The following is a 72089-nucleotide window of genomic DNA, read 5'->3' as shown; positions in this document are numbered from 1 at the left end:
CGCCAGTACTAGAATGGGGGAGGTATACTAGGGGGTCGGGGGGTAAACCTGAGGGGTCACAGTAGTCATCTGGGTGTGCACTGCCCACATCAGGGAGTGACAGAAAACACCAGCAATACTATCACTACAGCTCCAGGCCGGTATGACTCTGCATCTCTTTTTAAAATTCTTTCTTCCTCTACCTTAACCCAAAGAAGACAGAAACAGGAAAGTGTACAGGAAATAAAGGGTGAAAAAAAGAGACCATGTCCCCCTTGCCTACAGATATCTCCAAACCAAAGGTCAGTACGCAATTACTGGGGAGGGGGAAGGTTTTTAATTAGATGTGAGATTGAAATTTTGATTGTTCTGCATTTTTAAGGCCTCGAAGACAGAGTCACCAAAAAAGGCCATTTTTTAAGAGCTGAAGTCAACTGAAAATATGTGGGAGCTGTCAAAAATGTCATCTAAAGTACGGAAGGGAGATCAGAAACAGAATGTTTGAAGAAAGTAGTCAGAGCAAACTAAAACCACTTTCTGTCTGTGAGCCCGCTGACTTCAGCACACTTAATAAACTGGTTGCATTTGCTGTTGTTATTAAGACTGGACATGGGCATGTACATGAAAGCAGAGAATAAAATGTTTAGAAACAGCAATGGGATGTTTTAACCAAGGTGTGTCCAGGGTGTGGGGTAGATATGGGGTAAAGGGGAGGGATGTAAGCTTGAGCAATGGAAATATTTACTCACTGGTGAGTTAAGCAGACCGTGGACCTGCAGGGGCACGTGGAAAATGTCAGTCACACCAGTGGAGACCCTTCCCCCACTGTCTTAAGGCAAAACCTATATTATCTAAAGGAGTGGACGATGGGCAGACCACAAGTGTTTACCACTAGGAGCAAGCACTTTGGTTGTGATTTTTCATACATGGAATTAACCCAAAGAAAATAGACAAGAGGCCTATTAAATGTTTAAGAAACTTTGGTGACAGAGGACCCCAGGCCTGGTGGACAAGCTTTGTTTGTCAGTGTTTCCCACATAAAGTTAGATCAGGGTCCCTAAATTTGTACCATTGGGAGGGGCTAAAAAAGGTGTATAGTCTCCAAGAAAGGTATCTTTCCTATGTTCATGGAGGACAGTGAATAATGAGAATCCTCACTGGGGCGGAACGGGGGGCTGCCAGTTTGGCTAACTAAGAAGTGGAGTCCCAGGACTTCCCTGACGGTCCAGTGGTTAAGACTCCACGCTTCCGCCGCAGGGGGCTCCGGTTCAATCCCTGGTCAGGGAACTAAGATCCCACATGAGGTGCAGCCAAAAAAATAATAATAAAAATAAATTTTAAAAAACCTGTAGAGAGCCTTCCTAACAACTTTAAATGTAAAAAAAGAAGAAAAAGAAGGAGAAGTGGAGTCCCTTCCAGCTCAGACAGTGGGCGCAATTGTTCACCAGTAGGATTTGGTATTTCCTGTAGGTCAGAGACGGCTCTTTGTTTGCTGTCTCCGTCCTCGAATACTGTGTATGTTGAAGACAGATCATGTATCTTTTGGTTTATGGGTCTCTAGAGCATGAGGTACATTCAGACTTGATGGAGAGGCCAGTACATCACACGGGGTTCCTGAACTTGGAGCTGGATTTGGTTACTAGATGAGACAGTGGTGTGGTCTCCACTGGGAAAGGAAGAATGTGTTGTATGATGAGGAAGAGAGGTCTCTGAGGATGTCGAGTAGCCAAGGAATGGGTAGAGGCAAATATTTTGGATTATCTACCTACAGGCTATTCACCATGCACTTCCCCTCGAGTCCCTCTATCACTAAGGTTGAAAAGCAAAATATCCACCTTCCCAGACGTGCTTGCAGCTTGGGGTGACCTAGTGACCCAGCGCTGGTCAGTGAGGCATAAGTGGAAGCTACTCATGAGACTTGTAGAAAATATGATTGGTTTTTAAGGAGTGGACTTGGATGCCATTCTCTTTAGCCCTTCCTCCTTTTTGGCTGACCTCTTCTTTTTTCTTCTTGTCTAGACCACGTGTGGAATACTTGGAGGCACAGCAGCCATTTTACAACAGTAAAGATGGAATTTAAAAATGGTTCAATAGAAAGATAGAAGGAACCTTATGACATCATTGAGCAGCTGCTCCAGATCCACACTTCTTATACGAGAAAAACAAAAGAAGATGTGGTACATATATACAATGGAGTATTACTCAGCCATAAAAAAGAACGAAATTGGGTCATTTGTAGAGACGTGGATGGACCTAGAGACTGTCATACAAAGTGAAGTAAGTCAGAAAGAGAAAAACAAATATATATTAACGCATACATGTGGAATCTAGAAAAATGGTACAGATGAACCGGTTTGCAGGGCAGAAATAGAGACACAGACGTAGAGAACAAACTATGGACACCAAGGGGGGAAAGTGTGGGGTGGGGAGGTGGTGGTGGGATGAATTGGGAGATTGGGATTGACATGTATACACTAATATGTATAAAATAGATAACTAATAAGAACCTGCTGTATAAAAAATAAATAAATAAAATTCAAAAAAAACTTTTGGTGAAACTACTGAGATTGAATTTTCTACCATTTGGATTTGAATTAATTCCTAAATGATGTAATATGATGAAATGCTCTATAGCCATAAAGCATATGCCATAGAAAGAAGAATATTTATCGAAGTGCTAATAGATTTTTAATTAAAAAGAAACCCCTGTGATCAAATGGTTTGGGAAACACCAAGTTAAACCTGATTAAGCAGCTTACTTTATTTAAGGGGATATAACATACAGTTTTTACCAAACTTAACCACGGGGTACCATTTCATTGTCTATCTCAGTGCACTAGTTTTACTAGAATAAAGTTTGGGAACTTCTGTTGTATAAAATATCAATAATATAGAAAATGGTTAATGATATTGCTAAATGAAAAAAAAAAACAGTTTATAGATCGAATGTATTTCTGTTCACTAAGGTTATGTCTAGTGAATAATTTTAACTATTGATCTACTTGTTTTCCTTTTCCAAACTCTCTAAATAAATTACAACTACTGTACATTATTTCTGTAATCAGTAAAACACAATTAATATCTTTTCCCAGTAGCATTCTGTTTACTTGTGTGGAATGGGTAGAAGAGTGTGAAGCTTTTGTGCATTGTAATTAGTAACAGATCTGCATTCCTGCGATTTACTCACCTGTATAGCATGACTATTCTATTGCCTCACAGCTCAGTAAAATACTCTGTTTGCTTAAAAACCTGCTGACTGAGCACATTCGTGACCAGCTGGGGAGATGGGCAAATGAGGAAGTAAAGGGTGGGACCCAGGTCAGACTATTCTATGGCATTAGCAGAGGCTTCTGAGGAGAAGACAGAAACTCTTCAATTTAAGGATACACTAAAGAAGGTCCTCATAGGAGTTCCAATTGGATAAGCTCCTAGTGAGTGTGGATGCTTTCAGTTCTGTCAAAAGAGTAAACGTGTAGCATAGCATGAATTAAAGAAAATTAAAATCACCAGAATATTATTCCTTCTACAAGTATTTAACCGTATAAATTAGGTCAAAAATATCTTGCCACAAAAAATAGCAATTACTTGTCATTTATATGGATAATTATTGCTTTTCTGGTTTTTTGGGGGGCGGGGAGACAAGTCTAAACAGAATACAAATATCAATTACGAAATCATTTTGCTATGGGGGACATTAGAAACTCGAATGAGATCTGAGAATTATATAGAAATAATGTAAGGATATCAATTTCAATTCCCTCATTTTGATAGTTGTCTTGTGGTGATATAGGAGATGTCCTTGTTTGTAGGAACTACACATTAACATATTTGGGAATGACAGGACATTGATTTGGAAACTTCCTCTCAAAAGATTCAGTGAAAAAAAGTTCTCTTTTTTCTCTAAAGGTATTTTCCTTGCAACTTTTCTGTAAGTTTGTGATAATTTCAAAATATAAAATATGTATTTTTTTAAATGATGATAAAGGGAAACAAACATACTAAATTTCACTCTTTTACTCTTTCCTCTAAGCTACATTGCTGTGGAAAGGCATTCTCTCAACACAGTTCTTTCTAATGAGCACCTTGACAGTATCTGTATTTCTACTTGGAAACTAAAAATACTTTGCTATCTAAATAACTATTTTCACCAATGAAAATATTGTATACTCAAAAAAACAGTAAAGATTACTACTTTTATTTTTATTTTTTAAAAATATCTTTTATATTTCCTTTATGTTTTCCAAGACATTTTCACATACCTTACAATCATCACGGGGTTCTCATCAGATTGGTAGGCAACTTGGAGGAATTGAAAGAACAGGTCCTGGACTAGGGATGACGTCGACTGTGATTCCAGTTCCACAAATCCAAGCCATGTGACCTTGGGAACACTAACTAAGCTCTTTTAGCCTCTGCTTCATTATTTGAACCTCCTAAATAGTAAATTTACTATTTACAAAAACTGCACTTCCTATTCTGAAGATTTAATGAGGTATACATCACCGAGTCAAGGTATAAAGCATAATCCAGGACCATCTATCCATAAGGCTGACAGTTATGGTGTACCTGGTAAGTGCCAGGTACAGTTCTAGGCACAGGAGACGTAGCTGTGACCTAGAGATATGGTCCCTGCTGTCACAGAGTTCCCAGCCTAGCGGAAGCAGAGACAAGAGAGGACAATCAAGCGGTGATGTCATAGAGTAACTGGGGTAAGGTACAGAGGGACCTTAGGTAAAGGTAGTCACAGGAGGCTTCTCCCAGAAGAGCTGAAACTTCAGTGATGTGAAGACCCCCTGCTAAGATCTGCCAAACAGCTCCTCTATTGTCACCCACCAAAGACTGCCCTCAGAGGGGCAAGATTGCTTCCTGGAAATACAACGGTGCTTAACAAGGGGCCAGCTTCCTGTAGGTGCCCTGTGATCTCAGTGACAGGCTTCAGAGGTTGTGAACCACCACAATCAGCTTGTATTAGCCAAGGTTGTCCAGAGAAATAGAACGTGTGTATAAAGGTGGTTTATTATGAGGAACTGGCTCGGTTAATTATGGAAGTAAAGAAGTCCCACAGTCTGCCGCCCGCAAGCTGAAGACCCAGGAGAGCAGGGATGGAATTCAGTCTGAGTCTGAGGAGCTGAGAATCAAGGAGGCTGATGATGTAAATCCCAGTCCAAGACGAGATGCGATGTCCCAGCTCAACCATGAGGCGGGAAAAAAGGGGCAAATTCCTCCTTCCTCCACCTTTTTTTTTTTTTTTTAACATCTTTATTGGAGCATAATTGCTTTGCAATGGTGTGTCAGTTTCTGCTTTATAACAAAGTGAATCAGCATATACATATACAAATGTCCCCATATCTCTTCCCTCTTGCATCTCCCTCCCTCCCATCCTCCCTATCCCACCCCTCTAGGTGGTCACAAAGCACCGAGCTGATCTCCCTGTGCTATGCGGCTGCTTCCCACTAGCTATCGATTTTACATTTGGTAATGTATATATGTCCATGCCACTCTCTCACTTCGTCCCAGCTTACCCTTTTGTTCTATTCAGTCCCTTAACGAATTGGATGATGTCCACTCACATGGGCGGGTATGGGGGAAGACAATGTACTGAGTCCACCAATTCAGTGCTAGTCCCATCTGGAAACACCCGCACAGACACACCCAGAGACGATGTTTAATCTGGGCACTCGATGGCCCACTCAGATTGACACATAAAATAAACCATCACATCCCTCGAAGCCTGTTCTTGTGGTACCTGCGTGGAGAAATCATATCCGGGTGAACAGATGTACTCTAGTTTATGTATCCAACCCTCTAACTCACATAGAAGAAACTCAGCTAAAACATAGCCCTAGGCTTCTTCGGGGTATTTTTAAAAGCCAGTTCACTGGTGTGTGTGTGTGTGTGTGTGTGTGTGTACTGCTGGATTTTTTTCATATGATATTTTTTGAGAATATTACTTGTGAAACCAGTTGTTTCCTGTTCTCCTAACTCAAACATTACACTCCCATTTGAAGACTATATTGGGGCAATCATCCCTAAGTGTGATGAAGGAGCTAAGAAAAGAACAAATGAAGTCCTTGTGGCAACATATAGGCAGGCTGCATTACCCTTGAATTGCCACAACCCACGTAAGAAGCAAGAAGGAAAAAAAGAAGTTATTCCAACTCTAAAACCTCCAGCTGTCTACCCTGACTGTCATGGATTGTCCACAAACATGGACTTTTGGTTTCATTGCCATTTATTTTGAACATTCACATCAGAAGTTTTATCACTTGATTAATGCTTTCAAATTGCTTAATTAAAAACATTTTCATGACCCCAAAATGGAAAACTCCTGAATTAGAAAGCCTCGTTTGCATTTATGTGTCTGTCTATTGGTGCTGTAAATGATTTCTCAAGTCGACATTAACATTCCAAGCTAAGATTGCTCTCAGAGAATTCTGAAATGCTTTCTATATTTGGCAGAACTGCATCAGAAACCAAAATATGTCCATTTAATTTTAAGAAAACATACCATGCTTTACATGTAATCCTAGCTCCCTCTTCCCTTTACATTTTTCTTCCACAGAAAAAATGCTCTCAAGCTATTTGGTCTGTGACCAAAAATCTCCCCAAAAACCTGCGGCTTCCGAGGAAAATGAAGTGTCTGTCACAGATAGCCTGGTTCAGAAAGCTGGGCACACAGAGCAACCTCAAAGTTCTTACTCTCTCCTTCCCCACCTGATCTTCATTCTTAAGAAGAAGCAGACTCACAGATATAAAGACCAAACTAGTGGTTACCAGTGGGGAGAGGGAAGGGAAGAGGGGCAAGGTAGGGGTAGCGGATTAAGAGGTACAAACCTTTAGGTATAAAATAAGCTACAAGTTATATTGTACAACACAGGGAATATAGCCAATATCTTATAATAACTATAAATGGAGTGTAACCTTTAAAAATTGTGAATCTCTATATTATACACCTGTAGCTTATATAATATTACTATATATCAACCATACTTCAATAAAAAAAAGAAGCACTCAAGCACACAGAAGTGTCAAGTAAATATTCCAGAATTAACTGAATGTGCAAAGACTGCTAATTGTCTCCCAACCTCATCCCCCTTCTTCCTTTTTATTCCTGAGTATTGGTTGAGCAAAAGCCTGCCCGTCTGTGGACGACTTCTCCAATCTAGGTGGGGGTCATGTAGCCAAGTGTTGGCAAGTGAAGTGTGAGTGAAAGCTATTCCTCCAGTGAACCATCTTGCCCTCAAGAAGCTTAAAAACTAGTAGAAAAAGATATGTACAGAAGGAACTACAAAGCAAGGGAGGCACTAGTGCCTCAGGGAAGGAAGGGAGCGCCATGTCCTACCAACCTCACACTGGCAACCCACGACATTTCCTGAGCACCCAAAAATGTGGAATGATAAGCCATTCTTCCAAAATATAGGAACAGTGAAGCTTATTTTCACTCCTCTCTCCTGCCTGTTTCATATTCTTTCTTCCCGTACCAGCTACCCAGAATCTTCATGCTGCTACAAGCCTTCCTTGCAGAGGTACCCTATGTCCACATTCCCATCAAAATATGTGTGTCCAGTGTCCTTGTTCCTCAGGTTCTTACTACCTGGAAGACTTTAAAAAGTCAATTTGAGCCCAAGTGTTAAAGGGGTAGCGAGTTGCTTCTTCTCTAATAATAATAGCTAACATTTATTAAACATTTACTATGTACCAGGTACTATTCTAAGTTCTTTACATGTAACTCACTTAAGCTTCACTGCACTCCCATGAGGAAGGTAGTGTTAGTAAGGAAACTGAGGCTCAGAAAGTTTCAGCAACTTACCTAAACGCACAACAAATAAATGGTCAGTTTTGAACCCAGGTAGTCTGATCCCTGAGCTTCTAGACCTTGAGCTCTTAACCACCACATTGCACAACTTTTAGCATTTTATCTGTCACCTTTGGAAAATAAGAGTTTTGAATGTTAACTGGTGCAATCACAGGAGTTAAAGATGCTTTGGCAGAACCATCAGGAAAGAGAATGTGGTGTAAAAAAGTCCCCATGTCACACCTTGTAGCCAAGAACCTACTGATTATGTGTCAGATAAGCCCACTGTCCTCTTCATGAGGTTAAATGAAGACTCTGAAGGGAATAAAAGATAGCTTCTCTCATCTCAAGGGCTTACTACCTGACAGACATCTGCAACATTTCTGTCTGTTCTGTGATGGTCTGGTCATTCTTTCAGGAATGAGTGGGCTCCTATAAATAGGAAGAGAATCTATCTGGGTACTATTCTATAGGATGGCAGTATTTCCCAAAGTGAGGAGTGTTGTGATGACCTCCTCTTCATTCCACCGGTGAGGGAAGGATTACCTCCCTAGGATTATGGGGATGGTTCGACACACAACATCTAAGACTGGAGAGAAGAGATCACAGCAGTTTATTAGTCATATATTGTCAGCCTGGTGGAGCAGGACGAAGCTCGCCACTCTGGAGTGTTTCACTCGGGGACGGAATGAACAAGCAGGGCTTGGGCAAGGCAGGCTCTGCAGTAGCAAGAGGGTAAGGTGACCCCTGGTTCCTACAGAAAATGTGATTGGCTTGTTTTAATAATCCTACAGGCACTGAAGCCTGCCGGTGAGGCATAAGCAGGCCCTGTGCCTGGCCACTGTAATTAGGAGGTCTGTTTGGCCAGTGGACTTCCTCCAGAGGAGGGGGCGGGGCTTGTGGTTAGACCCTTCAATGCCCTCCCAGTTTCAGATGTCAAAGCAGCACAAACATGAAGTCTCAGCTTCAGACCTTAGACCAGGTCTGAAAGGGAAGGGAGTCACAGCAGGTAGTAAGGAAGGTTCGGGTCATTCAGATAATCACATTGAATCGTCTGGTGAGAGAGTTACTCCCTCTTCAGGTCTCATTCAATCTGCAGATTTTGTCAAGAAGGAAGTCTGGGGTTAGTGCCAATGTACGTTTACCACCCCTCTAACACGTGCTAATCTCCCTTTCTAACAATAATGACGCAAGCACCATACCGGTTCCTGGGGCAGCTAACACTGCCTGGCCAGAATTTAGAAATATTTTCTTTTCATTGAATTAATATTTGTTGTTTACCTTCCACTTCTAGTAGGTGATACTGATTTTCCAATGATGTGATAGAGGTGCCTTTTAAAATAAATATAAATTTAAAATGCAAGTATTAAAGGAGTATTGAATAAATGATACTATAGACAACAGTACAGATAGAAGTAGAATTATTAAACAAACAAATTATTAACATTTAGGAAATACTTCTGTGAGGCTTGTGAGTTTCCTGGTCCATCCACTCTGGGCACAGTGCTAATGACCGTAATATTTTAAAAAATTTTTTAAATTGAAGTAAAATGTCATGTTAGTTTCCAGTATACAGCAAAGTGATTCAGTTATATATATATATATTTTCATATTCTTTTCTATTATGGCTTATTACAAGATATTGAATATAGTGCCCTGAGCTAAACAGGAGGACCTTGCTGTTTATCTATTTTATACGTAGTAGTTTGTATCTGCAAATCCCAAACTCCTAATTTATCCTTCCCCCCCACTTTCCCCTTTGGTAACCATAAGTTTGTTTTCTATGTCTGTGAGTCTATTTGTTTTCTAAATAAGTTCATTTGTATCATATTTTAGATTCCACATATAATTGATATCATATGTATTTGTCTTTCTTTGTCTGACTTACTTCACTTAATATGATAATCTCTAGGTTCATTCATGTTGCTGCAAATGCCATTATTTCATTCTTTTTTATGACTGAGTAATATTCCATCATGTATACATACCACATCTTCTTTATCCTTTCATCTGTTGGTGGACATTTAGGTTGCTTCCATGTCTTGGCTATTGTAAATAGTGCTGCAATGAATATTGGGGTGCATGGATCTTTTTGGATAATGGTCTTCTCCAGATATATGCCCAGGAGTGGGATTGCTGGATCCTATGGTAGCTCTATTTTTAGTTTTTTAAGGAACCTCCATACTGTTCTCCATAGTGGTTCCAATTTACATTCCCACCAACAGTGTATGAGGGTTCCATTTTCTCCATACCCTCTCCAGCATTCTTATTTGTAGACTTTTTAATGATGGCCATTTTGATCGGTGTGAGGTGATACTTTATTATAGTTTTGATTTGCATTTCTCTAATAACTTGTTTTTTAAAGCAGAGTTTTTAAAACTGCATTTTTTTTTCACACTAGTGGCTTGCTTTTTTTTTTTTTTTTAATTTTTATTTATTTATTTATTTATTTTTGGCAGTGTTGGGTCTTCGTTTCTGTGCTAGGGCTTCCTCTAGTTGTGGCAAGTGGGGGCCACTCTTCATCGCGGTGCGCGGGCCTCTCATTATCGCGGCCTCTCTTGTTGTGGAGCACAGGCTCCAGACGCGCAGGCTCAGTAGTTGTGGCTCACGAGACTAGTCGCTCCGCAGCATGTGGGATTTTCCCGGACCAGGGCTCAAACCCGTGTCCCGTGCATCGGCAGGCGGATTCTCAACCACTGCACCACCAGGGAAGCCCTCTAATAACTCGTTATGTTGAGCATCTTTCATGTGTCTATTGGCCATCTGTATGTAATGACCCTTAATATTAACTGAATCCATCAATGTTAGGCAGTAACACTATGTGAGGGAGCTATTTTTAATTCCAGACACTCAAAGACTAAAAATCACACAAAAGAAGTTTACTTGAAAAGGCTAACACCCCTACTATGTGATTAATTACAGCAAATAAACACATACGTGCGTGCGTGCGCACACACACACACTTTTTCTCTCTCCCTCTCACAACACGCAGAAGTAGTTCAAGTACATCCCAGAATAGAAATAAAGACTAATTTGGAGTAACAGAGGTCAAGTCTCTGTCCTGGTTCTAATCCTGTTGTCCTTAAGGCTACACTTTTTACTTCTTTGTCATATGTTTTATGTACTCTTTTCTTTGTTTCTGAAATGCTACAGCACAGTACACAGAAAAGAAATAGAGCCTTGCAGCTAGACAGACCTGGGTTCAAATTCTGGCTCTACTAACCACTTGCCAGGTGACGTGGGCAAATTACTTAACCTCTCTGCACCTGATCTCCTCATCTATAAAGTAAAGATTATTTGAAGATATGTTAGAACTAATTCTTGACAAGGGCCTGGCAGGGGGTCTGGCAGCACAGTAAGTCCCTGAGAGCTGGCAAATGCAAGAAATTGCTCGAAGTTTGGGCTTTAAAGTATATTGCTTCTCTGCCTGGACTTTACATGACAGCAAGTGTTTCACTCCCTGTATTTCTCTTATTTGCTGCTGCAGAAACATGACATCCAAGGACCCTGTAGAAAGGCATCTCCTCCTTTGTCAATGCTTCCCAGCAAAATGCCTCCTAGAAAAATGCCTGCTCCAATTACAGTGGCAATGAGAGGAGTCCTGTCAACCAACCTGGCTGTAGATAAGGAAAAGTCTCTCTTCTGAGCTTTTATCCAGGATGAGCAAAGTGCCCAAAGCTAGAAGTTTCTGAAGGGCCCACAAAAAGTCTGAGACTGGGAAAAATATATTGGTACCAACACAGAGAAATAAAAAGCTTACTAAATCAAAACTGATAAAAGTTTAGTTGAATAGCTACAAAAGGTAATACTGTACTGTAGTGGGCTGAATGGTGGCCTCCAAAATATCAGGTCCTAGTCTCTAGAAGTCTATAAATGTTAGCGTATTTAGAAAAAGGATCTTTGCTGATATGATTACGTTAAGGATTTTGAGATGAGGAGATAATCCTGCATTATCTGGGTGGGACTTAAATATCATCACTAGTGTCCTTAGAGAGACAGAAGAGTATACACCTAGAGAAGAAAGCAAAGTGAAAATGGGGACGATTAGAGTAATACAGCCACAAGCCAAGGAATGCTGGCAGCCTACAGAAGCTGGAAGAGGCCAGGAACGATTCTTCCCTAGAGTTTCCAAAGGGAACATGACCCTGACAACACCCTGATTTTAACCCACTGAAACACATTTTGGACTTCTGGCCTTAGCAACTGTGAGATAATATATTTCTATTACTTTAAGCCATGCAGTTTGCTAAGGCAGCTCTAGGAAACTCATACATATGCCAACTTGTCATACACACCTCATTCTCATATAAACAATAATAAAGTTTATATCATAAGACCATAAGTTCTTAACAGTACTCAACTTTATAAAAATCCTTTTGAGAATTTTATAGCCCAGAACCATATGTCATTTGCAAAGTGGGTATATTTTAATATATTTGGTATGGTGAAGAATGGAGTCTCCAAAAATAAGAGTTCCTAAGAATGTGATCATCTGAAAATGCTCCTGGGTTTGTAGATTCTGAGTTGCTCCCTAATTACTCAGAGACACTCCAGTGGCATCTTCCAGGATAAGTAACTGGGATTAAAGTCTAATTTACTGTTCCTCCCTCTCAAATATGAAAATAGGGAGATCAAGCACATGACTAGAGAAAAAATAAAAGTGCTTTTGATGAGAATAACTTTTTTGCCCAGGCCTACTGGGGTTTTCTTTTTTGGGTATTTTTTGTTTTTGTTTTTGTTTTTGTTTCCACAAGCCACTCCGTGCGGCTTGTGGAATCTTCGTTCCCTGACCAGGGATTGAACCTGGGCCCTCGGCAGTGAAAGCGCAGACTCCTAACCACTAGACCACCAGGGAATTACCAAGCCTACTATTAATTAGTATTTTTATAAAGACAGTCCAAGTTATAAGATGCATTTAGGTCATTAACATTGGAACAGTCCCGGCTTTGTCTGTAACTCAGAACGTGTGTTTGCTTTCTGCAAGCTGTTGTTCTCTGAGAAATCTTGGGGACTGGAGGACTTAATGATTTCCCTGAAATAATGAGAAAACAAAATAAAATAACTGAACACAGTAATGTTGGGCAGAACATCCTGCATGAGCAGTCTGCGATCTTGGGCTCGCTTGGCTGTGTGGGCTCAGCACAGACTGACCTGCCTAAACACGGTCTTCATCTGTAAACCAAGGGGCTGGCAACCTGACCTCTAAAGATACCTTAGTCCTTCTAAAAGTCTGATTCTACTGCATCAGAAAAATATCAAGATCAGTTTGACATCACCTCTGGCTGGTGATAATGGATGATTTTTCCCTGTCTTATACTTTTTTGTGCATCTGGAAATTTTTGACGATAAGCAATCTTCCCCTTCAAAATCAGAAAACAGTAAGAATAAAGGGGGTGACTTAAATTGCATTCAATTTGTATTTATGCTCTAAAATGGAAATCTGGGCCCTGGTTTCTTCACTTCGGTGCTTACTTACCATCAAAGCTGCCTCCTTTGCCTTCAGTGTGTCCCAGACCTGATCTAAGAGTCACTGGTGAAGAGCCTGGCGGCACAAAGTGAGCTCCCCTAACTTTGCTTGACTCCTCTCTGGAGTCATTAGGGCTGCAAAGGGCATTTACATTATGGCTTATTAATGTCTCCATCACAGTGAAACTGAGCAAGCCAGCACTGCAAGACAGTTTCTAATATAACCTGCATTTATACAGCTGCATCTTTTTTAGCTGAGATTAATTTAATTCTTAGTCTCCTTTGACTTGCGAGATGGCCCAAGGAACCTTGTGTTTGACTCAGGATGAATTCTAAATAACTATAAATCTTTATTATTCTTACCAAGCCCTTGCATGTGGTCTCCTATTCAGGCAGAGACTAGGTTTGGAAGCTTACATACGGAGAAATGGCATTTATCTTTCTAAAGAGTTTCAGTTTTATCATCACAAGCACCATTAGGTTCACCCCTGAATATAATTAAGGTGAGGCTCACCCAGCTGATAATTCAAAATCCACAGACACAGCTCTGTGTCCTTTCTATTTCTTGTGAAACACAACCTAGCTAGTCGTGAAACCCAACCCCCCTAAACATCTTCAAAAGCTGTCACAGATCACTGTCTTAAAAAGTACTCTGAAAAGTACTGTTGCCGTGGGGATAGATTCCTATCATATCTATCTTTTCAACTAAAGACTGACTGGAATATTTTTAGCCATGGAGAGTAAAGTCTGTTTATTAAAAGTTGTTAATAATTTGTGCAAACAAGTTTCTGTGGGTTTAAAGCAACTGTGAATCACACATATCCATGTTGGCTAGAATTTATTTTTCACATCTGAGCTTCTAGATCTTTTCGCTACGTGAGTTATTTCCTTGCAGAGCTAATTACTGAAGGAAGCAAGACAGGGTGAGAAGAGAGAGTCAAGTCAAGTGAGAAAAAAAGGAAAAAAAAAAAAGACAGGTTAAGCATTTTTCTTGGGATCAGAGAAATTTTAAACCCTGTTTTTTTCCCCTTCTCTGAGAAAAACTAATTTCACTGACTTAAGAGAGATGCTTAAGAAAAGAACTGGTTTTCTCAGCAAATCATGACTGGTGCCCAGTCCTGCAGCTGTAAAGGGGGACTTGGACCAGCTCGGTGGTTTCCATGATGCACCTGGAAGAGTTTGGAGGGCTCCAAGCACAGGCCTTAGGGGACACCTGGGGTCTCCACCCCCCAGCTTTTATTTGTTACATGCATTAACCCACATAAGAGTTTGCTAGAAAGAAGTAGGATTTGGGGCAGGGCGTTATTGTTTAAGAATTGAAAAACGGGACTGGTTAATGGTGACTCTAATAATAAGGTGTATTGTATTGATGTATTGTCCCATCAATACTTTATATCAACATTCATCACATCTAGTCCTCACAACAGCTTTGCTGGGGAGACAATTATTATTTCCTTCCTATAGAGGAGACCAACGACCACACACACGGTCCCTCTCCCTTCTCATCTTTTAGTCAAAATGTCACAAGCCATAGGTAAGTGAATTACAAGGAAGCCTCCTCCATGACCAGCACTTCTATTTTCCCACATAGTTTCAATATTTTTCTCAATTCCAAACTTCTTATGTATTTGCTGCTTCTCTCTCTCAGGAAACTTAGGATACAGAGAACCAGTCCCTAGATTAACTCCCCTCACTAAAGGTAAATCAGTGACGTAAGACAAACCCTGCATACACAGACTCTCCTATTTACTCAACATTCGTTCTTTCCAAAAAGCCTTCTGCAGAGCAGGTACTGGAGATACAGCAGCAATCAAAACCGGGGCAAGCCCTGTTCTCGCGGGGTTTCTGATCTGTGCCCCTGGAGTACTAGCCCCAGTCTTTTCAACATCACATCAAGAGCCTTAATGCTGACTTCCAAGAGCAAAGATAGTCACTTCCAAAGGTCTCCACCATGCTCTCCTCAGCAGGCCCTTTGGTTCTCCTTGCAAAGGGTTGCAACTATCGTGACACTTATTGAGCCATTGTTTGTGTGGTTCAGTCACCAAACAGCCTTGCCCTCCAAAACAGAGTTCAGAAGCAAAAGGGAGTTTTGAAGTCATTGGATTTACCAAATCTTGGGAAGGGGACATAGGAACCGTGACAGTGACAATGCTTCTTAGAACCTCCCCCCATCTCCCAGCTGCTTCTCTCACTTCCTGTGTGCCGCACTTCTCTTACCAACGCTCCCTGGAAAACTCCTACCTCAGTTCAATCCCATCTCATCCCACTTCTCCTGTCCTATGTCCTCTGGATTCTTTATCACAAAAGCCCAAACTACCAGCTTAGCAAGGCAAGAACCTCCCCGGAGACAGGAGAGGCAGGCAAGAGAGAGAGAAAGGTCAGGCACATCCATGAATTAATCACGTCACCACACCATTATTGTACAGACGATTCCTGCCCATCTGCCTTAGTGGGACACATTCTGGAGAGAAGCATTTCCATCAGTCTCATCTATATTTTTTTCCTCCTGGGTAACAGACAGACAGATAGATATATAGATATCTATATATATGTATCTATATCTATATGATATGTATGGATATAATATATAGAGATATTTATCTATTTATATATTCCAGGAGGAGAAACATATGCTTATATTTAATATATTTTATCAAATATATTAATAATAATAATATAATTATCTATAGTTATTTTTAAATACCCAAAATGTTTCTCTATCTATCTACATCTAGGTCTATATTGCTCTGTATCTCTATATCTAGATCTCTCTCTCTATATATATAAAAATATAGATATATAGAAATTTATAAAATATGTAGAAATAGATATATATAGAGAAAGAGAGAGAAATATGTATCTATAAACATAGATATATAAAGAATCTACTTCCAAATGTTATTCAAAGATCACTCCTTACACACACCCACACACACAGACACACAGCTCTGGTAAACAACCGTGACATGAGATACCACCTCTTGAGATGCCATCTCTTTTCCAGCTTAAAGGCATCATCTGCCAGCTCTGCGGTGCTGAGCACTTCATTTATGAAATGGCCTCAGTACATCATAAAATAACAGTTAAAACGTGAATGGCCTGAAAACTCTTCCCCAGTTCTAACGACAAAGAATTCTGAAAGCCACGTCAAAGTTCCAGGATGGAAAGAAATTTTTTTTTAAGATAAATTAATTCACTCTGGGCCCTGTTTGTTAGAGAGGGTCCAGATATGACAGATCCATAGTTGTGGCACCTATAAATCTGGAAGGGTTATTAACAATATTGAAACCAGTCCCCTCAACTTACAGATAAGGAAACGGAAGACAAGAGAAGTAAAGTGCCTTCCTCAAGGTCACACTACTAGTAAGGGGAAAGCCAAGACTCAAATCTAGTCCAGTGATCTTTAAACAACCATAAAATGTTACCTCGCAGCTCCAGGCTCATCTAGAATTAGTGTCACCTTTAGTGACAAGGTGGTCTTTCTTTGGCTAGTTGGTTGCATTTTATGAAGCATCCTAAAAAGGATATGAATAGTGTCTCATTATGCATAATAGGTAACATTGCCTAAATTAATTGAACAAAGGTTTTCCCCAGTATCATGTCTATCATGAGACCTTGCCCACCCCCTTCACTTTCCAAGTCTGGGTCCTTCTATATCTAGGTGCCTGGATCATAGTAGAAGCCAACTTTACTGATTGTACTCAGATTCAGCTTGGCTAAGCCAAGAGCTAAGTGTCAGTTTTAATACTGGGAGGGAGGTCCAAGAGGGAGGGGATATATGTATACATACAGCTGATTCACTTCGTTGTACAGCAGAAACTAACACAATATTGTAGAGCAATTATACTCCAAGAACAAAAATTTTTTTTAATTTAAAAAAAATTTTAAAAATAAATAAATGTAGCTTAAACAACAGACCTTCAAACGGGAAACATGATATTGTATAGCGTCTACTTTTGTAACTCACAAAAGCTATAATCTTGAAGTTTGAATGCAATTGTACCTTGATGTAAAAAATTGAAAACAGAAAGATTAGTCCAAAATTGTCTATTTCACTAAAATTTACTTAAACCAATTACTTTCAATTGTGTCTGTCTTAATGAAACATAGGAAAACAATTTTTAGACCTAGCTCCACCACCAATAATCATGTGACTTGGGACAATCCAATCCTCTATGGTCCCACTTTCTTTTCTGTACATGAAGGGAAAAGAAGACTAGAGTTGATGATCTCTCAGTTCCCTTCTAGCCCTAAAATGCTATGTCTTGAGGTCCTTAATCCTCCATACCCTGCAGGGGAAAAAAAGTGAGACTTCGTATGTACTCAAACGCTTAAATGTAAAACCTAACTCTGAGCATAAATCCTGAGGATATGAGTGTTTGTCCTATGATAAATGTGTTGTAAATTCCTGAAATCTATACCCCTCTTATCACAAACAGTAGGTGAGTTATACGTGTTCAAATAGTATAAGCCACCAGAAAAGAAGAAATAATGTGTGTAGCGAAACAGCTACCTGCCTTCAGGAGAGAGCATGGCAAACGCTCTTCCTCCACTGCTAGGCTCACTGATTCTCAAGGAAAAGCCCTCAGAGGCTCCATCAGCATCTCCTGAAGTTCTTGCTAACATGCAGAATCCTTACATCCCCCGTCCTTCACCTAAAAATCAAAATGGTGGTGGTAGTGGGGAGCAGGGGAGGTTGTGTTAGCTCAAGTTGCCATAATAAAATATCACATACCAGGTGGCTTAAACAACAGAAATCTATTTTCTCACAGTTCTGAAGGCTGGGAAGTCCAGGATCAAAGCGCCAGCCAATTTGGTTTCTGGTGAGAGACAGCTCTCTTCCCAGCTTGCTGATGGCTGCCTTCTCACTGTGTCCTCACACGACCTTTCCTTGATTTGTGCATGTGGACAGAGATCTCTCTCTCTTTTCCTCTTCTTATAAAACTACCAATCCTATCAGACTAGGAACACATCTTATGACTGCATTTACCCTTAATTAGTTACCTCCTGAAAGCCCTATCTCCAAATACAGTCTGGGTCGAAGTTAAGGCTTCAAGATACGAATTTGTGGAGGACCTAATTAAGTCCAGTTCACAGCGAGGAAGAGTCTGCAGTTTTAACAAATTCTCCAGATTATTCTTTTGCACACTAACATTTGAGAACCACTGGCTAGGCTCCAAGAAGAGTTATCTTACCTTCAAACTGCAAAATTTGAGATCACCTATCCTTTCTTATTTTCAGATCATGATGAATAAAGGAAGCGAAACGAGAGAGACAGAGGCGAAGAGAGACAGAGGCAAAGGCAGGACAGAAATAGAAAGAGAAAGTCTCTTTTCCAGTCATTTTTCCAAGTTAAAATGAAATTTAGCTAGAGCTTGTCATTCAAAAACTTATGAACAAACTAAAGACCCCACAATGATGAGGATAGGTCAAATGGTCACAGGTGTCAAATGAAAGAGCTCCCGCGGCCAAACCTAGAACAATTTAAGCAACAAAATAAGCAGTAATGTTAGATTATAACCCAAAGTATGAAATAAATATCCATGAATCCATCCTAATATAAATGATTAAATAATTTTAAAAATGAATTAATTAATAGGGGGAGAATAGACAAATATCTCATGTAGAAGAATTTCAAATAATTTATGTAGATACTCCACCCTCAAGTTAGTGGAGCATAGCTTCTCACCCCTTACGTGTAGAATACACATAATGACTTCCTTCCAAAGACTATATTATGGAAAACGTGAAAAGAGGAGTAATTTAACATGAGGAAACCTGGAAAAACATTACCTCAGCCAGATGATCAAGGTCAACATCAGCAGTGATAAGTTATGTTGATGGTATGTACCATGGATACGATGTGATGAAAATGGTACTTTACTTCTGTGTTTTTCGTCTGACAACACATGATCCCAGTCTAATCATGAGAAAAATATAAGACATATCCCAGCTGAGGGACATTCTACAAAATACCTTATTCCTCAAGACTTCCCAGTTCAAAAACAAGGAGAGGCTGAAAAACTGTCACAACCAAGAGAAGCCTAAGGAAACTTGATGATACAATATAATGTGATATCTTGGATGGGAACTTAGGACAAAGAAGCAAAAAGAACACTAAGCAAAAGCTAAGGAAATCTGAATCAAACATGGATTTTAGTTTATAGTAATATATTAATATTGGTTCATTAATTTTAACAGTCATACCATACTAATATAAGATGTTAATAATAGGAGAAACTGAGTGTGGAGTAAATGAGAACTCTCTGTTCCATCTTCACAATTTCTCCATGAATCTTTATTTCATTCTAAAAAATAGTTTATTTTTAAAAGTGACTTAAATGAATCAGACTCTAAATGTGAAGAAATTTTAAGAATATTTTAATTTATTAATTTTTACCTAATTCTTAAAGAACTCTTTCAATAAGAATAAAGTAAGAATTCTATATCAAAAGGGAAAATTAAAAAGCTTATGAGTAACTGTAATGCCTCTTCAACCTCAAAAGCAGAAAAGGATAATAAATTGCAAAAATCAGATAAAAGTATTTCCTTTATAGTAGATGCCATATTGCAAATGCATTTAAAATTAGCAAGGCATAACATTTATTTCCTTGACATTTGTCTTGCAAAGAGTTCACAGTGCTTGAGTGTCTATTAAAAAATGATTCATGTGAAATTTTTATCAAACCAAATTTACTGTGAAATTACTGCCCAGATAAGACTTTATTTTGATCTTATTGAGTTATTTCCTTATTATTGAGCCCTTAGTTAGAGCTTCCAAATATAGCAAATGCCTGAGAAAGTAAATTTTTAAATTACAATTACAATACACTAATGGAATTACATATTGTCTTCCTTTGCCCAGTTATGGCACACAATAGGCATCTAGTAAAATATTGATTGAAAGAATGAAATTACTTCTTATTGCTTCATTCAGTACACTAAGTTTGTCTCTTGACTATCTCACGGGTGTGATCATCAGTTGGTTTGTTAGCTTAGATTTCTTCTAAATGCATCATCTCACAGCATAATCCTCACTGGAATACCTGATTATTATAGATAGAGATCTCTGTACATTCTGGATTAGCATAGTTTAGTGTGTGTGTGTGTTCATTAAATCCAGAAGTTGGAGAGAAAAGCTGCTACAGCATGTAAGTTTCCCTGCATTGTCTTACAACTGCTACTCACTTAGTGCTATATTATTAAAGATAGAAATGGAACTCCCTCCTCTCTACTGTCTATCCGTGCAAATCCAACCAACATCAGTGAGCTTTTGCTGCATAGCAAACCAACTCAAAGCCTAATGATTTAATACAACAACCATTTCATTTAGCTCATGATTCTGTGGGTTCTCGGAGCTCAGTGAGGACTTTCTTCACATCAAATTTTATCCTACAGGAAGTTAATCCAGGCTTTTTCACATGGAGGATTCCCAAACAAGAAAGAGAAAATTTAATGAACAAGAATTTCTCAAGCCTCTGTTTTCTAGCGCCCCATTGGCCAAAGCAAGTCCCATAGGTAAATCTATATGTAAAGGTGGAGAACGGATCCCACCTCTTGATAGAAGGAACTGCTGAATAGTGTGGCTATTTTGTTTTCATCTACCACAGTCCATTCCCAATGCAAAATACACTGAACTCCCCGTAACTGTTCCTAAAGTCTGATCCAACGCAGTATCAGTCTCAGGATCTAATACCTTGCAATTTGTATCCTGTTCAAATGTAGAAGAAATTCTGGAGTGTGGCATCTTGGGTGCACATTTCCTTCATTCAGAGACCTTTAAACTTACAAGAAGATAACTGCTTTTGACACACCTAACATGCAATGAAAAAACAGGTACAAAATAACCATAACAGGACTCTCATTCAAAAATGGAAGAAACAGGACAACATGGCAGTCACTTTTCCATAGCAATTCTGAAATCCAGCTGAGTATACATCGTCAGATATCCCTCCTGTGGGGAAAAGGAATGATCACTGGTTAGAAGGCAACTCTGCTCCCAGGGAGTTGTTACTTTGTCCATTGTTTATGTCTCTTGTTTCCAGTCCCTACACCCTTTCCTCCATCACTTGAGATGTCCTTCATTCTCCATATGAAATTACACATTTGCAACTAAGCGGATTTCTCAGACTGCTTCCTTCCTACTTATAAAAATGTGGGGACTGAGATAATTTTTTTATTTTGAACTATCTCTGTCCATTTTAGTCCAAATTTGCCTAGTATAGGGTTTCAGCAAAGACTACTAGAAGAAACAATGTTTACATTGAGACTTGAAGAATGATGAGAATTTTATCCAGCAAAGGAGAGGGTGAGCAGTAAAAGGAGAATATTATAAGCAAAAGAAATAATTTCTGCCTGTGAATGATAGGACCACAGGCAAGTTCCTTGAGCTCAGATTCTGAACCTAATTCCTTCTCTGCACCTGGGTAATAGTACCGATACCATAGAGTTCTTATAGGTATAAGAACAAATAGGAACAAATTAGATTTTATTTGTAAAGTGCTTAATACTGTATCTAGGAAATCAGTAAGTACTAGTAAGTACTTCATAAATATTTTCTAGTGATGGTAACAGTCTGGAGCCAGACTTCCTGCATTAGATCCTGGATTTGCCACTTAACTAGGTATGTGATCTTGGGCAAGACATTCATCTCGTGTCCTTCAGCTTCCTCTGCAGGAAAACACTAAGTACTTGTGCGTAAGGGTGTTGGGAGCATTCCATGAGTTCCTATGTGAAGCATTAGAACAATTCCTGACACATAATATATACTATATGAATGTTAGCTTATATTAGGAATAAAGAAACCCTGCAAGAGTCCGATTAGGCATTTAGAAATTATTCTATGACTTATAAGAAAACTGAGACTAGAAAAGTATAAGTACCTGCCCGAGTTCATTTAGCTAACAAATTCCATGGTCTGAAACTCAAACATGCAATTTCTGGTTCCAGCCTCACCCCATGATGCTTCCCTAAGCTCCAATAAAAATTGCCTTCATGGAACCTCAAGAAACAGCCCTTGGCTACTTGACATAGTAATATTACCATTGGTAATATTATCCCTTGGTCTTTTCAGTGAAGATGAATTTCCTGAGAAGTTTCTGAGCTGTGGAGAAATAGGTAAGAATTCTCGTCACTCTGAATGACTTGCGTCAGAATATTTTAACCATAGCACTAAGCAAATTATGCTTATTAACAGGAAAGGAGTCTCAGATTTGAATATGAACAATAAGATGTGCAGAGAAAAATGCACTGGTCCTTGAAGCTCTTCATCTTTTAAAAACAAAATGAGAGTATTTCAACTTACAGAATAAATTGTCAAGATACCCTAGGTAATTAGAGTCTCCAGTGTCAAAATGCTGATGCGAAAATATTACCACAAAGCTGAGATGCACACCCAGGTCTATCTGACTCCAAGTCCCTTTTCCTGTCCACCACACCACTACCACCAACGCATGCTGCCACCAGAGGTCATTTGCAATTGCTCTTTTATGAGCTCCTGGGAAGGGGAAAAAGGAGATAGAGGAGGGGCTGGTGAAAAAGCACTAAACTGCACAGAAACTAAAGGTTCAGGGATGGCTTAGGATTCACCTGGTATATCTCTGAAAGGGAACAATGGTTTACACTTTCATAGAATTTTGTTTTTGAAAAACAATGTCACTGAGGCCAAACAAATCCTTAATATTCAATCTTATCTCTCTATTCTCTTTTGGTTTGGTTTCCGTGGCAACCTATATTTATTGGGCAATTCTGTGTGTATTTGCTGAAGGCAGGTGATTGCTTTTGCTCAGCTTAGGGTGGGAAACAGTCTAGAGAGAGGTCATTTAGAAGAAAGAATCTTATTTTATTTTGTGGGAACTCTTAGTCTTTAAAAATAACAGTTAATTTCTTAAACTTTGTGGTAGGCATTATCTGAAAGATGAGTGAAATTAAAATTGATTATAAGAAGAAGCAGAGGAGGAGGAAGAAGGGGAGAGAGAGAAAAAGAGAGAGTAGATGAGAGGGAGGATGTGAGGGAAGGAGGAAGGGAATAAACACAAGCGTGGTGTGGGGATAGTCTCTGAGGACCCTAGCTAAATTCTAGCCATTTCCACTGCTTGCCTTCATACTCCGAGGGTGTCTTGTCTCCTCTCTCCATCTCTCTCATCCTTCTGCACCCTGCCTTCTACCCCTGTCACTGCAGTGAAGCGGAAGAGAGAGGCTGGCAGGCTTGCAAGGAAACCATGTGCCAAAGCCACCATCGTCACCTGGACGTCAGCTCCACAGATCTAGAAACACTACTTTCCCACATCACATGCCTCCAATTCTCTGTCTCTCTGTCCGGAGGCTTTCTCCAACATAGCAGAGGATTTCTCTACCTGTGAGCAGGACAACCCAAAAGTATAGGGCATTTAACCCTCAACCAATGAGGGGCAGATGTCTGTAAATAGAAAGTCCATCTTGACACAAGCCTTGGTGGGACACTTCTGAGGGGCATTCCACATGGTTCCTCAGTGGATCCAAGTGGGATTAATCCCATTGTCCACAGCAGTAATTCTCTCACTAACATGCCCTTCTGGAGCTTCTCATGCTTCTCTCCCTCATTTTCCCCTCTTGCTCACTTGTATATCCTGGAACTATTTCCCAAATAAATAGCTGTTCCCATGTGCTCATCTCAAAGTCTGCTTTCACGTGAAGGGAAAATAAAACACTAGGGTATCCCTATCTTGACATTAGCTTTCTGTGAAATAGTATTAATAATTCAATTCAATTAATAGTAATAATTATAATATTAATAATTAAAGCCAAAGAAAGTTGATGTTTTTGAGGGTTGCCACTGCCCCCGACGCCTCATTCTGAGTTCCATCAGGGAAACGGAACCTCCCTGGGTTTCCGTGTAGAAGGGTTCTTACTAAAACCCAGCATATGACATATCGTCACCCAGCTTGGATCACAGAGCTTCAAAATATTTTATTATTCTGCACACACCTCACAAGAATAATTACACTTTCTGTAGCAAGCAACAATGAGTTCTGTGTTTGTGAAGAATTCTGTTTCCTTGACTTCTTTTAAATAAGCTGAAGAAAGAGATAAAGGAAAACACCTACTGAAGTACCTCTGTTGTGCTTTTTTTCTGGTAACTTAAACCTGAGTAAGTATAAGAAAAAAAATGGAGGAAAATGTCTTTAAAAATATGTTTGGCTAACATTTCTTTTATAATACAAGTACTGACTGTAATTGTTGCTTAAACATTCCTAGGTATCCACATTTTGAAATTTCCAATAGCATAAACGTAATTTATCTCTTGGAATTAATTGCTGATACAGTTTTTGGAGTTGTATCGTTTATTTAGTTTCCTAATGTAGAACTTCAGAGTACTTCAGACACCAATAGCCGACAGGTCCTGAGGACGAGTGAGCTTACAGAAGTGTCAACTAGATGTTATTATAAGATACACATTCTCAGGGTCCAGTAACACTAGCAAACAGACAAGAATAGACTATTCGCACGTTATGTTCCAGCATCAACGCTCAGCTGCCAAAGTTGATCACATGGGATCAGGTTTTCTTTGCAGAAAAAAATGCCTTGAAGCATAGAAAATTCTTTGAAGCAGAACAGATGCCCAAATATAGCACCCATATTCATCAACCATAACAAAAAAATGTATAAACCAAGATTCCTACACCAAAGAAACAGAGTTATACTCTTTTTTGCTGACAGTCATTATTAAAATATGTAAATTATTTGGCGGTCAAAAGAAATCTGCTCTTCCTACCATATACTGAGTTCTGTGAATGCTCATCTTGAGTTTTATGCTGCAAGACAGTGGTATAGGTTGAAAGTCTAATGACTATGTCCTCTGGATAACATAAATTCTTGAATAAGCCTTGTTTTAAATTCAATGCTATGAAAGATCATATCCACTACAACATAAGCTGGTGACCAAGAGGTCACTATTTGTCCACTGATGAGGTCCCAGAACTAAGGTACTTGGCACTTAGTAGGTACTTAATAAATATTTTTGAATGAATGAGTGACAGCAATGCCCCAATATATTTAAGCTCTCATAATAGAGTATTGCAAAATATACTAAAACGAAGGTCTCATTAAGGCCATAGTTTGGTCTTAAAACCATGAGCGCTGAAATATGTCCTGGACTTCCTTTACAGAATTTTGCACAGACCAGGGCCTTATCCAAATAGCAAGTTATTTGACCCAGAACAATTTACTCTACTCTCTATGTAACCTGCCTACTGCATGGGCAATAATACAGAGTGGAAAATGTAAAAGCCCAAATAATCCACTTCAGGAAAGAAAAGAAAAGCTCTCCTCCATCTCAGCCCATTGCTTAAGAATATAACAATATTGGAATCAGGAACACCTCACCTCACAGCTCATATGCCCATATATTTTACCCTGTCATGCACAGGACATTCCGGAACAAGGTACGAAGCCTTGATTCCATCCCTTCTCACATTCCCTTGTAGCAACACCCACTAGCCCCTCCACTGCTAGAGCTTTCCAAGAAATTCTGTAGAATTTGACAAGGATCCAAGAAATACCTGGCTTTACCCAGGATTTGGGCAGAGACCTTTCTTTCTCAGAGCCAGTCATCGGATGTAATTTCCTTCAGGAGCCTTCCCTGATTTCTTCTAAGCTGGCTAAGTCACCCTCCTCTCTGAGATCTTAACATAATGTTTCATAAAGGATGCCATTTCTTCTTTAAGAAACTGTTGTCCACAACCTCGTGATGCACCAGAGTTGGTCAGGATCTTGGTTCCAGGTTACAGAAACCCAAATAGAACTAGCTTAAGCCAAATGAGGAATTTATTATAAAGATACTAACAGGTCTCATGGAGGCTGCACACAGGAATGGAATGAATCTAAACTTTGAGAATGCATGGGATACGAACTCAGATTACCGGGAAACTCACCTCTCACCTCTATTCTTCTCTCACCAGCTTCTTTCGCTTTTCTGGTCCACACGGAGCAAAATATGACTGCCAATAGTGTCAAAATACACGTCTGTATACCCCATGAACCCAAAGAAGAGTAATTTTATTTCAAGTTCCCAGTTTCCCTGGGAATGACTCCAATTGGCCCAATTTCATCAAGTGCCCACCTTAGACCAACCAAACGCAGCTGGAGGTGGGAGCTGAGGTTAGAAAATATGGCCAGGCTGTTGGGCAGACAGTCTCATAGGTGTCTACCACACACTTCCAAATTCTTTAGTTTCAAAGGAAAACACGTGGTCAGAGTAGACTATTTCAAACGTATTAATGATAGTTGCTATAATATATAAGTTTTTTTAAGGCAATAATGTTCAAATTTATTTCTATTAATAATTCATGGTAACAATAGAAAATTCCTAAGTAAACATATCTGCTTTGTTTTAAAAATAAATTTATTTTATTACATGATAATACTGACAGTTTACATAAACAAGGTCATTTAACGTATGCAAAACAATTATAAAATACATTTTGAAAAGATACGAAAATCTCTGAAGTACTTTCTTGGTAGTTTGATCTACCAAATTTCAAGAGACACCATTAATATTTTAGCATCAAAAGAAAATTCCCAAGCTTGAATTGTCTTGAGAGAATCCACTGGTCAACCAACCTCTGTTTGTTTGTTTCAAGCACTCTTAGTATCAATGAAGACTGAGAAAGAGAAAGAACATGAAGGAGCTCAGAGCAGGCTTTTGAAAATAAAGTGTATCCAACACGGATTGGTTGAAACTGATCCTATTTCAAGAATGGTCACTCTCAGGAGAAAAAACGGATTTAGAAAATTATCCATTGTTTTAGTTAGCTCTCATTGATATTTGAGCTATTTCTGTGTTATACATAAGCACAGTCTCAGTCTCACTTGAAACATGACATGTGATAAAAGGTAATATACAACTTCACCTTTTCTCTGAATTCTCTGATTCACTTTGGGTATGGAGTCTACACTGCAAAGTAAAATTTACAAAGATTCTGGAAAAGCTGCTTTGCTGACAGGCACAACAGCCAAAGTGTAGCAATTTGAGGACATCTCATCAGTTTTTATAAATGATCCACCCAGCCGATGTAGGAAATTCCATATTCTATGGAATATTGGCTCAATGTGCATTCTGCTTTTTCAGGTTTAAAAAGAATCTTTATTAACTGTAATCTGGAGTTGAAGGAGCATTTGGCAAGATGATCCCAAGTAATAGATGACTATGGTCATAATTTGATTGCACCAAAATTCACCTGAGAGCAATCACGGGTACTGTTTTCTTAGAAGAACAAATGAGGATATGGTCACAGCCAGTGTCTGCTTGGGCTCTGCTGTACTGTCACTGACCATTTACCCCGGGATACATAGCCTCTTCCAGTGCTATTATCTATCCTTTAGAAAGCATAGCCACTTAACCTGGGGCTTAAAGACTGTCAGGCATTTACTTCCCATCTCTGCTCATTACCTTAGCTATGGGGCAAATCTGTTTGCTTTAGAAATGTAAGAATGTATGCATATCACTGAGAATTTATAAAGGAGCAAAGAAGCATAATGAAAGTCAAGACTACGGAAAGCATGATGGTAACAATAACATATATCCAGGACTCTGCATTCTGAGTTTCTGCAGGAAAATGCAACAGTGTCTCAGAGTCATGGCAAAACACAGTTTAGTGTGAAGTCTTGGGTTATATTGTGAGTTAGGTTGCAACAACTTCAATGAAAAAAAATGATGGTTAACAGCACAAACTTTGAACTTGGGTAAATCTTGGTTCCAGTTTCAGCTCTACCTATTCCTAACTGTAAAACTGGGTTAGATTATTTAACTTCTTAGGGCTTGTTTCTATACATGAGAAATGAGGATCATAGATTCTTCAAAGAATTAAGGAAATGATGTATTTCAAACTCTTAGCACATAGTAAGTTTTGGATAAATGGTAGCTTTATTATTAATTCAATTCCTCAGATCTAAACTCCTTCCTACTCTTCTTTTTTGTTTGACTAGTAATCCCGGTGACAAAACTTAAGTGGAAGTTTATTAAAATTTCCCTTCTTAACTGGGTGCTTTTCCCAAATACTATATAATAATAAAATTACTTATTATTATTATAAAAACAATAGTAAACAACACAAATTAACATTACAAACAGAAAGTAAATACATTATTTAAAATTCATTTTGCTAGCTGTTTTCCTGAGACACAGTCTGTCCATTTTCAAATGAGTAAGGTATTTTGTAGCTTGCCACCAGCCTGGAGGTACCTTCATAGACTGCAGGAAAAAGGAAAAAAAGAGCAAGCCATTGAAAAGAAATGCACTACGTAATTACAAAAAATATCTAGAGCCAGCATTTTTGTTTTCAATTCATTCGTGTCATTCTGGTAATAAGTTAGGAGACTATTATAATTTCTTGATAAGCATTTACTATACCCTATTAATGTGCTGGGAGTTCCTGGGAAAGGAGATTCTTTGTACTGTGGGGCGAGCTATAGAAAGTCACCTTTCTCACTTGCTGGATGGGAACAAGAAAGCATGTGGCCTTGATTGCTACTGGCCTCTTTTATGACCTAAGAGGAATTAGCCAAAGATGAAGCCAACTCTTCAACTGGTGAACAGAAAGACAGAAATAATTGTTCTGTGCGTGGGAACTCTGGTACCAGCAAGTGTGAATACTACCTTCCCTCTGGACTGCCGGTGCACGCGAGCCAATACATTTCCTTTATTTTAAACCAGTTTGGCTGTGCTTGATGCCTTACAGACAAAACTACCTTGTCTGACTGAGCTACTTATGCTCCGTCTGCCCCCCTGAGTCTTCCTCTGCTCTGCTCTGCGCTCCGGGGCGGGGGGGGGGGGGTGGGGGGGGGTGGGCGGGGGGAGGCTGACCTGCAGATTGCATCACAAGGGCTCCCTTGCCCTCTGGATTATCACTGAGTTTGGCTAGTGGGAGGCACCTGCCAAAGATCTGAAGGCAAGAGGAGAGAAGGTTTGGGGGCATTTTTCTCCACTTCCTGCCTCCTTCATCGTTTAGGTGCCGGCTGTGGCTATTTCCATCCACAGCTACAGCTCCTGCCTGCTGGGGTCTTCCAGCACAGCCAGATTCTCAATGCCAAGGTAACTCTTCCCCAGCATTACAGCCTCCTGCAATTGCCAGACTCTGGGAGCCTCAACGTTCCTAAGGGTGCCCTCATCCCTGCCCTCCCAGCCCCTTCATCGAAATGTCTTTATTGGATCATCCGAGAGGATTTGTGATTCCTGCTGGAATCCCAAATGACAGAATATTTAAAAGAGCTTAGAACAGTGCTTGGCATGTGGTAAATGCTCAATAAATGCAGTTATTAAAATATTGCTTTTGCTATTTCCTTTCAGTATGAGATGTCTAAACGAAAATTCTTCTTGTGATATATTGGAAAAATATATCAAATATCTTATAATATTTTATAAGAATATAAAATAACGACCACAGCCATGCAGAACTAGAAAGCAGACTGATCTTAGTACATTAGAAAAAGTATAGAAAAGTCCACACTCTATCTCTGTGGTAGAGTGGCATCCAAAAGAAAGATATGAGAAAGTCTTTTATTTGGCTTCAGATTCTATGAAAAAAAAAAATGTCAGTTTATTTTTAGATGTTTTTAAACATAATCAAAGTCCAAACAATGATTTACTTGATGCAGTTAAGCCCTACTTCACCAGGTAAATGTCACCTGTTCCCCATCTACCAAGTTTATCACACTTACCATTAAGCAATACTAGTCTCTTGAATGTCATCATTTATAGGAGTTATATCTTTATCCAGAGTTTCCATTTCTTCTTCCTTCTTTATTCTTTCTCGATGTTTCCGAAGAGGACTTGGAAAACAAAGTGTTAGAAATTAGTGTGTCCTATTAGTTAATGCAATCACAAAATTAATCAAGAGAGCCTATGATCTTATTTCTAGACTGTGAAAAATGTATAGGTTCCTTTTTTAAAAAAAAAAAAATTAGGTTCTCTCTTTATCCATCCCTTTCCCTAGGCTCACATGATAGCTACAATAGCATCAGTGTGGATAGGGTGTAGTTATAGGTACATAGGAAGAATATGGTACCTAATTGTTGATAGATCTTGGTGAGTGCAAGAAAATCTTTCAGGCCAAGTCATTTTACAAAATAGACTGATAAGCATCATTTAATGTGTAAATAAGAAATAGTACAAAATGTAAACAGACATAAGAAAACCAAGAGAGTGAGGGTAGCCTCTGGATATGTTAATTAAGTTTCTAGATATACTAATTAAGAAGTGTGTTAGATATTCTGGGCTGCAGTCCAGTTTTCTTAAAGTAAAATTAATGTAATAAAATAGGGCATTTCCCAGCTCTGCCCCAAACTTGGCCTTATGAAAACTCTTTTTTGCCATAAAGTAGGTAAACTCTTAAAAAATACCTTTCAATTTTATAGCTAGGAGGAATCCTACAGATTATTTGGTTTAATCCTCTGTCTTACAGAAAATAAAATTAAAGTTTAAAGAGGTTAAGAAACTTGTCCAAGGTCTCAAAGATGTTTAATGACAGAGCTGGGACAAAAATCACTCTAGACTGCCGATAGCTATGCTAATGCCTTTCTACCCAGAATGTTGTAAAGAAAGGAATCATGCCACACCCTCCTCTAATCAGTACCACAGCCCGAGGGTAAATGTAACAATTTAGGAGGCTTCTCAAGACGAGAAGGTAGCATTTTAGAAAATGCCTTTTTAGCATGCTCTGTGGGAGTCCTGGCCTGATAAAAAATTTGATGAGTTTCCAAAACTAACTTAAGAATTATACCAAGCCATTCTGTCTCAGAGAAAAAACAAGGTTTTTCTTAATTACCAAGGATGAGGTATATAATGAAAAGTAAAGACAGGAGAAAGAGTGCAGTCATCTTTCATAAATAAAATTCATTATTTTAATGTGACCAAGAAAAAAATATTTTTGTTTGTTTCCATCTTTCAAAGTTGTTGTGTCATGGTACAGTTTAAGAAAATAAAAGTATTGTTTAACGTATTAATAAACCCACATAAAATATGATGGACTTTAGGACTAAATAATGGACTTCTTAAATTGAGATATAACTGATATATAGCGTTGTATTCATTTCAGGTATGACCTGATATTTGGTTATATTACAAAACGATCACCACAATAAATTTAGTTAACATCCATCACCACACATAGTTACAAAAGTTTTCTTTCTTGTGATGAGAATTTTAAGATCTCCTCCCTAAGCAACTCTCAAATATACAATACTATATTATTAACTATAGTCACCATTAGTACATTACATCCCCAGGGCCTATTTATCTTACAACTAGAAGTCTGTACATTTGGGTCACCTTCATTCATTTTGCCCACCTTCTTTTTTTTTAATTAGGAGATTTATAAAAATTTTATTTTAAATTACAATAATTATGCTCAGAAAATGACAAAAATTATATGCCCTGTGTTTATTATAAATGCTTCTAAATAAATGATGGCAAACTGTGAAAAGTGATTTAAATCAAAGCAAAAAGGAAAGAGAAAAGGTAGGAAAGAGGGAAGGAAGGAAAGAAGATAGGAAAGATAAAAGTTTTCAGATTCCCTTAAAATTAAATTTAAAAGTACTTACTGACAGCATGTGCAGACACCGACCACCAAAATGATAAAAATTACCATAACTGCTATCAAACAAATCACCAAAATCTGCCCTCTATCTCCTCTTAGGTAAAACAAGTCAACTCTCTCACATCTTGCCCCAGCGTAGCCTTCATCACAGCTATAAAAGTGAAACAAGAAGAGGGCAACAAGGTCAAAAGTGAAAGACTTTTAAGAATCTTTACTGTTTCCTTTTTGAAGAAACTAACACTGTATTCATTACTTGGAATTAATAAAGGGTGTAGTTCCTTAAAAAATGTTAAGTTGTACAACCACTGTGTTCATGAGAAATTTCATTCTTCGCTGAAAACCTGTCATCCCTTGAACATCATTAATAATATGCCTAATATCAATAAACAGGGATGATAAAAATTTACTAAGATCTGTCTCGAAAGGAAGGGGGTGATAAAATTCCCTACACAGCACTCCCAAGTGTTTAAATACCCCCGGGACAGGGAATTCAAAAAGCCCCAGGATTTCCCATTTCATCATAGGACAATACAAAGCGTTTCAGTGTGCCCAAGTTCTCCTATTATAAATTATTTTTAAAGTATATGGTTTTATATGATCAAACATGGAACACATAGAAAGCTCCATAAATGTTATTCTACAGGATTTCTCTCCCCCCAAGCCCTAGCCCCCTGGCCTCTCTTTTTAACTTCCATGCATCCGTTGTGGTTCTACTGCTTTCATGAGTAGCAGCTAGGTAACACTCTTCCCTTCACCACCTCCCCAACTGCATCCCCTCAAAATACAATAGGTCTCACCCTCTCCAGTTCCTTTATCTGACCCTCTGAGGCCACATATTCAGAACTGTACACCATTCCCTCCACTCTCCTCTAAATGCCCCTTTTTCCTATGGCCCTAGTAAAGGGCCGTGACCAGAAATCAACAGACTCTCCAAATGGCACTATTCCCCCTCTCATTCTTCCAACTCCGTCAACACAGTCCTGAATTCACCTCAACTTAGCAGATGCCCCACGTCTGAGGGTGCAGATACAGAGCCATTTGACCAAGCCGAGATTTGTCCAAGCAACACTCAACCCCCTAAAGCTCAGTGATTTAGGGACCATCCATAGTATTCTCTGAATTGTGTAAGATGCGTAAAAGATGACTAAGAAGTTTGTCTGAGGCTATTTTAAAACCAAAATTATATGTTGTAACATCAACACCTTTGCACTAACAAATATTCTCCCTTTTTCTTCTCCTCAGACTCATTCAAAACACAAAGAGATACTGGTCATATACATAACTATTGAAATCTCAGAAAGATGAAGCTCTACTTCTTACAAAGATTCCTGTGCAACCTCATTTTTTGTTGTGTTTGTTTATTTGTTTGTTTTACGAAAGGATCTATTGCCAGGCCACTCGAGAGTTTATGTTTGATAAGAGCAAAGGCAGTTAATTCCCACAAAGTTTTATTTCTCAAGTAAGGAGATCCCTTACTGGTAATATTGTAGCTGATACAATGCTTAAAAAAAAAGCCTTGCTCAGTTACAACCATCAATTGAAAGGTGAGGCTCAGTGCAAGCAAAGGAGAAAAAACACCTAATGCCATCTATTGCAAAATGACCCCAGGATGTATGAGGGAAAATTGCTTCCTGCAAGATAGCTAAGCTCTTCATTGCAAGGTCAAAATAACAGGAAGAGAGCTTAGAAATATCTTGAAATATCAAAAATCTTTTGCACATGGGACTGGAACTGGGGGGGAAAAATCACTTTTAATTGCATGTGTGGGAGGGAGGTCTTTAGTTTTTTTGGTTTTTTTTTTAAGGTTAGAATTAAAATCTACAAATAGAGTATCTTCCAGTTAGCAGAAGTGTTTCTCTAACAAATTTACTAAATACAGCATTTTTAAACAATAACTGTGCCCATAAAATACACAGCAATTACTTGCTGCTCTTTTAGAAAGTTTTTCTAATTATAAGCTCTGGGTTCAGTTGCTCACCCACGCTTTAAATGAATTTCTCAGTAAGCAGTCCTTCCTGTAAGTTATAACCCAATGAAGCCATGTAGCTGGTCAGACCCTTACACAGCCAGTTACAGTGGCTCTCATATTGTTTCACTGCTCATCAAATTAATAACATATCAGCTGATGGTCATTTCAATGGGAGAGGAAGAGGCAAAGGGTGAAAGATGCTAGTAGATGTTTAATAAATGCTGAGCAGATGAATAAATGAGTTTTTATTTAATAAACATCTTATAAATTAAAATTAAAAATAACATTTAAAGATGCTATGACCCTTGAAGACTCTGAAAAATCAGGATTTGGGATCGCTGTTCGGAAATAATCACCAGACACTGTTCTAAGAGATGTGTAAGTATTAACTCAATTGATCCTTATAACAACCTTTGAAGTAGGTGCTATTATTAACCCCATTTGACAGGTGGAGAAACTGAGGTAAAGAGAAAATAAGTGAGTGGGGTTGGATTCAAATGCAGGAAGTCTGGCTCCCCAGTTCATGCACCCACCCACATGTAACACCGCCATGTAAATAAATCAAAGTTATGTACCTGGAAACAAACCATCTCCATCCCAAGAAAATACCGAGAAGACTAAGAAGGGACTTGAGTTATTTGAAACACACTTTGGTTTTTTATGTAAAGACAGGAGTCCACAAACTCCTATGATGCCAAGCAAAAGGAGATATTTCTGGTTTCCCCAGATAGCGTAATCACCAGTGACAAGACAGCTTTGCTTGATCTGTGCTACATCAAGTCACCTAAAAGGTCAGGCCTAGGATGTATACCTCCCGTTCACTTGAATGGTACAATTTATGGAACATTTACCCTGTGCTGGGTATCACAATAAGTATTTTTGCCTGATGTATTATTTTGCTTAATTTTCAACACTTGAAAGGAAGATGTTATCTTCTTTTATAGATGATAAAACACGCAGGGGCTTCCCCGGTGGCGCAGTGGTTAAAAATCCACCTGCCAATGCAGGGGACACGGGTTCGAGCCCTGGTCCGGGAAGATCCTACATGCCGTGGACCAACTAAGCCCGTGCGCCACAACTACAGAGCCTGCGCTCTGGAGCCTGCGTGCCACAACTACTGAGCTCGCATGCCACAACTACTGAAGCCCGTGCGCCTAGAGCCTGTGCTCGGCAACAAGAGAAGCCAACGCCATGAGAAGCCATGAGAAGCCCGCACACTGCAACGAAGAGTAGCCCCCGCTCGCAGCAACTGGAGAAAACCCGTGCGCAGGACCCAAGACCCAACGCTGCCAAAAATAAATGTAAATAAAATAAATAAATTTATTTAAAAAAAAAAAACACTCAGGAAAGGTGACTGACCCATTGTTAATGCTGCTTATAACCGGCGGAAACAAAATCTTGACTTAGGTCTGTCTTACTCCAAACCCTGAGTCCTGATTCGTGTGCTCTTCCTCCTCCCCTTGATTTTTGTATCATTCCACCACTAAGAAGGGGTTCCTGGTTCAGATTAAGGTCTTGGTTTCGACATCTAGCACAGCACTAGATGAACCATGACAGAGGGACTTGTTCATTTATTCATCAGACATTTCTTGCGTACCTAGTAAATTCTAGGCACTGTGCTTGGCACTGGAATATGAAAATGAATAAGCCATCATCCCTGGCCTCTAGGAGCTCACAGCCACAGAAGGGCTGTCCAGAGAAATCAGCAGTGATGCTCCAGGGAAAAAAGCTTTCGTAGAAGTGTGACTGAATCACAGAGGAAGGACATCGAACCCAAATCAGCGCCGGGGTCCAGGAGGCGCTGATGTTTGAGTTGTATCTTAAAGTGTCAGTAAGAATAAACTTTCCAGACTATGAGAAGAGCTTGTCTAATAAGCCATGCAAAGGAATGTAGGATTATGGAGGAACATTGGGGAATAGTGGTGAGAGACATGGCTAGAAAGTCAAGCCAGGACCAGAGGAGCTAGGGAGAAAATGGGTTTTAACCTCTGACTGAGGGGGACAGGCTGTGTATTGATCTCAGGCAGGTAGATTACACCCTGTGGTTTTCATTCTAGAAGGCAGCAATATTAAAGAACAGTACATCTACAGACATAGGGACCAGTTAAAGAAATGTACTGGGTTAAAGGGCATTAATCTTTTAAAAATTCATTATATTCTCCCAATTAAATGAATTTTTTAAAAACACTCAACTCCTGGACTTCCCTGGTAGTGCAGTGGTTAAGAACCTGCCTGCCAATGCAGGGGACAGGGGTTCGAGCCCTGGTCTGGGAAGATCCCACATGCCGCGGAGCAACTAAGACCTGCACCACAACTACTGGGCCTGTGCTCTAGAGCCCATGCTCTGCAACAAGAGAGGCCATGGCAGTGAGAAGCCCGCGCACCACAACGAAGAGTAGCCCCCGCTCGCCACACCTAGGCAAAGCCCGCATGCAGCAACAAAGACCCAACGCAGCCAAAGATAAATAAATACATTTCTAAAAAAACAAAAATCAGCTCTATCTTTCCCAACACACGCACAAGCACATTTTCCTTATTTCCTTACATTAGTTTTTTTTCTTATTCCCCTCGAAGTATTATCTGTGTATATTGATTTTTTAATCAAATTTAATTATAATCAAACTTTGAAGAAGTCCATGACTCTTCAGTGTTCCACTATATCAGGGCTTGGAATCACTGTTCAGAGATACTTGTGGAAAAAAAAAAAGAATACTGGGGCAACTACACAGAAGAATATCAGCGTTCTATGACTTTAGGTCAAAAATATACTTAAGAAATCATCTTGCTCCTCTACGAGGTAGGGTCTCAGACAGCACTTTAGAGAGACATCTTTAGAAGAAAATAAATATTTAAGATATGCAAAAAATTTGTTTGTGCCTGAGTAAAATTAAACTTGGACTCAATCTACCAAGAGTTGGAAAGAGAACTTTCCTCCCAGTTCCCTGCTGTACTAAAGAGGCTTTGTGAATCTCTAAAAATAGGACTGATTTCCATGCACTTAATTGACACCTGCGAAAGTAGCTTGTAATTTGGCAGAAATTCCTTCATATTTACATTCACTACGAACCACCTAACACATGCCAGAAGACTGTGTTTGCATTCGAGTGCAATAAACCCCTGGGAGTTTATTTGAGCTGAAAAGCATCCTTAGCACTGGACAGAAACAGTTTTGCTTGCGCAAGGCAACAGAAGACACAGCCCTGCCTGGAAGGCGATCTGGACTCTTCACACGCTCATATTTCAGCAGGAAAGTGTGCGTCAGTTTCTCCATAAGTAGCTGTCCAACGGGGCCCCTAAACAAGTGGTGCAGGGAGGGGAGGGGGTAGGACCAGGGGGAACTGCATCCCGACAGATGGCTGGATTAGCTCAGACTTTCCAGTCCTGTCACCGCCCCCCGCAAACGGGCACCAGTCTGTACCCCTTCGCTTGTCGGCTCAGCGCTTCACTTACACGCAGGAGGGCGTCTGCTCGGCCACCACGAAGCGACATCTCCCTTTAATGCAGTAATGCTTGTACTGCTTGGGGCACCGAGAGAAGTGGCCTCTTCGCTTTGGTTGTGTGGTCGTAGCTGAAGAATGAGAAGTGATTCAATAAATCAACTCACTTTAAATACACATTTGTACGTACAATCCTATTCCTACCTGTACTGCCAGTTTTTCTGTGGAATATACTCCAATCTCTCATTTCTCCTTCTCCCCGCACTGGCATATGTCAGACTTTGGTGACCCGAAACTAGCCCTAGAGATTGGCTAATGGGGATTGTGACAGGAACGTTTCATATTTTAACTAAGATTTCTGTCCAAACTACCTCTCAGAAACGTTGGTGCTGTTTAAAGGGTAAAGCATAATTGTGGTAAGAGAGGAGGCTCTTCTTTCCGTGAAGATTGTCAGAGACATGGGGCTGATGGCATTGAAGAGAGAGAAGGGTTTTTTCCTTTCTTTTTCTTTTTTTAACTTAAACACAGCACTTAGTGCCAGATGCTGGTCTATATGCTTTATAGAGAGAGTCATCCCTCGGTATCTGAGGGGGATCGGTTCCAGGACCCCAGGTGACAGCAAAATCCGCAGATGCTCAAGTCCCTTGTATTAAATGGCATTTACAGTCGGTCCTCGGTATCCCCCAGTTGGGATCCGTGGTTGGTTGAATCTGCGGATGCAGAACCCGCAGATTCGGAGGGAGGGCTGTATTTACTCATTTCATACTCAAAAGAGGCTTGTGAGGGAAGCACTGTTCTAAGGGCTATTTATGGATGAGCAAAGCACAACTCAAAGAGGCTAAATCACTTTCCCAGATCATGCAGCTAATATGTGGCAGAACTGGGGCTCAAACCCGGGCAGTCCTGTCCCAGAGTCCATGCTCCTGCCTGCTCCACTCTGGTGCTCTGTCAGGCAGGTAGCTGTCATCTGCTCTCAGCCTGCGGCACCCACAAGTCCTGCTTCTCTGAATGGGAGATTGTCCCTTTCGTCTGACCCCTGGAGGGTTTCTCTTGCCCTGAAGGAGGAAAACACTGTAAGCTTCATATCCAGGATTTCACTCCTACACTGACATCCTTGTCTTACCTTTTAGAATCTTAATTGCCTGATTTTTCAAAGTGGGAGCCAGGGGGTGTAATATGGAGCGATTTCTCCATCGTTTACATGTAGAAAATTTCAAGAAACAAGGATTGTCAAGAGAAACAGGAAAGAAATACTAACTAGCTGTTCCATGTGTTGATTCACAACAGACACCTGCCCACACCCAGAAGAAACGGCTAACTAGCCAGCTCCAGCCCAGGGTCGGCCTTTCCATAGTCATGGTATGACCGACAGCTTGCAGGACTCAGACACCTGTGGAACCAGAAAGCCTACAGTGGTCACTTCAGAGGGCATTTCACACTAGGCTTGATATGGCACCTGGCACCCCAATGACATTACACAATCCCTTTATAAATAGCAGTGACTACTAAACTTCTTAATTAATATTATGAAATGAGTATATATATATATATATATACACATATACATATACATATATAAAAAAATTGCCCAGGGTCACCGGAGAGGAGAATTGCAAAGGACTCTGGATGATCTATACACAGCAAATTTCTGTGATGCCAGGTCACAGAGTTTCAGAGGGTGACAGAATATTTTTGAGGCACTGGCTGACCTGGTTTTGGTTGGTGACTTGATTACCAGCCATGCTGACTGCCTGTATGTGCCAGACATTTGCTCCCATGCATGCCAATCAATGGGACTCTTATTGAAATTTCTCCCAGAAGTAACTGCAAAATGTCTCAAAGGCAAAGATCTGTGTATTTTGGCAAATAAATCGATCGAATGAAGGTCAGCTTCCATCCATCAAGTACTTCCTCTTTCCATAGCCCTGTAGTAGGCATTGGAAAACATCAAAGAAATAAGGGCTATCCTATCTAACTATCTACATTGGTACAATAGAACAAATTTAAGTCAATAAAAAGCAACAAATGAGTAAAAACAACCATAGTAACCATGGAAACATGGAAACACTGGAAAAAATACTGGCTTAGGAGGAAGGAAATTAGTGTTTCATTTTCAGCTCTGCCTTTCCTGAGCCCTATGGGTCCAGGCAAGCTAATTAAGCTGTCTGAGCCTCAGTTTCATCATCTGGAAATTGAAGATGATAACATCTACCTTAAAGGGCTGTTGAGAGGCTCAAATAAAAAATACATGTGGAAATTCCTAGCAAAGTACCTGGGACAATAAAGTCCTCGGTAAATGAGTTGATCCTAGAATCTTGAAAATCTTGACAATTGGAAGAGAAATCTTGTGCCAGTACAAAGAGGGCTTATCTAATTAAAGAAAATTTCTAGGAAATGTAGACTTTTTTAGGAGGAGGTGAGCAAGCAGCTGAGTTGTGGAGAAGGTCAAGAGCAAAAGCCCGGGGTCGGGAATATGCCAGCCTTATGCGGGAGGTGGGTGGTAGGTTTAATGGCTATGGAAGAGACCTGAAGGAGAGAAGCCAAGGATGGCTGTGAGTGGAAGTCAGAGACCACAAATGTCAGTGGGCTGAAGTGTTTACCCTTGAAATACAAGGTGGGAGAGAGCTGAAGAAGGTTCTTATGGATTAAATTACATGAAATATGTAAAAACTAAACTGTGAAGTATTTTATCAATGTATTAGACAGGAAAGTGCAGAATGGATTAAAGTAAGATGCCAAGGGGGAAAAGAGGAATCCAAGGCATATCCGAGCCATGCAGACATACAGACGTACATGATATAGGCCTGGGGCAGGGAAATGGAGGGCAAGGAGATGAATTTAAGAATAGATAATCAACAAGGACCTACTGTATAGCACAGGGAACTCTACTCAATACTCTGTAATAACCTGTATGGGAAAAGGATCTGAAAAAGAATAGATATATGTATAACTGAATCACTTTGCTGTACAACTGAAACTAACACAACACTGTAAATCAACTATACTCCCATAAAGAAGCAGTAAGACTTACTGACAGATCTCTTTGCTCCAGAAAGGTCTTTTCTACTTTGCAAAGCACACCTGACTTTAAATATAAGCCATATGGCTCTGTATCCTGAACTTTACTAATTCCTCTGGCTGTCACGCCCCTTTAAACATAGCCAGTCTTTTAATAAACACCATACAGAGCAAGATACCAGAGAGCGCCTTAACCAGCAGCTGCTGGATGCAGTGATTTGATCAGCCATGGTTCATCCAAGCAACACAAATCCATGCCAGGGAAATGTTTACCAGGCCCTGTTTTGATTGCTCACAGAGTTCTCTCCTTTGCAAATAAGCATGCCCTTAAATATTCCCAGCATTATTTGGATTTAAAAACCCTTCCATGCCACCAAGCAGAAAATGTCCTGTGATTTCTCTCTGGAACTTTAAAACCTGGAAGAAAAATTAATCACACATACAGCGTCCCCCCCCCAAAAAAAACCCAAATGGGATCCTCTCTCTTTCTCATGGTAATCAGAAGGCTTATCAGCATTCCCCCTTTTGAAATGCACCGAAAATTCCAGTTGCTTTCATCTAATATTCATCAAGGTCACATTATCTGAAAATTGAATAGCTGTGAAGTCTAACATTTTCTGATTATTATGAGACCTGATGACATAGGGCAGGGGATGGCAAAATCTACCCTTCCATTCCAGAGATGTTTACCAAGAAAAAGGAAAAGTTAATCTTATGACAAAAGAATGATTAGTCCCATGTATTGTGTTTCTCTTTTGAGAAGTAAATGGTATGGTCTTGAAAATGTAACAGCCGTGAAGATTTCCCTGACACTGGGGGTGGTGGAACTTAACCGATCTTTTTCCCTTCCACCTTACTCTTTTCCAACCCACATTCCTCAAACCAAAACCTTCCTCTGGGAGTGAGTTTGTCCCACAAAATTGCTGGAGAATATTACATGTACCAGAGGACCAGATCGCAACACAATCTTATAAGCAGATGGGCACCACAGGTAACATATCGTAAACTCTTCATGACACTGTATTTCAAAGATTCTACAACCAATTAAATAAGAAACCACCAGGGCTACTGCAGGTCAGTGATGTCAAAATTTGATTCTAAGAGTTAGTAAAAGGGATCAGGAAAAAGAATAGCTTTCACTGATAGTATGGGCAGATAGATAGGAAGTGGTCACCTTCTTCGGGTCATATGAATAATTAGATGACATGTGATGGATTCCCTTGGGTCAAACTAAAGTGGAGGAATACAGCAGACACCCAAATAACCTAGTTTAAATATGGAATTTTCCTCAGTTTGATGGATGCTTTGATTGAACAGTGTGATTCCTTAGTCTTTCTGTACATGATTCTTAACCTCAAGCCAAAACAGGCTTTGTGATGCCTTTGTGATTAAAACTCTTCACAATTGATACATTAGGTTTACTTTTCAGAAAACCTTCCCTTATTTACTCCAATAATGCTCATGAAAAAATCTATTTAATGATTTTTCAAATGATATTAATATCAGCAAATCTGAAATCAACTCTAAGGGTAATATACAATTACTATGACAATGCATTTTTGGTAAATCTCATTACAATGTTTATAACCTCTTGTATCTCTACCTTTAGTTAGATACATAGTTCAATCTCTGTGTAAGAGATTTAAAAAGGGATACTAAATTTTGAGATAGAAGTCCCACAAGTGTTACCAAGGAGAGAGAGGAAGGAAAACAAATACCTATAAATTCATCTTCTCACACAGATATCTGACCTAAAAAATAGGGGGAACAACCAGTGCACAGAAGAGTTCAAGTGGTCACAGCAGAGTCTGGAGAAAGGTTGCCTCCTATTCTATGAAGTACAGCCTGAGGCTTTAATATTCTAAGCATCTTCCCAATAAGAGTTTCTTCATTTTACAACCTTCTTAAGCCAAGAGGGGAGGAAGAAAGTTTTATATTTTTTAAGTTAATTTTCCTTCTTATCTTGCCAACTATCTCTGTGGGACAGGGGAATGTAAATTCATGATGCTCTTGAAAAAGTGCAAAATTGGAAAATTTATTGTAATTGAGGATTCCCATTTGTCTTACATTCAATGCTGTTTCCTGTAAAAATGTGAACTGGTCTGTTTCTCCAGGAAAAGAAAAATAAATCTCACAGATGTACTTATTACCCTCCTGGGCTACTAGGATATGCTTACACGGGGGGGGCCAATCAGGTCTGATCAGCATGTCTTTTACCCAGAAGGACTGTGCCAACCATTTCTGAGCTTACAGGAGTGAACCTTCACTTAGAGCTGCCCTTTTCATTCCAGCCCTTTAAAGGAAGAAAAAAGAATCTAGTGTTGAGATTTGAGTGTATTTCATGTATCTAAAATTATTCATGGCTAGGAGACAAAGAAGAATCGACAGGGAAAAAATTGTATTTCCTTTTGTTTTTCAAGAGTGCATGTGGGAAAAAAAAAAAAAAAAAAGAATGCATGGGATACCTCCTTTGCTCATTCTCCCCTGCTGGTTTGACCTCAGCTCCCCTCACCTCTAAATTTTGCAATGCATTGAGGCTCAATGTTTTCTCATCTCTTCTCCTCTCTCCTCTTAAAGTTTCAGTTCTGTAAGATAAATAATTTCTAGAGATCTACTATACAACATCAGATGCCATAATTAATAATATTGTACTGTACACTTAAAATTTTGTGAAAAGGGCGGATCCTACGTTAAATGTTTTTACTACAATAAAAGAATTTAAAAATACATTTAGGAGGAGGATGAGGAAGATTTTTTAACACTGTCAATCATCAGGTTATGGAATAATCTCCCAAAGGAAATGTGAAAATGTTGTCATTTAAGACATTTGAAACCAGACTGAAGAAAAGCACACAAACACATAAAGTTGGCTTTGTCCTTCTCACTACATGGGTGACAGGACCCGCACAAGCATGACCTAAGACAGCGATGCCAGACCACCCACTAGCGGGAGGGAAAAAAAGATGAAGGTTGGGCTGGAACTGATGACTCACATCAGGATGACTTGCTCAGAGTGTTCCTGGCTCAGTTACAACATTCCCAGGGTGCTAGGAAAGGAGCACTTACACCACATCACCATACTCCCAGCTCAGAGAAGTTTCCAGGGAATACAAGAGGCTCTTCTCCACTCTGCCCTACTTTTGCAACTGGCCTGTGTTGTGTTTTGTTTTGTTTTAAAATAAGAAACAGCTCCTGTAGAACACCAGACCATGCAATTTATAAAGGACAGACAGACCTTAGACCAGGAGTCAGCCAACTATGGCCCAAAAGCCAAATCTGGCCCACAGCCTGTTTCTCTAAATAAAGTTTTATTGGAAGACATCCAAGGCCATTCATTTGCATAGGTCTATGGCTGCTTTCATAGTTCAGTGGCAGAGCAGAATTGTTGCAACAAAGACCGTATGACCCACAAAACCTAAATTCTTATTATCTGACTCTTTACTAAGGCTGATCCCTGCCTCAGACTACTAACTTTGAGAATACTAATTCAGGAATCTCCAAGGTAAAATATGTTTTAAAATTGTTGCCTTCTTCCCTTCTTTTAAGTTATAAAATAGAAAAAAAAATTTTTTTTAATTTGAATAGAATATGCCAGCTTTCTATGAATCTAGTCCAAGACATCACATGCTAGAAGCTGAAGCACACACACATCTACGATGCCCAAAATAGTATAATGATGACGAATGGAAGCACTAGAATGAGAAAGACCTGAGCGTGAATCCTAGATTTGTGATGTATCAGCTGTGTGACCTTTGGCAAGTTACGTATTCCTTCTAACTTCACCTTGAAATAAAGTAAAAAATATTATCCAGCTCATAGGGTTCTTGCAAGGAGTGAGTGAATTACTCTATGTAAAGCCCAGAACCTGGTACATTAACATGTGCTCAAAAAACTACCGAGTTTTATGATTACTATATTATCAACAACTTAAAATTTAGGGGGGTCAAGTTTCTGAGGTTGAATATATGGCTGATAAAAACAAATGCATCTCTTGTTATGCATTACCTGGGCAGTTTTCTCCACGATCTCCACAGAGAGGGCCATCATTTTCAGGACTCCTGGTTGAATTCCCATCTGCCACAACACAGTGGAGGATCGCTAGACCTTCAATTTTAAAACAGAACCAAAACAAACATGAAAACTTGTTCAATGAAAATGTGCTCAATGTGAAAGATTCTATCAAAGTCATGACGATTTATGAAAATAACAAGCCTGTGGCTCCCATTTCCAAGTCATTCTCCCGCAGCAAGGGAGGGCTACACAGGCCAGCGTGGCTCATTTTTTAAGCTCAGGGCTCAAGACAGAATTTTCAAGCCAGCATCACTTACATCCTGTGTAGCAATGTATTTTCTCCATGCCACACGGACCCAGTGTTTTTCAGGTATAAACTGTTGAGTGTGCTTCTTTCTGGGGAGATGCGAACTAGATATTCAATTCATAGGAATTATTTAAAAATTTCAAATTCCTCCAGCTAAGTACCTGTGTCTCTGACAAGGACAGGCTTCACAGAAAGGCATGGGGAAGAGAGGAACGCTGTGTTGAGGTTAGGACAGCTTAGAATACAAAGCGTAGTCCTTGCGTGGGTCCTGATTCAAACAAAGCAACAGTAAAAATCACTTATGAGATAATTAAGGAAATCTGACATTGTCTGGACATTAGAGAATATTAAGAAATTGTTATAGTTTCAAGTGTGATAATGATATTGTGGTTTGGATATAAAAAACAGAGTCCATATCTCTTAGAGATATGTATTTAAATACTTATTAAGGAAATTAATGTATCTCTGATTTGCTTTAAAATAATCCAACCAAGGAAGAGGGCTGTGAGGTAGTGAGGGAAAGGCATAGATGAAACAAGATTGGCCACAGATTGGTAACTCTTGAAGCCGGGTGGTAGGTATATCAAGGGTCACTCTGCTGTTCTCTCTACTTTTATATATATATATATTTTTAAATATCTATAATAAGAAGTTGGAGAGGGGAGGGCAGTGGAGGAGAGGTAAGACGGCTTGGTAGTTAATTTTTCCTGAGTTCACAACCTGCTTTTGCCACTTTACAGCCATGCACATTGGGCAAGTTTTATAACCTCTCAGTTTCCTCATCAGCAAAGTGGATATGATTATTATCTCTTCTTCAGAGCATTGTGAGGATTCATCCAGTTAAGTGTGTAAAGCACTTAATACAGTGCTGGCACATAATCGATGTTCAATTAAATTCTCATTATTATGTAACTGGTAGGAACAGAGTAACTTGCCCACTGGTTGTACTGACATTTATACATCTAGCCAAGGTTCTAAACTATACATGTCCTCCAGTACAATTCAGTTCAACAAATATCCACGAGCACCCAGAAACACACAGGTGGATAGGACATGCTCTGCCCTCAAACTGCTCCAAAGCTACTAAGGCAGGTAATCAGCCAACCAAGTAACCAAAACACAAAGTGAGAGTATTGTACCAGAGAACAATAGTATCCAGAAAGGTCAAAGGCCAAAAGGTCTTCAAAAAGAGTCTTTCAAAACAGAAATTCTTTTCTGTCTCTACTGAATTAGAAAAAAATTTTTTTTTTAAAAAGAGGTGGTAACTAGCGTTGGAAACAGTGAAGAGAAATAGAAACTCATATCCATTGGGGATGGGTAAATTAGTATTACATTTCTGGAGGACAATTTAGCACTATGCGTGCTAAAAGCTAAAAGCTTAAAATTGTACATGCACTTAAATCCAGTAATTTCATTTCTAGTACTTTTTCCTAAGGAAATAATTTAACATACATAAAAAGATTTCACTACAAAATTTCTCCATGTGACATTGGTTATAAAAAATTAGTAATTACCTTAATATCTAACAATAGAGAATTGATTAAATATATGGAGTACTTCCATGCAATAAAATGCTATTCAGCCATAAAAAATGATTTTCAAACATTTTCAAAATATTCCTCAGTAAGAGAAGCAGGCTACAGAATAGTGATGTAGTGGGATCTGAGTGTTTGCATCTGTTTGTGATAAGTATAAAAATATCCATACAGATAAATAGCCAAAAAAGTTGGGTAAGTAAGTAGGTAGAGAGTTGCCCACAATGGTTAGAAGAAGACTTTTTCCTTAATTTTCTTTATTTGTACTTTCTTATTTTTCTACCTGAATATTCTGTTTGTTGCAACAAGAAAAAAGGAGTACCTCAAAATTTAAGAAAAGAAACAACAATTTGGCCACCAAATTTCCAGATTTTTCCTATCTTTTATCCCAACACCTGGCCCCCTGCTTTCACACTTAGAACAAACCAGAAACAATCATTTATGACTTCTCAAGCACAGGAATTGTATATTAATCAGTTTGGTAATTCTGGAATCTAACACAGAATACAATGGATATTCAACAAATGTTGAAAGATTGACTAATCTTAGGTCAATCTATAAACAAACAAACAAACTAAACAATCAATTTCTAGTGGAAAATTTTAACCATCTTCTTTTTTACTATAAAAACAGGTTTAAATCATTTTTAAATTCCCATACACGGGCTTTCTTCATGGGCAGATTCAAGAGGCATTAATCCTGCAGTTGATCTGTTCTGATGATGGAAATTGAAAAGTAAACTAAATCTCATAAAGATTCAACATCTGCAAACTGAGGATGACAATATCTCTGCCTCAGGGGTATTGTAAAAACTAAGTTGAGTAACATAAGAAAAGGCACACACAGGGCTTGGCACATAGTATACAATTTTTAGTCATCTACTCCTTCCCACTATCGCTTATGATTTAACACATCATTCTTTATTTCCACGTAACAGAGGAAGTCCTGATTCCATTGAAACCCTGCCCGGCCCTCCGAACATTCTGGCAGGCTGAGCCCAGGCTCTCTTCTGCTAAGGCTTACTCCACATGCTGGCATCAGCTGGCAAAGGAATTCCACTGGGTAGAGCCCCTGCAGAGGACCCCTTGCGGTAGAGACATTCTCAGGCCAACCAGACACCAAGCTCAAGGCTCTGGGACAGGGTACACAGTTCCTCCTACTCCCACCTAATAATCTTCATCAGCTGGTGGTCATGAACCAAATCGAGCTTGAGCCTGAAGAACCATTTACTTAGTCTGCATAGTTTTTAAAAATTGAATCATGACCGTTCATATCAAGCCTGGATTTCCCTGCTTCTATTTAAAAAGCAGAAGGTCTGGCAACACAGATCTGAAACACCTTCATGGCAACAGCTGGCTAGAGCCTAGTAGCATGTGACCCCTTGAAATGCCACAGACCCCATCAGGCTTGCTGCGTTCATTTATTTTAACTGCGTAGACCCTGACAGGCATTTGAGTGAGTGATCTGTATGGAGCGACTCAGAAATCGGAGAAATGCTCACAAAACCATCCACCCAATATTGAAGGCTGCTTCAAAGACAAAGGCCACTCCTGTTCCATCCGTAATTCAACAGATATTTATTAAACATTTTGTGTTTGGCACTGGTGCACAACACTGAAGTTTCAAAGATAACATATTATCACTAACCTCAAGGAGCTCATATTTTGGCAAGGAAGATAGACACACAAATCTATAAGGTATAGTGTGATGAGTACAAAAGAGATAATACAGGAATAACACAGAGTAGAGAATCAACTCTGCCTAGCAGCAAAGACTCACTGAGAAGACGGGAATTACGGTGAGTTTTTAATGAGTAATAAATGATTTTTTAAAACATCAATTAATAACTTCTAGAAAATGAAAATTGTGTAAGCAAGATAACATAATTATAGTACATTATTTGTTTCAGCAGTGGACAATATTTATATGGTAATAATAATGTAAATACTGATAATTTAACAAAATTTGTCATAAAATCAGGACCAGTAATTAGCCAACACAGACCATGTGGGGAAAGTGGCTGTGATTAATCATAATCTGTGCTGTGCTAGTTCTTAAGTGTTTTGAGTATCACCCCTATAGTAACTATACTAGAATTAGAAGAGAATCTCAATAGGTAAAAGTCTAAACCTGACAAGTCAAGAAATAGCATTATAAGCATACTGTTTAGCAATACAGAGATAAACACAGAAGAGGCACCTTAAGGAGTCAAAAGTGGTTGATTCTAGGCAGGTGAAGAGGCAGGAAGGCAGGTACAAAGATCTGCTATTCATCGTTGTAAACTTTTTAGTACTATTCGATTTTTAAATATCTGTGTATATTTTTTACTTTATTAAAAACAAAATTAATTTTTAAGAAAAGGATAAATAAAATTGTAATGAACCAGGGCATTCTAAATAAAAGGGACAACTTATAAAAAGACATGGCATGAATAACTTGTCTAGTTTGCTTGGAGGGTGATTGGGGCTTGTGATGGAAGAGGAGACTGGAGGGCTGGTAGGTCACAAATGGCCTAAGAGCCACGTTAGTTATTTTGAGTTCTGTTATGTCGTTAAAATGGGGTCATTGAAAAGTTTTAAGTGAGAAGCAACGTGATCATCTTCTTTTCTTTCAGTTCGAAAAGGTTGCTTTAATACAAATACAGGTGATTCAGACATACCTAAATGAGGTGATGGCACACAAATCTGTATGGAGAAGAAGAAATGAATGCGAGAGATATTCACAAAATGAAATACAAAATAAGACTCGGTGACTAATGGGCTAGGGTGGGAGATAAGGAAAAGGGAGTCTAGGATGACTCCGGAGTTTGTAACTAGAGTGAATGTCTGGATTGTGGTCCCAATCACAAATATAAGGTATACAAGAAGACAAACAGGTTGAGGATTACTGTAGACTGAATTTCTTGTTGAAACCTAACCCCTAATGGGATGTGACGGGCCTTTGGGAGGTGATTAGGTTGTGAGGGTGGAGACCTCGTGTATGGGATCAGGACCCTTGTAAAAGACTCCTCACAGAGCTCCCATGTGAGGACACAGCAGAAAGATGTCTGTCAAAAAAAAAAAAAAAGAAAGACGGCTGTCTATGAACCAGGAAGCAGGCTCTCACCAGACATTGAAAATCTACTAGAGCCCTTCATCTGGAACTTATCAGCCTCCAGAACTGTGAAAAATAAATGTTTGTTGTTTACAAGCCACCCAGTCTATGTTATTTTATTATAGCAGCCCAAACTGACTAAGACAGGCATGGAGAAAAATTCAGTTTTAGACACTCTGAATTTGAGATGACTGTGTCTCGTTTAGAGACAGTAAATGGATATTAGATCTGGAGCTGTGGAGTGAAGTCATAGCTACGGGTTCTACATTTAGGAGTTATGAGAAATAAACTGGTATTTAATGCCACACATATTGATCTGTTAGAAAGAGCCATGTGAAAAGAGAAAGCTGATTATAGATAGAATACTGAAAAAAATCAATATAATAGAGGGGTAGAAAGAGAAGAGTCCTCAAGGGATCAAGAAGAGCCACAGAACTAAGAAGAGAGGTTTTCTAGAAGCATTTGGTCAACTGTATAAAAACTGATGGAGAATTAAAGAAAAGAACTGAAATATATGCATTAGATTTGACAACCAAAAAGCAGTAGCAATATCTTGCTAAAGAAATAGTAATGGCATGAAAGCTGTGCAAATAATTGTAGATTACTCTTCACAGATGTTGAACTGAGAAAGGGAGGGGGGTTAAGATTAGTTAATATGTATAGAAAAAAGAGTTATTTTGCTTTTGTTTGATTATGAAAGATAATTATGAAATTATTATTCCTTATGTCTTCCTTATGAAAGACAGGAAGATGCCAAAGGTACAGGAGAGAGGCAAAGGATGAATTAACAGCAGAGCAGAGAGGTTGGAAAGTTTAGCCCAAAAGGCAGGGCCGCTTCTGCAATTGCGATGTAGTCCTTTGCAGTCGAAGTTAGTAATTTTGGCAAGTATAACTCTATTTTGAGTGAATGGAAAGTCTTTGGAAAATAAGAGCTTAAATGTATTTTATATTCAATACATCTGACCTCATTGCTCAAGGAAATCCAAGTTCTGGTTAAAATGAGTGGGAAACATCTAATGTGTTTCTCAACGTCCACATTACTGGTATTTGGACTGGATAATTCTTTGCTGTGGGATTCTGTGCATTGTACTATGACCAGCAGTATCCCTGGCTTTTACCCACAAAAGGCCTGTAGCATCCCCCTCCCTTCCTCCACCTGCCACTGAGATGTCACAATCAAAACTGTCCGCAGACCTTGCCAAATGTTTCCTTGGGGGAGAAATTACATTGGTTGAGAACCATTGCAATTCTCTCCAAACGGTTTTAATAGTTTTTATCCAAAACATAGCTTTCATGTTTAATATATTCCTTTAATCTAAGTCAATTGCATAGCCTCAAAGGCTCAATTTTTGACTTCTTAAAAAATTTCTTAGGCAAAATACCATTATCTTTTATGGAAAGATCACCAAACTCAGTCATTAATTCACCATGTGACCTTGAGCTAATTAACACACTATCCTGACCTTTTTCCTCAAGAGAAATTAGGATCATAGGTTCCCTGCCCATTCCATAATCTAGTTCACAAAAATCAAGTAAAATAATATAGCAAAAGAATTTTTAAAGGAAGATACATTATTAAAATTATCTTTATCAGAGAACCTATGGTTCTCTGGAAAACATAATATGGAACTTAGATACGGAAAACATAAGATCTTCATTCAAAAGAGTCACAAATTATATTAAATTTCAGAATTAGTAAGACCCTTAGAGGTATTCATATCTCCTACCAACCCTCAGCTCCCCTAAAAACATCCCCTGGGAGAGTTCACCTTTAAAATTTCAACACAGAGACTTCACTCCCTTCTAAGGCATCACATTTCAATGAGACCATTCATCCATTCTTTCACTCACAATCATTCATTCATTCAAAAAAAATTAAGCACCTATTTCTTTTTTTTTTTTTTTAACTTTGGGGTTTGTTTATTTATTTATTTATTTATTTATTTATTTATTTATTTATGGCTGTGTTGGGTCTTCGTTTCTGTGCGAGGGCTTTCTCTAGTTGCGGCAAGCGGGGGCCACTCTTCATCGCGGTGCGCGGGCCTCTGACTGTCGCGGCCTCTTTGTTGCGGGGCACAGGCTCCAGACGCGCAGGCTCAGTAGTTGTGGCTCACGGGCCCGGTTGCTCCGCGGCATGTGGGATCTTCCCGGACCAGGGCTCGAACCCGTGTCCCCTGCATTGGCAGGCAGATTCTCAACCACTGCGCCACCAGGGAAGCCCAAGCACCTATTTCTAAAGCTCTATAAATGCTTCTTTATGTTGAACTGGTTTTTGCCTTCCCATAATTTCACTCTGCTCATTGGAATCACCTAGAATAAGTCTAATCTCTCTTTCTCGTGACTGATCCTCTTATATTTGAAGCCAGAGATCAAGTCTTCCTGAAAGGATTTCTCTTCCTCAGGCTAAACATCCTGGTTCTTCCAACCGTATTTTACCTGACATCATCAAGACCTCTCATAAGCCTTGACATCCTCCTTCAAAACAAGGTTAAAATACAGCGCCATTTTACGTGGTTTGGCAAAGACAGAATAGAGTGGGGCTCTCAGCTCTCACATTGTGGGCGCCATATTCCTGATAATACAGCTCCATAGCATATCAGCCCTTTTTAACTATTCCATTAAATACAGGGGTTTTTTTCTGCTTAGAATAAAAAGAAGCTCTTAAACCACTTATGCTGCCGGAAAGCTGTGTATTGATGGCTTTTTTGTTCTTTTTGTTTTTGCTCTGTTTTGTTTCATTTTACTTTTAACCTGAGAAATGATTTTGTATTGTCCGTTTTAAATGTTATTGTGTTAAATTTTACCTGTCATCCAAATATTTCACAATCTCTTTGTTTTCTTATTCTTTCATTCTGCCTATTATCCATGCCTCCCTGCTGCACATGACCTGCCGAATTCTCAGATGCATTCAAGCAATAAAAACAAAATAAAACAAAATAATGTTAAATTAGCTGCATTTGCTAAGTGACTGGATATTGAGTCCCTATTTCTGGGGTTGCTTTTTAAATACCAAATCCACTCATAAAATTAAAGACAAAAAGGAAAAGCAACCCAATTCTACTTTAGTGAGTCAAAGCTCCATTTAGTTTTATGCACTTTGAGATTCTCAAATTAACAATTACAGAATGTATTAAAAGTATTATCCCCATCAACCATCTTGGAGAATGAAGTCATTGGGAACAATACAAGCATTCAAAGAGACACAGCTTGACAAGGAACATGACCCGCTGTCTCAAAGTTACTGCTAACGCTGAGGTAAGTCATACACCAGCTGGGTCAACTATTTAAAAAGATCATATGTGACCAACCTAAACAGTCATATACGTTGTATTTGCCTCATCTCTGAGCTGAATTTTCCATTTTTAGAGCCAAGTACATTTTATATTTTTTAAATAAACATAACATTATCACAAAATGTCCATACATCTATATTCTGATAACTTAGGATATCTTCTTTGATGCCCTAACTTCTACTTGTGTTTACTAAATCCAGTGATTTCCTATGACATCACATCAATCTTATTTTAGGAATCAAACCACACTCCATGTCCCATTAGACAATTCAACTGTAAATCAACAGAGAATGTGTCAATTTATGAATATAAGCAGAAATTAGAAGAATATTTCACAGTCAGATCTCTGATATTTCATTTATATGAGAGGGAGGCAGTATAGATTAATAGGAAAAAGATATTTGAAGTCAAATGGAGCTGTATTTGAAACCTGAATGTACCTTTTAATCACCAGCTTTGTGATAAGATTAAGTTACTCAGCATTGAACTTCAGGGTCCCCATCTGTAAACTGAGGCCCATAATATATAACTTACATGGTAACGATTTAACTGTTTAAAGAAAGTGCAAAAAGTAAATTATGAATTATTAACCCCAGTAATGCCTGGCACAAGATAGGCACTCAACAAAATAGCAGCTCTGGGGGCTTCCCTGGTGGCGCAGTGGTTAGGAATCCGCCTGCCAATGCAGGGCACACGGGTTCGTGCCCCGGGCTGGGAAGATCCCACATGCCACGCAGCGGCTAGGCCCGTGAGCCACAACTACTGAGCCTACGCGTCTGGAACCTGTGCTCCGCAACGGGAGAGGCTGCGACAGTGACAGGCCCGCGCACCGCGATGAAGAGTGGCCCCCGCTTGCCACAACTGGAGAAAGCCCTCGCACAGAAACGAAGACCCAACACAGCCAAAAATAAATAAATTAATTAATTAATAATAAAAAAAAAAATAGCAGCTCTAAGAGAACAGAAGTAAAAAAAGAATTCTTATTACTCTAGTAAAATATAGATTCTCAACTCTCATTAATGAATATTGACAAATTTCTACATTTATGATGTGATTTGACTTGTGTATAAAATATGCTTATGAAACAAACTACAAAAGATAAATACACATACATATTATACTTCTATAGTGCACTTATACATATGTGTTCAATGAGGAAAATCTGTATGTTGGTCTTTCCACATGCTGCTTTTTTCCAGTGTTTTCAAAAAGATATTTGACATTAATGCACCTCAACTGATTAATAGAAATATGTCATCTTCTGCATGTATGATTCTTTGTATTTTCAGCACAGTTCTGCCATTACTCAGCATGGTGTTTATGTCAGATGGGAGTTACTGATTCAGTTGGTTAGTTAAGTGATTCAGTGATACAAATATAACAGATAAAGTCAGATCTTAGATGATACTATTTAACTGTCAAATAGATTATATTTGATTAGAAATCTAATTTTAATTTCTGAAAAATAAAGTAAACAAAATTTTAAAATTTAAATCAACGTTAGGAGTAAAAACTATAAGCATCTGGGGAATTTCCCAATGTATATTTATAGTCAAAAAGAAAAACAGAATCTTGAGTATGCATACTATACACAAAAAGTATTTTCTACGTCCAAAAAGAGGACATGTCTAAAATGGAGTTGAAAAAAATACATTAAGTGGTGGAAATGCTGTTTAACATTGAGCTTATGGGTGGCTGAGTAAAAAAGTGTGAAATAGATTAAGTTTGACACTGATGTTCTCCTTCATCTTTTTTTAACTCCTTTTCTGTCTTTTTTTGTTGTTGTCTTTTCCCCTCTTATAAACAAGTATCCTCTTACTGCTTTAACATTTCCCCTAATAGAACATAATTTCTTCATAGATTTCCCTTTCTAAATGTATTTGCTTTCAAAACAGACCTGCAAGGAGAGAAATTGCTTAACTCAATAGAAATACTCTAGAATCAAGTCCCTCAACCTGGGTCTTCTGGAAAGCAGAGCCTGAGACACAGATTAAGGGGTTGTCACTTTATTGGGGAGATACAAGCTCTGGGCCATGAGAATGAGAAAAAGGGAAGCAAGCAGAGAAGGAGGCAAAGCAATGCAATGTGTGTACCCATCATGCTGGGTGCAGCTCCAGAGTGAGCCACAAAGACACTGAAATGAGTGACACATTCACTCATCCATGGGCCATGTAAAAGGCTCAGAAAGGAACTGCGTCTTGAAGTAGCTCACAGAAGAAAGAATGAAGGAGGGATTTCTCTGCCCCAGTCACTTCCATCGCCCATTTTCTTTTGGACAAAATTTTCCCCACTGGGTGCTGCCTCCCCCAATCTCTGGTCCCTTGGTGAGCGAGAGGCCAGAACACATGACCTGGGACATGGCCTCGAAGTCCCAAAAGAGGGTCAAGCTGGTATGAGTGGAGAGCTGATCAAGGGACAAGGGAGGTAGTTGAAAGGCCCTTAAGAAGTGCACGATTTTGTGTCCCAGTACAGTGAGGATTGGGGGCATCAGGACAGCTTGGGAGAGCCTTGATCCAGGACAAGGAGGGATTTTTCTAAGGTCTCTCAAATCACACCACCTGGAGGACTGCCTATTCTATAAAACTGAAAGACAGGCTTCCAGATTTTCAGAGCCAGGAGGGGAGGCCAAGACAAGGGTAGAGAAAAAATAAGAGAGTCTTCACAAATAGTTTATGTCCATTCAAAATCAGGACAGTAGAATATGACCTCCTTCCTCCTCCTCCAAAAAAAATTCTATTCCAAATGGTAGAAACAATATCTTGGTGTTTAAGAAGGGCTTAGAATGATGGATAACATTTTTTTAACTCATAAAACAACTCCACACTCTTATATTTTTAAAGCCCAGAGAGGGAAGTAACTTAACAACCTGTCATACATAAACTAACTCATATATCTGAAAGCTGTCAACACCACGATAATGCCTTTGCCAGTAAATCAACCTTTTTTATTTTTGCCATGACCGTTATTAAATCTGTGACAACAATGACTAAATTGAATGGGAACCCTATAGCAACCTAGAGCTAGTTTCTTAGAAATCATCAGTTGTCAAAACTTGACGTTTTGAATTCTATCGCTTTATGATAAGGCCGGACCAGACAGTCAGACATTGTAGTGCTTTAAATGAAAAGCTCTGGGATCACTGAATTTCCATAATAGTTCAAAGAGAGGAGGCAAAAGGAACCATGGAAAAAGAACAATTTGTTATCAAGGAGGATTATCTGAGTGCAAAGTGAGGAGGAATAGTGGAGTTGGCTTCTGGATCCAGCGATAACACAGCCTCTGACCCATGAGGAAACAGTCATCAAACTTTAATAATGGTAAAGAAAAGAACATAGGGTGTCAGAGTAGACGCTCTCCCAACCTGAAAAAGCCCCAGAATTTAGGCCCTTAAAATGAGTTAGGATAACTCAAGCCAACTTAACATTAACCCATTATTATCTTTATTGATCAAACCATTTGCAGAGACCAGAAACATCAATCAATCCATCAATCAATATCAGACAGTATAATTGCAAGGTATAAAGAAAATGAATTCTAATAGAATTCCAAAAAGAGGCAATGTTAAGCTGAAGAAATTATAGGGAAAACTCTCACAAAAGAAGTTGGAAACTAAACTGGACCAAAGGCAATGATGTAGAAATGAGCTGAGTGTGTTTGGGGGGGACAATGAGTAAAGATGTCCAGCTGGCGTGAAGAATTATACAGAGAAGTATCAAGAAACAAGGGCCTTCTTGATGTGTGTGGTGTGACTGTGAAATAATTCAATTGATTTTCTTGTGTGACCTATGAAAATGACTCATTAAGAAATAGTCACACCACGTTTCCAGTTGAAACTTCAATGTCTGTTCACCACATCCTGAATAAAGCAGCTGACTAATCTAGAAATCAAGAAGTATTTAATAGTGGTGAATGCTGTTGGGTAGAAATCGTTAAGAAAGAACGGGGTGCATTTCTTTTGCTACCCCTCTGCGAAAGCAAATGGAAAGTGTATCGTTTCACCTGGCATCTAAATCACATTTTGTTCTTCTTACCCTCTATTACAGGATAATTATCATTTATCTAACAACAAGTAGAGAATCTTCTCACAGAAGTTTCTTATCATAGGATGTTAGAAATCTGCAATGTTAGAAATTTGTCTCCTGAAATAATAGCATTTGAAATTTTTGTCAATATATCAATTATAGTTATGCTAGGGTTTTTCCCCATCACAACAGGATCCCAGGTCATAATTATTATCTTAATAGATGGTAAAATATAAAGAGTGCAGCGTCTATAAGGCAAAACCTGAGCCTGGGGCAAGGGATTGATACTATGTCCCAAGATGTCCTCTCCTCACATCATATGAGGGGTACATGATATCTACATGGCATTATTGGTGATGTTAACCTTGATATTTCTATTCAGGAAAAGACATGGTAGAATACAGTTTGGGCCGGCCAGGAGTGAAGTCACTCAAGTGATTTTCTTTTTCAAAATTCTTTACCATTAGCTCCCCAGGTCTCCATCTGTCGTGTGTCTTCTCCTTGCAGAGAAGTCAGCTGACAGTACCAACCTCCAAAGTACCCCCAAAGTGAAGTAACATTATAGTAGCATCTATAATTCATGGAGTCATAAGAACCTTTGGTGGTCATTTGGTCCAACTCCTACCTCACCTAGGAATCACCTCTACACAGCTTCCCATGAATGCAATCCAGACCACAGACATGCCCAGGCATGGGAAGATCACCACATCCCAAGGCAGCTGATTCCATTTTTTCAGAGCTCTATTTGGGAGAAAATTTCCTAAATTAATATGAGAGCTGTCTTCCAGGAATGTTAGTTCATTAATCCAAGTTGTATACTCTGAACTACACAGAGGAAACCTTTGTTGGGTCAACTTTTCAACTATTTGAAATTGATTCTCATAACCAAAACTTTCTCTTTTCTACCCACCACCCTGACCTCTATCCTTCTATCCTTTCAGTTGTGTGTGTGTGTGTGTGTGTGTGTGTGTGTGTGTGTGTGTGTGTCTTTGGCTTCCCCATCAATCTCCTGTCTCTTGTCTTTCCAGAGCATCAGTGATTTCCTCAGAGCTCACTCACCATGACCTCCTCCTGAGTCTTAGCCTCCTCCATCTCCACAGTATTTGATATGGTTCATCTTCCCAAATCTTCCATCTAAAACTCACCCACCTCTTGGCTTCTTCACTTATCCTTTCCTTTTCACTCAACTCTGACAGTTACTTTTCTGACTCCTACACCATATATGGGTGCCATCAACACTCTACTTTCAGTCCTCTTTTTCTTCTGATCATTTTTATTGTGGTAAAATATATACAACATAAAACTTACTATCTTAACCATTTTTAAATATACCGTTCAATGATATTAAGTACATTTATATTGTTGTACAACCATAACCACCTGATCTCCAGAATTCTTTTTATCTCACAAAACTGAAACTCTATACCCACTAACTCCCCATTTCCTGCTCCCCCAATCCCTGGCAACCACCATTCTACTTTCTATCTATGATTTTGCCTTGGTCTTCTTTTTCATAATGCCATTTGATCTCACAAAATACCCATAGACTTAGTGTTGGAACAAATATGTACTGAGGGTTTACTGTGTGCTAGGCACTGTGCTAGAGCCTGAAATTATAATCAGCTAAATGATTCATTTATATTTTCAGCCCTATTTTCTAACCAGATGGTTGTCCAAACTGGCTAGCCATTAAAATTTCCTGTAGAACCCTTTTTGTATAATTTTTTTTTAATTTTGTAATAATTTTAGATTTACAGAAAAGTTGCAAAGTACAGAGCATTCCTGTACACCCCTCACCCACTTTCATTTCCTCTAATATTATCATCTTTCACTACTGTGGTACATTTATCAAAATAAAGAACCAGCATTGGTAGATTACTATTGATTAAACTCAAGACTTCATTCTGACTTCATCAATTTTCCATTAATGTCCTTTTTATGTGTCAAAACACTTAGGAATTTGGCATCTTTGATGACATTTACCCTGACCACTTGATTAAGGTAGTGTTCACCAGATTTTTGCCCTGTAAATTTATTTTTTTTTTTTCCTTTTCATACTCTATTCCCTGGAAGCAAGTCACAAAATCCAGATCCTATACTCAAAGAGGTCAAGGAATTAAGCTCTACCTCCTAGAGGGGGGAGTATCCACCTCTATTATTTGCAGTTATTCCATAAGGAAAATTTGTTTCTTCTCCTGAAAAGTCTTTAAAAATTTAGATCCATAGGGACATGTCAACCAGACTTTAGTAGGTCTGGGGAGAGGCCTAATAATCTGTACTTTTCGCTTTTCTTGGAAGAACAATCAGACCTGGGGTCCACTGCTCTAATTTGAAGTCAACATCCATATTTCCAAATGCTCATAAGACTTTTGAATGTCTCAAAAGCAGTTCACATCCCTACCAGAAAAAGGAAGTTCTCTTTCACATATGGCACCATAAATTCTTGTTCTCTCCCAGGTTAACAGTGTTGGAAACAGCTTTAATTCTTTTTTTGTTACTTAGACAAGTCATTATGTCATATAAATTGTTGCTTAGAAATATTTATTGAATTTATTCCTTTCTCTCCATTGCCTGGTCCAGGCTTTCTGGGCTAGGTAAAACCAATCTTAAAACTACTGCACTCCCTATATAATTCCCCTATTGAAAATATCACAGTAGCTACCCATTATCCATTATTATTGCACTCCTGAGAAGGAGTCCTTCTAACATGAGTTAGGGACAAAATGATGCCCTTAATGGTAGAGAATGGAGTTATCATAGAATAAAGTGAGGTCTTCTGTGAGAAGAATAAAGTTCATTCCCATTTAGTTTCCTCTCTCTAAGTGTTATGTGGTCATGAGCCAGTTCCCTGAATCTGTCCTCTTGGATAAGTCTCTTTCTCCAGGTGACACTGCTACTCTAAGATGGGTGTGGGGCTACCCCCTGGTTATGAACCACCTCCAGCCTTAGAAAACCTAGCTGTACATCGTTAGGAACCTTGAAGCAAACCACTCAGGTCAGCCTCTGATCTGTACTTAGCTCTTCACCAAGCTATAGGGCCTCCAGTAAAAATGGAGTCTGGACATTTCCACAGAATTAAAACAGGTTCCTCAGGTAGGAGACCATATAATATTTTAAAATAAGGTCTTGACATATAATTAAAAGCATAAATGTATGTAAATTACAAAACCTCCTAGCTCTAATCCCTAGGAAATCCTGCAAAGATGTCACTGCATTGAGAATTCAGGATCCTGGGGGAGGGTGTAGGTTACGCTGCCGGTGGGGTAGGGGTGTTGGTGGCCAGCGATGAGTTGCTTTCTTCAGCAAACCCTTCAGGACCAAAGAGCCGAAGGCATGACAACCAGGACACTCATCGGCAAAAAAAAAAAAAAAAAAAAAAAATTTAAAAATTCAGGATCCTGCCTAATGTCCTCATTCTGAAAAACAAGTCCTTATTCAGTCAATATTTCCCTCAATACCACACAAAATCAACTCTTTGTTCTATGCTTTGAGTCTGCTCACTCTCTGCTGCACCAAAAAAAAGAAAACAAGTAATTAATTTATCCACCTTCTAATTTTTCTCCCAATTTTTTCCTCTACCACCATCGTGGAAAAACTAACTCAATTCCCTGTTTCCTTGGTGATAATTTTTTCACAATCACTTCAGCCCATAATAAATTCTCCTTCTCTGAGATGTTTAGCCTGTACTAGGTAATTTAAACTCTGTTAAGTATTGAACTACTTACTATACGATGTTTCATTTCTGATGAACATTTATACCCAATATAATACAAACTCTTTTTGGAAAGACAGCGACTTGCACAGCTCTCCTTAATGCTAAACACAGTATTAGACACACTTTATAATAGTGTTAGACACACTTTAAAATAGTACAAATACTTAGCTATGTCTTCCTCATTATTACATGTTTTAGAAATAAAGACTGTACTTCCCAACAACCGACCCAACACTATGCCACAGTGGTTTGGGATAAATTCTTGCTTTTGGATAAGTTCCCGTTTTGCCGATGGTGGTAGTCAATATCTCAATGTCATGAGCAAATCTCATTCTACCAGGTCAGCCTACTCCGGAATAGGAGGTACAGCCTCCATCTCAGTGAGGAACTGTCTAAAATAAGTTCATTGTTAGCAAATTCGAAGACATTAAAGATGGAATATAAACAGATACTGGAGAACAGTTCTAGTTTCTGATTGTGGCAGCTAGGAAAGCGTGCGCATGCGCACATGCTGAAATTACAAGGTTTACGTCAAGATCTTTGCGACGCGCTATGAGAAGTTTCGGGTATAGGAGAACTTCCTGGGCTGTGTGCATTCAGATTTATTCTTTGAACAAATATATATTGAGCACCTACTATGCACAATAATCCTCTAGGCACTGGGAATATAGCTGTGAACAAATCAGACAAAAATCCCTGCCATCGTCGTACTTACATTCTAATGGAACTGTTTAAAGAACTGTTGAAAGCATGGTTATGATTTCTATTTTTTTTTTCCTTTGCTTGCTTCCAGTGGTGAATATTACAGCAATTTCCTTTGATCAAAGTACAAACACACTCCAGCTGGCTTAAATGAACACAATGATTCTATTTCTCCTTTTTAGACATACCTATGAAATACTTTAAAAGTTATCTACATATTCACATAGTTAAGAATATTAATAAATATTGAGCATTTTCTAGCCAACTATTCTACTAAAATCTTTTCCTGCATTATCCCATTTTATCCTCAAAACACTCCTGTGTCCCTAGATGATAGGTACTATTCTCATTATTATCATTCTATACATAAGAAAATGCAGCACAGGGAGATTAAGTAACTTTCTCAATGTTACAAGACAATTATTATGGAAAAACTGAATATTTATGCATGGCTGTCTGCTCTTTAAAATCTAAAAAAAATTATTTTGTCACTAGAAAACTTTTCTAAAACAACTTGTTTATTTTCCATTTGTCTGCCATTTAGAAATGAATTTTGACATTGCATCATCATTCATTCTTCCAAAATGACAGTTTATTTCTTTTTAGTTAAGGCAATTATTTGTATAACCCCAATAAATGAGACAACCCCATTTTGATGAGATTAGAAGTATTAAAATTATCTTGTAAATATTTCATTTTTCTCTGCTAGTGAAGGCTCACTTTTTATCTGATTCACCTTAAGATGTTGGGTTTTGGTATCAATGCCAGGAAAGTGCTGGAAAGCTTTTCACTGCATAAAACTAGGATCAAAATTGGTAGTTGAAGAAGAATCTATAAACTTTTTTTTTTAGAAACAGATAAGCACTTTGCTTTTGCAGTGGCATTTCTTACATTTGTTCCTTCCTATCAAAGCCAGCCAAAATAGAACTCTTGAGAATTTTTATCTATTGCCTATTTCATAACTAATGGGAGCAGGAATTTGAGAAATAAAGGCAAGGGAAAGTTTTTCCACCAGTTGGTAGACCCTGATTACATTTCACATGTACCCAGAATTTAAAAATCCAAATTTTTTTAAATTAATGATTTCTTCTGTGCTTTCCAATTATCCATTATAACAGCTCATGTTAATCCAGAACTTAACTATGTTCCAGGCACAGTTTAACTGCTTTATGTAGTAACTCACTTAGTCCACATAATACTCTTGGTTCTATTGCTGTCAGCTTTCACAGATGAGGAAACTGAGGCCAAGAGGGTTTAAGAGATTTGTCCAAGATTAAGGAGTTGGTAAATCGCAGCAGCAGGGGAGTCACGCCTAGATGGTCTGGCTCAGAGTCTACACTCTTGACTACAACATCACGTTGACGCAGGATATGCTCTCTTTACTCCTCAGGAAGAGGCCTACAGGTCCAATCAGGGGGAATGTAAAGCAAGGTCACCTCTCTCCGTTTGCCCTAAGGAGTGTGCCCTAAGTGTCATAGTGTCGCAAGCAGTCCACAGAAGTGCAGGAGTCACCCACAGGTTCAGGTTCATTTAAGGATAGGGTCAGAGTAGGATGGCCAAAGTGATTCTAGGCATAGACTGAAGGAAAACACCTGGTCTGATCAATGCCAACTGTTCACTACCAGCTGGGATGGCCTGGGCCTGGGCCTGGGATATGAGTAGGCAGGTTTCCTGGCTGGGATGAAGAGCCAAGAGCCCAAGAACTTGAGGTATAGCCAGAGCCTGGGGTGCCACAGATGTATGGGTAGACAGCAGAGAAAGCAAAGATGGTAGGAGACTGCTAGAATGAACTTAAATGCTTTTAAAATAAGTCAGGAGAACTGGGTTCCTCTTAAATACAGTGATATGTCCTTGTACTATACTTTAGTGCCCTATCGCCCACTGTCTCCCCCATTCAGCAACAAATATTTATCTACTATGATCCAGGCACTGTCACTTCATCCTCGTTGTTCAGGCTCATAAAGCCAGAACCTTAGACAAGTTACTTAATGCCTCTATGCCTCATATCCTTGTCTACAAATGGGAATAATCCATTATGTCTAGCTTGTGTGTTCAGTGGGTAGTGTCATATGGGGGAAACAAGTTATTACACTCCTAGAATAATGCCCAGCATGCATACTACATAACTGCTCTGCTATTACTTTTGGTGTAAAGATCAATGAGGTAATGGTATGAAAATGCTCTTTCAATTGTGAAGGTCCCCAGAATGTAAAGAGTTATTATGGTGAGATTCCATACCCAAGGTTAAACAGATATCTGAATGCATAGTAACATCTTGTGTCAGTCACCCTATGAGACTGGACCAGTCAAATGTCAGAAACTCAGCAGGAAGGTGGTCATGAACAAGTCGAGTCTGGGTCTCCTAAAACGGCCTCATTCAGCTCTGATGACAATTTCCTGTCCTTATTAGCGGGCTTTCTGCACTAGGGGCAGAAGTAAACCTTCCTCTCCTACTCTGGACAGGCCTGGACGGTGTGGTTCACAGTACTTAGATCTAACCATCAAGGAATCCAGACAATTGATAGCTGTGAAATATTTACACATAACATTAGCCAGAGAAGTCCTCAACACTAAGTCAGACTGCATTCAGCCTCCCAGCAAACCTATCTCAACTTCTACAGGCGCCACCAAACGTTTTTTATATATTTAATACTAAGCAGAAACCCGTGAACATAACAACTTGGTTACTCCCAGCTAATGAAACACATGTGCATTAGAAGAAATTCTAATCAAATAAGAGAGCAAATCACCTCACACCTCACAGAATTCAAAGGGCATTTTTTAATGAACCATTGGAGAACGCCCTGAGTCCAATGCTTTTCCCTCCCCACTTGAAACACCTATTTGAAAAGCCTATATTTATGACTGATGAGATCTGCCCTTGAACCAAATATATGAGAGATAGGTAGCATTACCGAACATGAGAAACAGAAGTAGACTTACTACTTGCCAAACAAAAGTCCATCTGTGAAAGGATCTCTATCAAAACGGGAAGCAAGTCCCAAGTAAGAAGAGATTAAGAAACACGACCTTCTACATCATCTCTGAGTAGTGGGCATGTTTTGCCAACAAGAAATAGAACTGTTTTCTTTACTGAAACTGCTGTTCCTTTAATGCCTGGGCATTGTCACACACAGCCACTTGCATTCACTCATTCATTTAACTAATATGTTTTCAGCTCCCACTATGTGCCAGGAACTCTTTATCCATCTCAACATCTCAAACATAAGGCTAATGGAATGAGTAAATCCATGGTTTTGCAAAGACAGAAATGCTATATTAGTAACTCATCCTGTTATACAACCAACTGAGGCACTTTGAAATAAGAAGGCTGAACACAAACATTGTTGTACATTTTGTCACTATTTCGGAATCACTGCTTCTGGTCTACAGGTCAGGTAAATAATATACTACACATCCTCAAAAAAATGTAAAGAATGAATAAAAGTACTTCTTCACTATTTGACTTGATCTTGCTGATAATCAAAGTAGGTTACTACCCAACTGATGTAAATTAAGATTAAATACCCAATATGTCTCCAACCATCTAAAAAATCTCCTCATTTCTTTAAAATCTAGCAATTATAGATTCATTTGGGCTACCAAGATTCCTTTTTTAAGACACAGATATGGCTGGGCAAACTGCAGTCATTAGCAGTCCAAAGCATAGCCATTTTAATCAGATGACTTTCCTCTTAAATTTTAATTTGGGGGACTCTTGACCAACTGGAATATGGATTCTTTGTGGATCCAGGGGTTTGTCTGTAGTTTTAGAAGTGTATCAGGATCGTGGCTTAAGCCTAAACTGCATGCAGCCCAGATTCTGGCTTATTTGGACCCTCCTGGGAAGACACTAATTCTAGCGGAGAAGGTGACAAGCATGGTTCATGGATTAGAAGGGTGACTCGGACTACAGCTTGTGTGTTTCTCTGACTGTCCCCTCAGCCTCCTAGTGACATTCATGCCTCCTAGTGACATTCATGAGTTGATTACTATTAGAGGGTGAGAAAAAAACAAGATGAGGCTTTCCCACTAGGCTCTCCGTGGATTTCAGGAGCACAGGATACTGGGGTGAGCAGTCTCTACAGAGATGGGGCAGTGCCAGGGGCGTGGACAGACACATGGACTCTCTGTCCTGGGCACCTTTGACCTCAGCACAGATAGTTGCAGGCCAAGCATCAGCAGGGCCACCTTCAGCGGGCACAACAAAGCTTGTCTGCATTATTGGGATCTTTCTTCCAGAATTATTTGGGAATTTCCACACAACAACTGAGAATGGAGCAATAGCAAAATTTGATTTGTGACACTTGTTAATATGCAAGTGTGGCCTGCGAAACCTGGGATTTTTGAAGAGGAAGAAAACTCCCAATGCTCTTCTAAGCCCAAAAGCATATCTGAAGAGGCAAATTCTAAAATCTTCACCATGTGGGGCTTCAGCTACTTCCTTTGTACAATGAGAATTTTCCCTGCTGCCACCTACTTGCTTTACAACTCGAAACCTAGATATTACATCATGAATACATTCATATTCTCAAGAAGAACTTAAAAAATCAACTTACATATATTAATGGTTTAGATTTTAATAAGGAGGGGAACATATTTTTGACCTTCAAACTCACTCATTTTTTTAAAAAGAAACATTTTTTTCCCTTTTTCACTAGCTATGATTTTAGCTTTAGTTTGTTATAGCAGTTGGATGAGAGGGAGAAATTTAAAAACAGAATAAATAGGGAGTCCAATTTCTTCAAGATTAAAAAAAAACACTTTAAACAAAGTTATTGCCCCTTTACCATATTTACCTAAGAAGCAAGCATCCATGGTTCTCTTTGTTAAGGTAAAGTTTACAGGAAACAAAGATCCATTACAAGTAAATGGAAGTTAAATATTATTGTAAAAAAATTTTCTCTTAAATTCCCAGTAGAAATGTTCGTTAAAGATCAGCAGAATGTCAAGTTGGTAAGCACCTTAGTCTCATCTAAAGCAACTCGTTTATTTTATAAATGAGAAAAACAATGCCCAGAAAATTGTAACTTACAGACATCTCAAGTCACGGAACGGCAGAAGCTGGAACCAGGTCTCACTCAGGTCAGGCTGGAACCAGGTCTGCTCAGTGCCAGCTCTCAAGGCACTTTCACTGTGACATACACACACACACATACACACGCGTGCGCGCGCACCTAGAACATCACACGGCCATTGCTCACATTCTTTTCAAGAAGTAAATAAGATAACATGTGACTTAAATTAGGAATGAGACTTAAAAGTTAAATAGGACCATTTAATGGAAACACTGATGTCAACAAATTACATCCTTTGGCATTTTGCAAGGAGTGGAGCCTCTTAGGGAGTTTAGAGACTGAATTCAATTCCCTAAACCAAACATTCAACAAGGCAGTTGCACACTTAGGTTACCCTGAGTTACAACAGCACTGGATTAGAATTCTGTTTTGTTTTTTTCATTTCTGCCTTTTGACAAGTTTTGAGAAAAAAATAAAGTACCGTGTGATAGTAAATAGGGAAGAATGTCCATCAACCTGAAATAGTCATTTCTACCATAACACTTCTGCTGGCACATCACCCTAACCTTGTCCTGTAGTAGTTTGTGCCTGGATTATACCTGAGACAATCAGGTCCTCTGGCCCTCTCCCCTCCTCCCACGCTGCACCCCACTGCCAGGTTTATCTCCTTAAATCATTGTTTGTATTATATCACTCTGTATTCAAGACCTATGATGGTGTGTGGTTAACCGTTTATTGATTTGTATCAAAATAATTTAATCTGGCTTTTTTGGCTCTTCATAATTTGTCTGCCTCTCATCAGTTCTACTTTCTGGCAGGCTGACTGCCTGTCTCTCTAGGAAATCAATCTCATTCCCATCACCAACCCTTTACTAAATGCTTTTGCCTCCTTTCGTCCCCCTCTCTCCCCTACTACTGATAATTCAAATCCTACCAAGTTTCAATCCTACCCACTCAGGTCCTCCATGCAATCTCCCCACTGCTCCATCCCTCCCTGTTGAGCTCTCCTTTCTCTGGTTTCATGACTTTTTCTCCTATTGTTTCATATCTGTTAGTCCCGCATTCCCAACTTCAACATAACATCTTTTAGGGCAAGAATCATGTCTTAGGACTCTCTTGAGCCTTCCTCCCACCCCCATTCCCATATACTCTAGCATCTTGCTGACTGTAGCAGATTTTCAGTAAACACTTTGACAGTAGGACAGACTGGATAAAATGGAGGAAGAGAATGCCAGCTTCATCCAAGTGATGCTGGCAAAAGCATAGTACTGTCTCTAGGCCTAACTCTCAGGCCCATTGCCCTTCTTCAGGCTCCACATCACTCCATCGCTAAATTGTTTCTGACCTCTTCCTCTGCAGGGTTTGTAAATCAGTCCTTTCTCTCTAACCATGATCTAAGTCTGATCCACTTCTGACCAAGGTCATGACACCTTGAAGGCACCTCTCTTATTCCAAGGACACAGCCAAATGGAGGTTTCCATTTAGATCCCACCTCTTTTCCTCCATAAGAGAAAGCCCGGCCCTTTCCAGGCTGGAAGGTAGTGTCCTCATCACATAGACACTTCGGCTGTGGAGACGCTCCTCCTCCCACATTGATGCCCCAAGCCCAGATGTCCCTACCCCTCATCCCAGCTAGGACTACAAAATACTGCCAGTTTCCCTTCCCTCTGCCTGCACCCCGCACAAATGACCATGATGCAGAGGGGATGTCTTGCCGTAGTAGGATTTTCCCACTTAAGTATCTACCTGCTACCTTCCCATACTAGAGGGTGAGGGGAACCTTGCTTCCAGTAGTATAAACTTGCCCCAGCATCCGAAGTTCCAGCTCTCTCTCTGCCAGCGCTGACTCCCAAGGAGGTGAGGGGAGCCTCCCGGGAGGGCATTCTACCGCTTCTCCTACGGGCCACTCTTCCCTCACACCAGGTGACCGACCACACCCAGTAGTCCTTAACCTAACCACCCAAGTTTCACCTTCGAAGTGAAGAAAAGTTTTCTCTCTGCAACTTCTCCTTAAAATAGGAAATAATATATTCCAAGTAAAGCATCTGTGTGTTTCATCAATAGCGCCCTCAGGAAAATATGTCATCTCCCTTTCCTTTTGTTTCCCTATCAGGAACAGGAGATCCAGGTCTCAAATGTTGAATCTTTTTTCCCTCCTCCTGGCTCCTCCCAACTTCGCCGGCAAGAAAGGGGTGGAATAATTCACTTTCGGGCCTTCCTCAGCTCTTGTCTCTCCGGGGTCATCCCCTTCCTCTCTCCAGCACGCGCCCACGGTGCCCAGGCAAATTGCTCTCCACCCTGCTCCGCAACTCCCGGCGGCCTGCATCTCAAACCAAGGAGTTCCCTTTCCTCTTCGTCCCAGGGGATGTCTTTGCGGTCTAGTCTCCCAGGCTCCCGCTTTGGTGGATTTTCAAAAATCGTCCACCTGCCACACCTCCTCGCTCGCGGGCACCGCGCCGCAAAGCCCAAGAGCACCTGCGCCCCGGCCCTCCGCTCTGTGCCCGCCCACGGGATCCCTTCCGCCCTCGGACCGCCCCCTGCGCCCAGGGCCGCCGCAACAGGTGCAGCCCCAGGTGCCCAAGTGCCGGATCCTTAACCTCGTGCTACCCCAGTCGTCCAAGTTCTTCGACCCGCTCCTGCCAACCCCAGGGCCCCCCTCGGCTCCAAATGCCAGCGCGGAAGGCTCGCCCTCCCTGCGACTCCACCCTAGACTTTCTTCCTGGGTCTCCAGCGCCCAGAGCGGCCACTTACCCAGGGCGAGGGCCAGGAGCAGTGGCAGGGAGCTGGCGCCGCTGCCCGGGGCGGCCCGGGCCATCAACCCCGCTGCCGGGCCCAGCAGCCCCGAGACGAGTCTCCCGCCTCCTCCTGCGCCCCCTTCCCGGGCCACGGGCGCCCGACGGGGTGCCTGGAAACGAATCCCGGAGCTAGCAGGAAGCGAAACTACTCCCCAGGCTGGCACCCGGCTACCGGGCGGGCGAACACTACCCCGGGCGGGCGGCCGACAGGCTACGCGAGTGTCGCCGGGAAGAGGGAGCCTCCTATTTATCCGCGCTCTTTCTGCACACACCCCATCGACGAGGCGCAGGACTTCGTCGTGGTGGCCTCCACGCCGTTCCCACCCAAGTTACCCCACACCCACACTCCGGGACACTTGCGGGCTGCCCTCGGGCCAGCTCACCCACTCCCCCTGCTGGGACGCACCTGACGGTTCATTTCCCTCCCCTTGGGGAGTCGAGGAGGTGGGGAGGGAGCGGAGAGAGAGCACGTGGAGGGGTCCGAGGTGCGGGGCCTGCGGGCCGCCGTGGAGCAAGCCGGCTCTAAACTCCCTCCCCGAGCCCACTGAGCGAGAACCGCAGACCCGGACTGCTCTGGAATTCCAGCTCCCCTTATTTCAGCCAATTGCTGGTGTCCTGGAGGGACCAGAGCCAACACTCACTGTGGTTAACCTCAGGCATTTGACAATTTCCAAGCTTCTCTTTTCCATATATAATTTGTTGAATATCTGGGAGTGTGGGCTCACCAAGAGCTACTTTAAGAATGTCACTTATATTTTTTATTTCTCCATTTACTCGTCTACCCATTGTATTTTCATTTATTTATTTAATTCATCAACTCTGTTGGATCTATAAGAATAAGGAGAATGCTTTTTGCCTGGGGCTTGCCAAGCACTATCTCTACCTCAACACGCCTCTTCTTTGAGGAGACGTGGAATCTGATGGTTCTGCACCAAGCATTTCCTGGAACACAAAGGCATCCTCACAGCGTTCAAAGACAGAAAGCAGCATCCAATTTTACCTTACATGATTAATATGTTTGTCTCCAAAATAACTAAAGGGTACAGCAGTTTTCGTACTGATCTATATTCCTCTTGCGTGATCAATATGTGTAATCATGCCTCCTCAGTACAGAAGTTGTATTTCTATAGCATCCGAAAGTCCAATAAACATTCATTTACGTAAGAAATGCAGTTCAGATGTCTTCCCCTTCCTCCCCATTGTTTAAATTAAACAAATTATTATGTGCTTTTCTTCGACAAGTGACATTTCATTTCAAAACCAATTCACATTATTTTAGTGCGTCAGGCAACAAATATATCCAGAGGAATAAAAGTCAGTTGGTAATTTCCAGAATCCCATTCTAGCACCCACATGACAGCTCATAAAGCATCTATGAGAAGACAGACATGAGATTTAGAGAATTCAAGGTTGTGAGATAGATGGTGACTGCACCCCAGATAAAAAGGGCAAGAGCACACGAAGCCAAGGGGATTTGACATCATCTCCCTCCTTTCCATCTCCATCCTTCCCTTTTCCTTTCTGATATTGTTTCCTTCCCTCAGGATCAGCGCCCTAGGTGAAGGCATCTTTCACTCTGAGACGGCACCCTAGCCAACAACTGTCCTGGTATCCTCAACAGAACATTACTATTTTATTTTCCTTCTCCATAAATATTAATAAAAAATAAAGCAAACCTAAGCAAAAAATACCAGATGTTTGTCGAATATTGTAAAGTGCCAAGATTTGGTATAAATGTTCACCATTCATGCCATTCAAAGGGTAAATTAACTGTTTCAGGCCACTGGAGTATGAAATAGGGTACTTGAATATATTAAATAAGCCGGACAAATTAATAACCTTCCCTAAGGGCTTTATTTACAGCCAGAAGTAAAATAAGTACTCCAGAGAATATGTCTTCCAAATTTCCTGACACCAAAGGTTCAATCTCTTAAAGATCAAGCAACGTTCTCTTTCCTTTCTTTCTTCCTACCCTCCTTACTGCCTGCGTTCCTTCCTTCTTTCTCTCCCTTCTTCTCTTCCTCCTCCTTCTTTTTTCTCACTCTCAATTCATTCACTAAGGGGGAAAGTCAATCTGGGTTCCAACCACTAACTTTGGAAGAGTAGGAGGCAAGAATTGACTTTCATGAGGCCTCATTCGTGTAACTGAGGTGTGTCTCAATGCTTTAGATTATAAACTGAGCTGTTACTAAGAGATGAATGGGTCCAATCTATAACAGAGTCACAAGGTAGAACTTATATTCCCAGAATCCCCAAGCCAAGGATTCCTTGAATGGTGTCTTTCCTGTGCCAGCTTTAGGCTGATATAACCAGCCCTCCTGAACCTGGTATGAGGCTTAAGTGGATGCCTTTGGAGGCCTTTAAGCATCAATGTTTTCTCTTCTCACACAGAGCAGCCTCCAGCAGGGACACTCCTCCCCCTCCACTGGACAGGACAAAATAAGCTTGTGGTTATTTGTGGGGCACAACACCTAAACAGACATACATGTGGTGGTAGAAAGGAAAATTCTGGAATGTATCCATTCAAGGTCAGCATGTAATCTCCAAATTATGACTTTAAGGTATTCAGTAGCATAGGAAGATTTCCTAGTAGTCAGTAACATTATTTAATTCAATAAGAGTAGATGAATAAAAAGAAATATGAATGGTGAATATAATGTTTTTATAGTAATGATAAACATTATGCATTGTAGATTATTAAAAATTAGTAGTATATATAGAGGGTTTTCAAATGTTCTTAAAACTATTGAATTAGTCTCTATGGAAAACCAGTGAAAAATCAATGCTCAAAAGCTGTATTCAGGTGATTTTGCTTTACACCCTAGTTTTTCTGGGGAAAGGGGATTATTAGTGTCTTTTTTTTTCTTACATATTTTATCATACCTTCTTCTTCAGTCCTTCAGGTATCCATTTTTTATACATATGCCTCAATCTGTTTGACTTGCTATCTTTTTTCAATGGCAGCTTTATATTGATAGAAGTTTAGTAAATCTCAAATATAATCATCTATGTGATATCTATCAGTTTCAGCTCTCTGTTATGACCTTTTCCTGTGACCATATTCATACATACTTGATAAAGATACTTCTGATTTTTTAAAAAATCTGGGCTTTCATGCAGGCCCTAGTTGTGGACTAAGTAGGCAAACACTTAAGTGGCATAAATTTAATGTTGTAATACGGCCAGGCCCTAGACATGCCTCCCTAACACACCTGGCACAGTGGCTTCATCCCTTCCTACATGGTCATAGTTTCCCATCAGTGTCGACACTCCTCCATGTGGGACCACAGAGTAGTATACTATGTACAATTGGTTCTGGAGTTTTTTTAGTCTGTTCAAATTGGACTTTGTCACTGAATGCC

At 39.7% G+C, this 72089-nt stretch overlaps 1 protein-coding gene across 1 annotated transcript; it reads right to left on the bottom strand.

Annotated features, from left to right (window-relative positions):
* Nucleotides 1–26603: 26603 nt before the first annotated feature.
* Nucleotides 26604–69056, bottom strand: BTC (betacellulin). Its single transcript, XM_059924030.1, has 6 exons — nt 68684–69056; nt 44242–44340; nt 37232–37349; nt 31817–31963; nt 29936–30046; nt 26604–28469 (listed from the first exon to the last, which is right to left on the bottom strand). Exons 1-5 carry the CDS (start codon nt 68745–68747, stop codon nt 29938–29940), a joined length of 537 nt encoding a protein of 178 aa, XP_059780013.1. The 5' UTR covers nt 68748–69056; the 3' UTR covers nt 26604–28469; nt 29936–29937.
* Nucleotides 69057–72089: the final 3033 nt, after the last annotated feature.

Source organism: Balaenoptera ricei, chromosome 5 (genome assembly GCF_028023285.1).
Source record: "Balaenoptera ricei isolate mBalRic1 chromosome 5, mBalRic1.hap2, whole genome shotgun sequence".
NCBI classification, from domain to species: Eukaryota; Metazoa; Chordata; class Mammalia; order Artiodactyla; family Balaenopteridae; genus Balaenoptera; species Balaenoptera ricei.
The sequence above is the reverse complement of the archived record's forward strand: the minus strand, read 5'-3'. Positions and strand labels throughout refer to the sequence as shown.

What these genes read in the sequence shown, in the direction of transcription:
- BTC (XM_059924030.1), bottom strand. Translation starts at nt 68,747, where the DNA reads ATGGCCCGGGCCGCCCCGGGCAGCGGCGCCAGCTCCCTGCCACTGCTC. An exon ending in GCTCCTGGCCCTCGCCCTGG is followed by an intron (nt 44,341 to 68,683) that starts GTAAGTGGCCGC and finishes TTAAAATTGAAG; the next exon opens with GTCTAGCGATCCTCCACTGT. An exon ending in GGTGTCTGCACATGCTGTCA is followed by an intron (nt 30,047 to 31,816) that starts GTAAGTACTTTT and finishes TTGTTTTCCAAG; the next exon opens with TCCTCTTCGGAAACATCGAG.